Genomic DNA, 69,886 nt, shown 5'->3' with positions numbered 1-69,886 from the left:
CCCAGTTCATGTCCATTTAGAGATGCAAGAGGAGTTAAGGCAACACAATTTAGAACAGCAAGGAAATTTTGCATGCTGCAAAATCTACTTGGAAACATGGCATATTAGGCCATCTTTAACAGCGTTGTTTTGTTGTCAGATTTTGAAATTTTAAAATTAGTCRGATATTTGAATGCAGTACTGCAATCTGTAGCACAGACATGTGGTTAGGATGTCAGTCTCAGCTGCAGGTTTGTCTCAGAGAGACAAATCTTTCTGTGTTCTGATTGGACACATCTGAACAACATGGTAGGAAAATAATGGCCATGTAGTGGTATTCTGCTTTAATGCCTGCCACCCGTTTCCTGTTCCATCCCTTCTTTATGAGAAATATCTTGCTTGTGTGGAGAACACCACAGCAATGTTAACCAAGCTGTCTTTTCATGACAGTTTTCAGCAGTGAGGACAGTGAGGCTTTGACGGGCCTTCACACTGCTTTTATTCATTAAGTTTCCTCTAAATGGTTCTGCAAATGTTCTTTCATTTTACTGATGACTCTAAGAATGGCACTGCASCGTTTTGGTGCCAAAGAACAACTACTTCATACGACTGTTTTAAATTAATTATCTTTATCACAAGTACAATTTTACTGTCTAGAGTTTCCTGTGCAACCATATTTTAAAAAAATGAAAATTCATGATGAAAAAAAATAAAATGTGGAGGTCTAGCTTATGATTGAGCCRGTAAGTTACTAGCTTAATGACCATCTATGAAGAGAGGTGTTGCAGTCAGGATTCCATCAAAAAACAAACTGCAGGACTCAGTTGGTGGATGATACAGACAGATAGAGACTATAAATTTGACAAAGGAAACTGAAGAAGCAGGGAAAACAGAGTAAGGGCTGTGTTGTGTTAAATTTTGGCTTCAGAGAAGTATGAGTCGAACCTTCTCTGTACTTCAGACTGGATTGTTGGAACCGTAGAGTGCCAGCTATGCTAATATTAAGGATGAGAACCTTTCTCCTTTAGCTTTTCTGAGTGCTGTAAAACCCTCAGGCTTGTCTGGAATGCACTGATGTTCAGTATACATCCTGGTCATAGAGATCAGCATTAGTGATCCAGGTCYGGAGTCACTGACCACAGCCATTAGGACATACGCTATCACCTGATCCTCTGCACATGCAGTTTTTCATTAAATGAGCTAAATTTTTCATTATAATCACATAATATGTGATAGGATCACTCTCAGGAAAAGATCAAATTATAGCTTGGGTAAGACTGGAAAACTTTTTTGAAAGCTGTCAGCAGCACTGCCATGAACCATTTCACAAATCTCCCTTGATTCTTCATTCTTTACTCTTAAATACACTATGCTATCTAGCATTATACTTGCTACTTACTCTCTATAAAGTCCACAGACCATCCACAGCTCCTGCTTAACATGTGCAAAGGCCAATAACTTGCCCTACAGTTCACTCAGCTGACAGTTCTGGTCTTAGACACATCTAGATGTCTCAATGTATTCAAGCACTTCTCTCCTTCGATCATATGCTCACAGGTGAAGTAGAAAAGCCCCTTTACCTCACTTTAAAGAAACTAGCTGTCCAGACCACTTCATATCATTGTCACATCTTACCAGCTAGCAGAGACTAACCTCTCTGACATTCAGTTCAGCTTCATAATCTGRCGTCATTCTTGCCACTATTAACTTACCTGAATGAGATGAACTTACATTGCGTGTGAAGGATGCTCTGTGTGTCGAAGTTAAATATTTGGCATCTCAGTTCTGTGATTATGAGCGCTTGTTTGTATCCCKCTCTTTTCAAATTCAGAGCTGAAGTATGACATGTGCAATTGTGATCAAACCGCCTCTCAGTCCTCCCTTTGATAAGCTGAACAGGCTAAATGTCTTTGGTATATCCAAAGATGAATATATTCATAACCCTGTTTTTCAGACTGCATGTTTGCTATTTTTAAATCTTATATAATGTAAACATTGCATTGCATAACATTGCATATTAAAGGATGAAAAACTCTGGCACATATCTGTCTGCTATATTATTTGACTGCATCCAGTTTAACTTCTGTTACRTACACTGAATGCACAGGTTGATCCACACTATGGACCCTTGCAGCACATCTTTTGCAGTCTGGTAGAAATATACTGGCTTAGAGAAGACATCTCTGTCCGAATGCCTTAAATAAGGCTAAGTGGTGGAGGACAGGAGACAGGGAGGAAGATAATACACAGCTTTATAGCATTTTTTGTTTTTCTTTGAATMTGGGCTATTGTGACTCTGTGGGTGTCTCCCTATCTCCTTCAGCATCACATCACTTAACCAAGGCCTCTTGTCTGTGCTCTGATCTTGCTCCCAAAATACTACTGCCTCCTCCAATATAATACAAAACCAGTACTTGTTCAAATTAGTTGTGGTAGGAAACAGGAAAAGAGGTCTTAGAAATGTGCATTTATCAAAAGCTGCATCAGGAGGTGCCCTTTCTTTAAAACTTTCTGGGCTCTAGACATAGTTTAAATGGAGAGTAGCTGGAATAACTTGATTTAAATTAGATATATTGCGAAAATATAGTATGGAATTAACCTGAGTCAGTTCACTAACTACACAAATTTACACATCCTATGAGCAAATAAAGGAAAATATTTCTCCACTTCAGGCTAGGGTGAAAAAGAAGAAAGGCGAAGAGTTACCTGCAATCATACTCCTCTTTCTAACCAATTGTTACTTCTCTTCCATTCAAGATTATCTCTTTTGTGTCCAGAGAGGTTTCCCACTTCTSCTCTCAAGATATTCTCAACCAAATTGAATTTTAGAGTTTGATTTACCTTACAAAGCCAGTTAATCTTACCCTACCAGGTAAAAATCCTATCCCAGGTAAAATGTTCTTGCTTTTGGAATCTCATGGATTATTAAAATCCATGATTTATAAATATTATTACAGACAACTTACAGGAAATATTGATAAACTTTCAGCGTTCTTCTAGAGAATCTCTGTTTTATTTCTATTATGTCTAGCATCAAATTCTAGTCATCAGACCCTTCACTTTTAGCTGGGAAGACATATCTGTAATCTGGGTATGTGCAGGTTGTCAGTCAGTCACTTCTTAATCTTTTTGGTAAACTAAATAGTCCGAGCTCCTGGAGTCTCACTTATCAGGTGGATTTTCTAATCCTATAGTCAYATCTCTTTCAACTCTTTACAGATTATCAACGTGAACTACCAGTACCAGGTATCTTCCTTTTCTAAATAATACACATGCAGGGTGAGTCCCTTGACCTTACATACCTTGGTTTCAATATTTCTCTGTGTACATTAGTTGTGAGATTAACTGAAGAACAAGAGTCTAACATAGCAAGGAACAGCATTTAAGATCACAGATAGTCTCAGTTCCAGAAGGTTACCTATCTAAACAGACACAGAATGCAACAAATTGATACAACAGACAAAAGAGTGATAGCCTCCACCACCCATATCACTGTCATAATTAAAATGTAAAGCTTCTTAGTTTTTCCTAGAAATAAGTAGTTAAGAAACAAACAGCATGTTTGTCTTGCAAGAAAAATGTACAGACAAAGCAATATGGATGGAATAGCAGGAGGAGAGGACACAAGTGTGTGAAGGGTGTCAAGGAGGAAGGAACAAAGCTCAAGGGCAAGAAACTGTGAGGTGACGGAATAGGACTGCAACAGAGGCAAAATATGCACAAAAGAGAGAATATCCAGGAAAAAAAAGGTTGACAGGGAAGCTGATACTTTTGCCAGTCCCAACTGCAGAATTCTCTCCGGCTATTTCTGAGAGCTTTCAAGGTTTGTACGCTCTGTCTCTTAGTGGAGCTCATGCACTAACTGAATGTTTTTCTTGCATGATCACATCAGCTTGCTGGGTCATGGCCCAAGACTTCAGTCCACTTCAGTTCATATAATTCAGAAATACAGATTTCAAAAAAATTACTGCACTTAAAAGAGAAGCAAAACTAGACACCTGGGCAGACAGGAGATCAGAAAAAGAAACAGATTCAGATGAAAGACTCTCTGGAATTCTCTGCACCTAGATCAGTCCTTTGAACTGAGTAATAATAATAAACTTAGGACTTAATAGTGAAATTCTATCATTAAACACAAGCCATGAGGTCCTGTGTATCACCATAAGAAATTCTATGAAATAATTTGATTAAGGTGCATACACAGCAATGCCTAACTATTTGTTCATTTTGTTTTTCTAGGCCTGTTCTGTGCCCTTGGAGGTACAGAAGAATCCTTGGAGGATTTGGCTCCTGTGGACATAGAATCATATTTTATATTTACAAAACCTAAAACAAAGCTTAAGCATACACTGTGTCAGCTGCAGGAGATAGTGATTGACGCATAACGTGTACAGTATGCTATTCCAGATCTATATCATGCAGATAAAACTCACAGATCAATACAGAGTACCATTAACTTTACAGATAGAAACTGTATTTACAAATCTGTTTTCCTCAAGCTACCAAATGTTGGTAGTCTTTAAGGAAAAGGGTCCATTGAACTACTCTGTCAGTGACAACTACATGGTTTTTACTACGGCCCTTGGAGAAGTGGGGTCTTTTGAAACTTACATGGTAACTAAAGAACTGTGACATTCTCAAATTGAGACACTATACCGCTTCTCACATCCTGTTTACTATGCAGTATGTAACGGAAGATGCTGTGCAGTTGAGAGTTCTTTCATTAATGTTCAGTTTTTGAAGTCTTCAGTAAAACTGTTTTAGCTTGATTAAGCTTTTCATGTTTGCTTTTTGAAAATGTTTCCTGTTCAATCGGAACTGGTTGATTCAACTATCTAGCTAAAATAATATAAAAGCACTGTGCTTACAGTTTAAAAATGCACGCTTATTTGTATAATATGATTAAACTTTGCCCATCAACTATGCTCTGACTTTTTGTACATTTTACAGATATAATTTAGATACAAGCAGCATATTTGGATATGTAAATGAATAGAATGTCCTAATTTTGAAATACTGGAAAACATTTTGTAGCTCTTTCAAGTTAGGTGTGTTGTGTCACAAGGAAACGTGGGCTTGAGGGGGATCCCTGTGAGCCAGCAATGGATGTAATAAGGTTTAGTGACAAATAGCCAAAATATAGAAACAAAGGAAGCCAAGTAGCTTAGTTTCTCATTTCCTTTTCCCTATCTAAAAAAAAAAAAAAAAAAAAGAAAAGAAAAAAAAAGGCAGCATGATGAATGCCAAGTAATAATGAAAAATGCTTACCAGATCTTAGTATGACCCTGCTGCAAAACAGCAAACTCTGAAATGCACCATGAGTACTTTTCCCAGCTAACACATCTTGCCACAGGGCTCACCGTTACTGCTGCTGCAGGTTATCCTCATGGCTGGCAAGTTCAACGGAGMAGCTTGTGGCAAAATAACTGGATATGGGAATGACAGACCTAACTAGGTAAGTGTCTAAAGCGCAATTATATACACAGTTAGATCAGTGCTTTCAATAGGTGATTTAGAAAGTGGTTGAACCAAAAGTTCTGTGGAGGGAAGGGGATGTCACATCTTGAATGCTTCTAAAATATCTTGGAGTGCTGTTACCTCCYGAGCTCCCGCAACCCGCTGGTATTTTGCCTCTGGGATTTGTTTCACAGATCTCACAGCGAGCACAGCTCACGAAAGGAATCACCAGTAGAGGCCGCTATCAATTTGCCAAATCTTCATTTGACTCCCACAAAGGAGGACATGGAAGCCATGCTTTAACCACGTGATACAAAGTCCAGGAGAGGGATTACTCTGTGCAAGACACACCACCGGGTTGAAAGTATGGTAATAGCTGCACTGCTATGAGTACTACAGTGTGAGTACTGTGTATTCAACTCTGCACAACTCTTTAGGAAGACTTATTGCTCTTCTGGGTAATAATCCAGAACAAGAAGACTAAAGGAGAGTTTAAGATGAAACTCTGGACAGTCATTCTGGATAAAATTTCYAACAGATTTGAAATCATCAGGACCTTCACCTTAACCTGTGGAACAGCATATGGATTCTGAATCTTGAATCACACTTAAAGATATGCCTAAATTTTTAGTGACAAAGATTGCACTGATTGTGCAAAGAGTGATTAGATTCTTTAAAAGCATTTATGCTCTTGAAATAAAAGTCTGATGAGTCAGACAAGGCAGTGGTAGCCAAGAAGTTCTTATCGTATCGGTCAAGAGGAAGAGGGATCCGAGAAGAGGAAGAGAGGCCAGAAAGGTGGGGAAGTATATGGTATTCCTAAAACCTCCAGTTACCAAGCTGCCCAGCAGTGGATCACAGAATGGTTGAGGTTGGAAGGGACCCCTAGAGATCATCTAGTCCAACCCSCTGCTCCAGCAGGGTCACCCAGAGCACGGGGCACAGGGCGGCATCCAGGCGGGTTTGGAAGATCTCCAGAGAAGGAGACTCCACAGCCTCCCTGGGCAGCCTGTKCCAGKGCTCTGKCACCCTCACTGGGAAGAAGTTCCTCCTCATATGGATCAGCACCTCCTGTAAATTATAACAGCCTCCAGGTTCCTGAGTACACGCTGTGCACAAGCAGTGTGTAGGAACTAGACCAGTGATCAGAGATCTGTGCCCCTGTTGTTTCCTCAGATTATATGAGTTCCCCCAGCCAAAAGGAGGTGAGACAGCACAACTCCAGCTTCAGATGGAGATCTCCTCGTGTTTGAGAAGCAAACAAGGCTCGATCTGCAGGGTTTACTCAGCTTTGCATGGCAGAATAAAAAGGGAACTTTTAACTTCAGAAGATATACATCTTCACAGGGGACAGAGGACTTTCATCTGAAGATGAAAGGACTGCTGAGGTTCCATTGATCATATTGGAAATTATTTTCACCAAAGAATGCTGGTGTCTCTCCCAGTCTGAAATAACAGTCCATCAGGGCTGGGGCTAGGAGTGTTCCTCTAAGAACAATATTACTTCTCATTTCACTTAAGCAACAAACCACACAGCCCAGTAGCCTGGAAAAGAAAAACAACTTGTACCAATAACTCGTTTTGGTGTGTGAAGACATCCATTTCAGCTGATTTGTGTAAGTGCAGCAATAAGTGCAAATGGTCTGGGAAAAGTCCCGTTAGTGACACTATATATAAGAGCCAGATCCAGGGAATTAAGCCTGAAGGTGAAACATACATGAGATACAGCTTTTTTCATCATTTCAGGAAGCCCATTTTGCTGGTTGACAMATGTGTTGCAAGGGTCAAGTGTAGAGCAACAAAAATGATTAAGGGACTTGAATATCTATCTTATAATGAAAGACTAAGCGAGCTAGGGCTGTTTAGCCTGGAGAAGAGAAGACCGAGAGGGGATTTTATCCACATGTACAAATACCTGAGGGGAGGATGTAAAGAGGATAGGGCCAAACTGTTCTTGGTGGTGACCAGTGAAAGGACAATGGGTAATRGGTACAAAATGAAACACAGAAGTTTCATCTCCATATGAAGAACTTTTAGAGAGACAGAGCACTGGAACAGGCTGCCCAAAGGGTTTTGGAGTCGCTTTCTTTGGAGATCTTCAAAACCTGGCAGAATGTAATCCTGTGCCACATGTTCTAAGTATCCCTGCATGTGCAGGGAAGTTGGAAGTTGATCTGTAGAGGTCCCTTCCAACCGCAACCATTCTGATTCTGTGATTTAGACATACATTTTGAATAACTCACTGACTACATAATAAAATGTTTAAGTGTAAGTAATATAATAAAAARGCCCTCTATGCTGTTGAAGAGTTATTTCCTTCATGTTTTTAACCCATTTGTTGATGTGTTTTCACATCGATTCTGCTGTGTAACACAATAGCATTTTCTGAAATAGCATGTTAAAAAACCTCCCCCAGTGCATTCCTGCATAATATCTGCCCCCTTTTGCCTGCATTGGCACTATTATAGTCACATTTGGCACAAAGAAAAGGGTGGTATTTCATTCCAGCCGTCAGACACATCATGCTTATTTTGGCTTGACACAGATATGTTTTTCTCTTTTACCAGGTTCATGACAAAGACACGTTTCTCCAACTTACACTATTTTTGGCAAGTTTGGTTTATTGAGTAGAGGATAAACCATGCTATAAGTACCGTTCTTTAGTAGGAAATGCCTCCAAGAAGAGGGCACTTCCGTGGTGTTTTCCAAAATCAGCCAGTCTTTGCTTGTGATCTGTAGTTATGTTTTTTTAGCAGAGAATGATTTATCTGTGACWGTCCAGGATTTGGTGAGCTCCGCTTTGCCACGAGAGTGTGAACACTGCAGTGCTTCATGGATTTAAGCTCTTGAATGGGGATCAATGAAGAGTTCTGGCTGCCTCGTTGGGGGCGAGATGGTGTTTCTCTAATTAGTCCAATTCATCTGGAAGTGATGGATTAGACAAATTTTTGATAGAAGTGAAGACCAATTTTGAGCCATTTATCTAAAGTATTCATTTTCCTGAACAACATAATCCTGACTTGATTTCCACTATGATTTGGTGAGTAATTCCTCATTAAAATGCTCATTTCCTATAAGCTGCCTCATTTTTCTTGAAAGACTAGCTGGCAGCATTCACTTAGAGCAGGACATATATCCAAATGCCCCTGCTGACAAGGAAGCTCCTAACATTTGCTGTCTCTCTCACTCTCATGAATCTGTTGAAGAGCAAGATAGTAAGAAGAATCTCTGTAGGAAACTGACTTGAGTATCTCTACAGTGAAAGACAGTGATAGGGCATTGCATATAGAGGGCAGAACTGTTTTCCAAGGTCCAACTTTCTAAACCTGAAAGGCTATGAAAGAAGCAGAGCTGAAGAACATGTCACATTTGGGCAACAGACATCCTGGCAGGACAATGATTGAAAAAACAGATGGTGAAGAGTCTTCAGTTGAATATTCCATGTACCCCACATGTGTCAGAAGAGTAAAGATGAAATTTAACATAATCTTCAAGTATCCATACATCCGTTCTCCCAAATTGCGATTTCAAGGTGATGTATCTGAAATGAGGAGGCATTTCTGCCATTGCTGGGCTAAAAATCACCGCATTTGACCTCACACTGCAGTAGCTACTGCTGAGCTTCCTCTGGAGACCTTCAGACCATGTGGCCTGACAATGCACTCTCCAGCTGGATTTTATTTCTCTCACAGTGTGGTTGAAAGCTATGTGTGTATGTGTGTATATTCATGTGCATGCACACATACGTGTATGAGCATATATACATGTGTATGCATGTTTGTTACATCCACTTTACTTTGCAGGTTTCGGTTTACACGACTTCTGATGGACGATCAGTCTGTCTGGAAGGAAAGTACGCCCGCAAATATCACATGGAACTAGCTGGTTCTGGGCGCTGATCCAGGCAGCGTTGTTTAAAGAATCAAGATCATAGAAACCTTTGGCTGGAAAATTAAAAAAAGAAAGTATCAGTTTTCATTCTGGAAAGCCACATTCAACTCTTTATGGAAAGTATTTTCAGGAAATACCTGTTGACTGAGCCTCTTAGTTTTAACCAAACCATATTGCTTTTGCAAATGAAAAAGAAAGAAAAGAAATAAGTAAAGAAGTATATATATATATTCATATATATATATGCATAAAAGACTCTGCTGTTTGTCCCAGGGGTTGAATTAAATTAACTTCAAACTGAATCATTCTGTATTGTATGAGAGAACAGAGAAACGTCATGCTGTGTGTTATGATATGCATTCTTAGCTAATTATTAACATCTTTGCATACATACTAATATCAGCAAATTTCACTTTTTGGCTTTACTTCAAGTTTTGTTTAATGAGCACATGTTATCAAACCATGGCACTAAAAGGGAGTATATTGCATTAAGAATGTGGTCTTTGTACTACCCTGGACATCTTTGTACTACTGTGGACAAGGGGCCCAATTTTCTTCCTGTTGAAGTCTATATAAGTTTTGCCAATAACTTAACTAAAGGTTAGGTAAGACTAAAACCTCTTACAGAAAAAAATTACAGTTCTTTTAAGCCGCAGCTTCCAATGAGGTCATTGCACTGATGTGTCTATTGCCATCTATGCAGTAACCCAGTTTTACTCTCAGTTACTTTCCACTGYGGAAAGACTGAGTGCTCTGAGATTTCAGGAGTGTTCTACAAAGGCACATTTCAGATGGTTTTTTCAAGACTATATTTGATAATAAATTGATTATAAAAATGTGATTTTAAAAAAATCTTATTTACTTTCATCTTGAATAGACAGATGAAATCTGTCTTTCTTGAATGATAGAGTGTTTTTTCAAATTTATTTCCAAAAAGGAATGGGCACATAGCTTAATGCCTAGATTCTTCATTTGGAGCATTCTTTCTTAGGTTCTTCATTTGAAGTACACAAAGAAAGTATCTACATGGCTTGATTTGAGCTGTATTTGCTTTGCCATTTCCAAAAGTTATAACAATACAGAAGATGTCAAAAAGAATGTTTTAGCCTTTGAACTGTTAGCAGCAGACAATTTTTAAAAAGAAAAAGATTTGTACATTTAAAAATGTTCCATGGTTTCTGTCATTGGCACACCATGGATCTCTTCATTAAAGGCCCATACAGTTTTAATATGACTCATATCCAATGGTTCACATAACCACAATAAGCCTTAGATCTCTTAATATGCCTGTTCCTAATGTTCTTTTTGTTAGAAGAGCAACCAAGTAGTGTTTCTTTTCTTGGCTGAGACAAATAACCCCTTTGCTTGCAGGAAATGAATGTGTATTTTCTGTACTTTGGAAAGTTTATTGAATATAAAAAAAAAAGGGGGGGGGAGAGAGAAAAAGAGAGATGACTTTCTCCTTACAGGCATGAGTTGCATTCCACAAACAAAACACTGTGTAATCAGGGCAGTGGTTGTCTTGCCATGACACTTTAGTTTTCAGAGAAGATTTATGTTAGTTATAAAAAGTTTTATGTAAGCAGTTAATACTTCTGAACTTACTCTGAACACCGCCTGTTCCATTCAACATCAGGACAACCCCTCCTCCTTAAAGTGGGAAACCATGAGACCTGCAGTACGTGTATGATGTGGTCTAAGGTTCAGTTATAGCTTTTACCAGATGATCTAGAGTATGCCTTATGGAAAAAGAACAACATTAAGCCTATTTTCTTGAGGCCAGGAGCATGAGGCAACTGTAGGGGGAACAACAGCTTCAGCTCAGGCTACAGAGCTGATCAGACTTGCATCAGTTCAGGGACACGTGCTGGAAGCAGGTCAGTGCCCCCTGGGAAGTGTGGGCACACAGCACCTCATAGAAGACGTGTGGCGCCTAATGTGACTCACTGCATAAATGAGACAATTTTCTGATTCATATCTGGGAGTCTTTTGCTGAATTGTTCTCTCAAAGTGTAGATGTCTTTCTGTTTGCACTTCCTCATAATAAGAACAGTGTGTTTCAAAATAATCTGAATTGTCCTTTTGCATCTTCCTCTTTCAGCTAGGATTCTCTCTCCATTTTTCTTTACCACACATATAAAAATTAAAAAAGCTAACCAACAAAAGCAAATGCAATGAAAATGCCTTGTGAACCTATCCTTTACAGTAGGTTCAACTCAGCTGCTAGCCATCTGATAAAAAATATTGATATTAATAAGCTATTATTATTATTTTTAACAGATGATTAGTGTTCTCACTGTGTTCTGTTTTGGATACATCTCCTAAGGATATTTCTTTGTGCTGCTGTAAAGTGACATGAAATGTATGATTCTTTCCCAATGAATTGCGGGAGAATTTGTCTGTTTTTTTTGGTTTCAGTCGTTAAGGGAAGCTGTTGGAATTTACAAAGAACACGAATAAAAAGCTGGTAAATTAGCCACCTGGGTGCAAGTGGTCCAAGCTTGGCCCAGTGTAGGTTAGACCACCTGACAGGGTCAGGGAAGGTGTCCAATGAAAGTAAATCAACTTCCAAGCAAAAGCCAAAGCCTAAATAAAAATTTGTTTGATACTACAGTGAGCACACGTCCCTTGGATAAATATGGGAGCCCAGCTCTGCAAGGTGCTAGGGATCATCAGTTTTCATTGATTTGAAGAAGAAGTTCTCATATAAAACAGGATCAAACACACGAACAAAACATAACTTACAGATGTAGAATACTTGTTTTACAATATGTAGCATTTTCCCATCGTGTTTCTTCTATATTGTCTTCTAAAGTAAGTTTTATAATGTATCTCAACATAATTTTCTAAGGCTTGTAGATAAAAAGGAGCTAACAGAATTCACTATCCTGTTGTAGAAGATATTATAATTTTAACTCTGCATATGTATTTTAATAGAAATTAGAAACTATATATATGTTATAGGTTAGCTTTTCAAAATATCCTATTTTTAGGAGTTCTTACACATTTGGTACCATTTTTCTTATTTTACCATTCAACAACTTCTTTTTTGAGGCCATTCACTGTTCACCATTGGGTAAGAGCTAATGTTGGGCCTTTTTTTTTTTATAACCAACACTCTGGGTTGAAAACTTGGCTCATATATCACTTGCTATGTTGCCTTATGGGTATTTTGTTTTAATGACTTTATGTGTCACAGCTGCACATTATTCTTGGATGCTTTTGCTCATTTCAAAATATGCTTTTATACAGCGTTGAAAGTAGTCAAAAAGTAATGGTCTAGTTGTGAGACAGATTGTGAGACATGTCCTACAAGGCAATGGAAGTTCTTATTTCTCACTGATGTAGTAGAAGAACAAGAACAACAAGAAGGAATGCTTAACAAAAGCTTAAAACAAGCTAGTGTCCTGTGATGACTACATTCTTTTTGGACTATTGAGGCATATTCGAACCACTAAACTAGCCTTATTTCCTTTTTCTTTCTCCCACTTTCTTCATTCCATTTCCTCATTTGGTCTGTAGCTTACCTTGTACATAATTGACTTCAGGCTTTCTGGGTTCTGGCCTTCTCAAATGCTTGGGTAGCRTGTCATTCTCCTGATGCCATTTTTTCAGGCATTGTGGCTCATGGATACTGATAGATTTTGTTCCATACTCACGGCCACATATGTAACAAATAATTGTTGGCGGACGTCTTATCACTGGYGGCTGMAAAAAAAAAATAGAAATGAAGAATAAGCATTGTTTTCARCATTAATTTTGAATCTGACAACCCTGAATGAAAACAATAATGCTAAGAAAGAGCTGATTGAAATCTGTGAAATCACTGTTAATGTTCCTATCAGTTTCTGTTTATCTGGATTCTGTTCTGAAGCTTTTAAGACATATTGCCTCATTRGCTGGCCATTTGGACCAGGTATGCTCCTTCGCAACATACTGGAYGGAAAACTCATGTCTGTCACCTAATTAATAGCAATATAGCTCACTTATTTTCACATCGTGGGCTTGCAAGATCATGAAAATGATGACTTAGCACATGCAGAGAGAGATTTCCTCTGCTTGATCAAGTTACTGTGATGCAGTGATAATCTTCAACACTTAATTTTTTTTTTTTTTTTTTTTTTTTATCTACCAAACAAAAGAAATATGGAAAGGAACAATAAAATCTTCCTCATTGAATTGTTGTTGTGATAATCCAACATCAGAAAGACCTCGTCTCCAGGCAGAGCACAGTTAAAACATTAACTCACCTTAGTATCTCTCTTAAACCAAACTGCAAGAGCAACTGTGATTAATCTRTGACTGTAGGAACTGATTGTGTTTCGCCCCCAGTCAGTTAACTGGTAGAATTCTTGACCTTGACAGATTAAAACCTATGCAGGACACTTCAGGACTGTGGGCAAAAGACGGAACTGTTGCTTGTTTACCCTGAATATCTTAGTGTGAAACTTGCCAGTGACTTCAGTGAGGGCAGAACTGGACTCTGAACAATTCATTGTTTCTGAATTGCAGATCTGTTTTTGCTTGTAGAGAAAAACAACTTAACTCAAGAAAAAAACTCAATTTTTAAACCCAGAAATATATATTCTAAGCTTTAAAAATATATAATTACTGTGGTATTGCAGATTATGGACTAAACTATGTCTTTGGGCACATTCTGCACTAGGCGTGGTGTCAGTATCAGTCACGCTCAAGGAGCAAAGCAGAAACATACTGCAAAGATATCATTTTGAGACATGTAGATGATATTCACAACTATCAGAATTTTTTTCATTCCTTTTTTTGCAGAATACCAGTAAAAGACTACCTATTTCCTGGCAATTTATTAAAGGTAGAGAGGAATCATGCCAGACCARACATGAGACTTTTCTCACGTAAGCAAAGCAGGAGGAGATTTTATTTTTTCCTCTGCTGGTGAGACAAAGGCATAACCTATTCCAGTATTTATGACTCTCTCTTTCAGCCCATCAGTGTATTCAAGAAATTCTGGGCAGCTCTTCTTGCATTTATGCTACAGTCTGAAAATGTCATTAGTGAATAATCTGCATAAGCTTTCTGTCCTGTATCACATATGTAAACTCTATTACATGAAGAAACACTGCTCTACGAAGTGCACTTTTGCTGGGAAAAGTTCACTGAATCATAACCACAGAACAGCTGAAGTTGGAAGGGGCCTCTGGAGATCACCTTGTTCAACTACCCCGCTCAAGCAAGGTAGATCTCTGCAGATTGACCAGGACTGTGGTCCCATTGGTTTCTGAATATCTCCAAGGATAGAAAGGCAAATAGTTGCCTTTCTAGGCAACTTTTTCTGATGTCTGACCACACTCAGGGTAAAAACACTTTTTTTTCTTATATTTTGAGACAGTTTCCTGTGTTTCAATTTGTACCCATTGCCCCTCATCCTGTCACTAGACAACACTGAGGAGGGTCTGTCTGTTTTTCATTCCATTCCAACAAATTTTTATGCACATGGAAATAAATTCTCCCTTGACCTGTCTCTTTGCTCTCTCACTGTCTCCAAATATGTCAGATGCTCCWGTCCCTTAAACATCTTTGTGACACTTTCCTGCACTTGGTCCATATGTCCATATCTTCTTTGTACAGGGGAGCCTGGAGGTGGACCAAGCACTCCAGATGTGACCCCACAAGTGTTTAGCAGAGGGGAAGGATGACCTGCTTCCAACTGCCAGCAACATTCTTCCTAATGCAGCGTGATGCCAATAGACTTTGCTGTGACGGGACGTTGCTGACTCATGTTCAGCTTGCTGCCCAGAACTTCCAGACCCTTCCTTGCAAAGCTGCTTTCCAGTCAATCAGCCCSCAGCTTGTACACGTATATAGAGATACTCTTGCCCACAAGCAAGACTTGACATTTCTCATGTTTGGACTTCCTGAGTTTCTTCTCTGATGATTTCTCCAGGCTGTTGAGGCCCTTTGACTGGAAGTACAATCAACTTGTGCATCAGCTTCTCTTCCTGGTTTTGTATAATTTGCAAATCTGCTGAAGGCACCCAGAGCATTAACGAAGATATTAAATGGTACTGGCCCCAGTATTGGCCCCTGGAATGTACCCACTTAGGTAAGTGGTCTCCAGCTGAACTTTGTGCTACTCAACAGGGGACTCTGAGCTCTCCTGAAATTTGGAGTTATCTTGCTTTTTTTGCCCCACTCTCTCCTTGCAGGATACTTAACCCTACCATCACTGCAGCCAAAGGTCTGTGACCTTCACATCCTTGTCCAGGCTTTCCTTGTAATAAGTAACGTGGCACAGCAGAGCATCTTTCCTCTTCTCCTTCAACACCTGTGGTTGTAATGAACAAACTCTGGAAACCTCTTGGATTACTTGTGCTTGGTGCGTTACCTTTCCAGTACATATTAGGGGAGTTAAAATCCCCTGTGAGAACAAGTTTGTGCAAACGTGAGACTTTTTTCAGTTCTCAGGATAAAGTCTCAACTACTCGTTCCTCATCAGGTGTGCAATGGCAGTCACCAACAGCGACGTCACTTGTGTTGCTCTGCTCATTAATCCTGATCCATAAACTCTCAGCTGGCCCACCACTGAACAAAGGTCTATGTATTCCAGCAACCTGAAATTAATCTGGAAAGTTCTCACATAGAGTTTTGATCCTTATACAAAGTGGGCCACTGAASACATTTTCAAGATTTCATATGCTCTTCCTTAGCCACCTTGACAAAAAAAATTACAAATATACATACTACTTTCTCTTCCTATTCATAGCTGAATATAGTAAGTTATTTTTAGAAGTCCAGTAACTTTTTATTGTCAATTTTCACCTAGCTCCTTCTTTCACCTAATGACTTACACCTTCCTTGATTCTGAGGCAAGACTGTATTCTGATACAGAATCTTCTGAAGGCAGAGTAGAATTTTTTAAGGCTCCAATAAGTAACCTCTGGTGAGAACAGTGCAAGCTCTTCAAGTCAGGGGACTCATTTCAGTGGTCATACTTGCTATGGGTACACTTGCAGCATTTTAGAAGTGGTTATGAGAATACTGAAAACATATTTTACTTTCTAGCTTTCATTAGCTTGGTCCCAGCCATTCAACAGAATAGATGATTTACTGGATGCAAATTGGAAAATAGCAATTTGATTTACATTCAGTATGCAGGGACTCTTTTAATACCACTAGAATGGTAAAAACAAATTTGTTTAACAAACCAAAAAATAAGTTTATTTATCAGGCAATATCACAATAATTTCCAGTGTAGGAAGCAGTATTTTAAACACAAATTTACTGCTTCAATCAATTTTGAAGTCCTAATACATGATGGGTAAAAATCACTTAAAAATTAAATGCTCTCAATTAATGTATCAGTAAAAAAGAGAAAAAAAGAAATATGGCTACAACTCAGYGTTTTCTATCCTAAATATATTTCCCTAGTGAATGGAAATAGCTTTTTATCTCTGATCTCCTTGTTCAGATTCACTGGCACTTCTAAAGTAACTGTGAGATACCGTGCAGCGTTGAACAGTTGTCAGTAAGTAAGTAGTCTGCTAGACAAAGGCCAGTCACCTCCACGCTGTGTGATCTGGATAGATGTGTGATCTGGATAGATGGCCACAGCTCAAAGCTCCTGAAACGGTGCTTATGGCAGTCTCACCTGAGAAGTGCAGGCTGAATGGGCTCTATTTTGATCTTTCCAGATCCTGGCAATCCTGGATTTTGTGTTGCAACTAAAGAAAACCTGGCCTGCATCTGAATAGAGAATCCTGTTTTCCACATTTATCAGTTTAGCATAACTAAATACTATCTGGTGAAAGAAATTGCTTTAAAAATTTGTTCAAGTAGAAATCCCTCCTTTTGATTCATTATCACATATTAAATTTAATACATTAATCTTTCTCTGCAAATACACTTTAAAAAATGGAAATTTAAAACTTAAGGAGAATATCTTTAAAATTTGCAGTAACAGCTCGCCATTCACTGCTTACCTGTTTTGGGTCTTAAGTATGGTAAGTTTTGCTTCTATTTTTTACAACTGGTGGTATTCATCTTTCATTTCTTTTTCTTTTCAGAGTGTTTCTACCCAGAATGTCACATCTGGAGGCCTGCAGTTTGAAACTCAGCTATTTTTGGAATCACTAGAATTTTCCAACCCAGACTACACACAAGCCAGTGGCTAAACTGTCTGCTTACTGCTTTGTTTTTCACTTTTGCAAAGAGTAGCAGGGAAAGACTGTTCCTAAGGAAATGTGCTACTATAAAAATACCTACAAATACCTGACAGTGCAGTTAGGTTTTCCTCTGGTGCCTCAGTATTTTCTTTTTTTTTTCGAAGACTGCTAAGTATGTCTGTGTTACCATGAATGAAGTTATTTAACTCAGAGAGCTATGTAGCTATGTATTTTGAACAGACCTGACGCTACCTGAGATCAGCTCCAGGCTGCTGTTATGACCTTATAAGAGGTCACACCCTTCTCTATTGAACAAAGCWTTTTATATCCTTTTAAAAATACACCAGTAAGATTGGCTTCCAAGCTCCGCTCTAGGACAGAAAGACCCCTTTAATTCCTTTAATTATCCATTTTACTTAATGAGAGGGGAAGAGACCTCCTGATCCAACCAGAGCCCAAATCATAGCTTCCATCATAGGCTTGAACTGCCCAAGGAATAATGGATCAGAAAAAAACAAAGTATAAATACTTAATGACAGCATCATGTTATATGAAAGAAACCARTTCCACTCTGTTTGACAAGTAAGAGGCACTTTGCATAAGGGACAAAGAGAATAGTGGCTCTCATGCCAAGAGGGTAATGAGTAATGTTAGGACTGATGGTATGTCTCTGTATGAAATGCAGCAACAACATGTGATTCTGCCTGGTAAAATCTGAAGGTACTACAGATTTTACTCCACTGGAATCACTAGAATATCCTATTTTACTCCTAATGTGCTGTTTTAAAAAAAAAAAAAAAAAAAAAAAAGGTTCTAGTGAACATGAAATTTATGTAAATATGTAAATGCAGAAAGGCAGGAATCTCTATCATTCACAATAATTATATACAGTGAGCTTCACTCCAAACATTCATTCCTTTTTTATATCTTCAAATGCACTTGCTACTAATCATCTAACATGAAGTTCAGAATTGCAGCAATTGAGACAAATGCAGTTTGTAATTGACCTCCCACCTTTTTAGAATTAGGAGGCATCTTAAGTTGTTTACATTTTATGCARTAGTTAGATAACTTTATGTTAACGCAAGATATGGCATCAACATTTTGTTGTTACACAGTTTTTCAAGACTTCTGTATTATAATACAGAAAAGGGAGATCATTAACATCTTTTTTTACTTTGTGGATAGATAAAACAATAGGAAGAAAACAGCAGATGGCAGCACCAGATGCTAGTGACACATCTGATAGGATTTTTAGGATTAAAGTTATCACCATCTGTTGCCCAAAAAACTGTAAAATGTACATCCATAGAAAGTCATTAACGCTTATCTACATAGGCAGTAGGAAACATCTTCGTCTTTGAAAGAATTACAAGCACATTCTGCTCTGTACAAGGCTGAGTTTCAACAGTACCAGACATCACTGTCTAAGGTATCGCAGCATCTAAACAGTATGCAAGAATCGACATTTCTGAGCTGATGCAATCCCTCAGAGTCTATTAAGCCTAGACTGTTGTTTGCTTTACACTGTCAGGCACAACTGACTCTGCTCATGTGTTCTGAGAGCTGGGGCAGCTACTGGAAGAAATGTCTGGAGAAGGTTGTGGAGTCTCCAGCACTAGGGCTCAAAYGGAGCAGTACAGCATCATGAACACACTCAACAAGCACTTGTCAGTATGGCATTGGTCTGGCTCATCCTCCACAGCTAACGGAAAGAGAGCTCCAGGACAGGGGCACCTCAGCATAAGCTCTTGCAGTTGGAAAGGTTGACATCCTTCAGAGGGAGCGTGACAGAAACAGTGAGCTCTATTTTTAAAATGAGAAAAAATCAGCTTTGCATTTTAAAGCATCTTTCTTTATATTTGACAGCAATATTAGAGTTCTGTTAAACATATGTACTGTGGTTTTTTCATTATTCTTTACCTCTGACATTTTACTGAATTAGGTCTTTGAAAAGATGTTATTTAAATGGACAAATAAATAATCTACTGATTTAGATTCAGAGTAGGTCTCTWAAGTGAAACTTGGACTCCTCCCAAAGTTTTCCTCCAAGAATCCTATGAAGTCTCTCTAAAATAAAATCCCTTTGACCCCTCACCTTCACATCTCACCAGGACACTATCTGAAGTAACATCAGTCCACTGAGAAGAGAGCTGGGAGCAGTTTTAATGTATATCCTTCTTTTAACCAGGGCTAGCGGATGCCCTTGAGCTTGATGCTATTCCTGCCTTGACCAAAGCAGACTGCTATTTCATTACTCTGTTTGTATAATTAATAAGCAAGTAGTTGGTGTAGTAAAATTAAAGCCATTTGCTGGTAAAAGATAGTGAAGACTATACAGCAGATCCAGACTTAGTCTCCCTATATATTGTATTTATGGCTATGAGCCTAGTACTTTTCAACACTAGGTGTTGGTGGAGCTTTTACAACTTTTTACCAAAAGTGGAGACCTTCACATAGACAATTTAAACCTACAGAAATGAGGTTTTTGAAGAACCAAAATAAAGGAGCTCAAAGAGGTAAAATTCATCTTCCCTTTCTGAAAGCCATCACTAGTTAGCTCCTTCAGAGTCAATTATACCCTGCCAGCTGTACAGCCTCATTAAGTCTGCTGGGATTGAAATACCTGTAACTTACTGGAAGCAAATGAGGAAACCTGTTGCTCAGTCACAGGGAGGAAGAAATTCTAACACATTTCATTCTGGCTCTGCAGAGCGCACAGAAGGAAAAAGTGGTAATAGTGTTGTTGTTCAACAAGTCAGCAGATGTGACTGAATCCACGCAGGGAGCAGCTACATTGCGCAAGAGGGCAACATTTTTACAAAGTCTTTCTCTATGCCAAACCACACTCTTAACTTGTTTTCGTATGTCACTATAACTCTGGACATATTTCATGATACAAAAAAAAAAGCAAACTTTTTTTTTTTTAAGCATACAAAATACTGTGCAGAGGATAAACAACTCTGGTTTGCACACATGTGTTATCATTGCCTTTCACTGCACAGCCACCTTTAGGGCAACGCAAGGTCTTTGGCAAATGGTGCAATGCACAACGTAATGCCACACAAGGAAATGTCTAGTTTCCCATAGCCATAGATACATGTGCACAGTACTTTGCATTGTGTGCATGTTCTATGGAATACATTTCCGTATTATGAAAGAGGTATGCCTTTCACCATTACCTATTATCAATGGCCTCAAATAGCGTAATGCAAACACATAGTTGTCACATTGTCTTTGTTCTCATGATAGGTGGACTAATGATATTATTTTCATTTTATTCAGTATCTGGAAAACTGAGAAACTGCACGTTCAAGGTTGTAACTTGTAAAACATTTTTAGAAATGCTCTGTATAGCACTGCATTGCTTTGCTGACTGAGACAGCTAACCCCCATTTTCAGAAGTAATGTAGGCAGTAAGGAGAAGAAGATTTAGGGAAAAAACATCAGGCTTTTTATTTTAGACACCAGGCCTAAATTTAGACAGCTATCTCTTTACGAAACTCCTGGCCAAGTGAGAGCTTGTGTGGAAACAAGTGTAGAAAAAATATGATATTTTCCAAAACTTCATGTAGCTTTTGGATAATGTGAATCAGCTTCTTTATTCTTAGATCTTGAATCAAATTCAATGGAAAGAAATGTGCAGTCTTATTTATTTKGTTGTTGTTACATTCTGAGTTAATTGCCTTTGAACATGCAGTCCTCAGTAGGATAATGCTCCATATCAAGGTTAAGAATAATGRTAATAAATGAAAATCATTGAAGTGCTCACAGCAATTCATATCTCATACAAACATCATATCTCATGTTAACTAGATAAAAAAGCCCAATATATACTAAACTGTGAAACGTTCAAAGCATGTCTAAGCTAGGAATAATCTGTTAATGAGTGGTATTACATAAGAGTCCCTTTTAGAGACATAATTCCACAGAAGCAAAGAATATGAGAATTCAGCTGTCTCCTTTCAACAGGAAAACAAAGGAAATAAATATAACACWCTTACAGTTACTTTTATGCACACAGCATTTCCCTTTCCTCTACACAGTATTCAGCAGATAAATACTTCCATGGAGCCAAAAGACTGTTCTGAAAATAAAGTGATTTTAACCACGGAGTTGAGAACTCAGTCCCATCCAGAGTGCCCAGCATCAACACGTACCCAATCCTTTAACAATGCACATTTTTAGCAGTTTACCTTGTCTGATATGGCTGTCGCAGCCCCGGTCTTCTGCTGACCTTCACCAGACAGAGCAGTACGTGTTGACMTAGACCCAAAGCTCGGGCCCTTACCAGATTTATGGAGTTTAGAACTTGAAATCCCACTGCTATTTCCTTTGCAACTCTTTTGATGTACAGGGAGACGATCAGGAAGGAAAGTCCTACCACATCTCTCACAAGGCAGGAGCTGGTCTTGAGCACTCTGATATGCTGCCTCATTTTCAGCTGTAAGTGTACAGGAATCATGAGCATGGGCTTCAGGTCTCCTGGGCTCCGTTCTTCGGAGATGCTTTGGTAGTTGATCATTTTCAATTCGCCATTTCTCTAGGCACTGGGGTTCATGTATGGAGATAGACTGGGATCCAAATTCTCTGCCGCAGATATAACATACTCTAAAGCCAGGTCTTCTTGGTGGGATGACTGGTCGATTCAGTGGAGTGTTAGACATGTTTGAAGAATCTGACTGTTTGGAAATTATCGCAGTACCTGGTCGTCTTCTCTTGGGGCCAGCTTCAAGACTCGCTATTCCTGGCAAAATTACAGCAATATCTGACAGAGTGGATGATGATACCTGTCCTGAAAGCAAGATGATGGAAATATTAGGATGGACCTCTCCAACACTTCTGCAGAGTTTTACTGGTTTTGTTCGGATTCCTTTACTTCACATTGTTTCCATGCWGGGCAAAACATTTTGAAAATCCTCTCTTCTACACAGACAAGACTTAATAAAGGTTGCCATCCAGTGCGATGCTCTGAGATGTGATCATGTTAATTTATTTTCTTGAACCTCGATTTACCAGAGATTTTTGAACTGAAAAATTGCACCTAATTGTCTTTTCAGTATGGAAGAAGAGTGTTTCTGTGTAATTTTGTTTTGTCTTTTGGTTTTATATGATCCTGAAACAGATTAAATCCATACACATGAACAAATACTACCTCTCTTTTTAAAGCTAGCAACAGGTGGTTTATCTGTTTTATTTTTAAATAATAGGCAAATAACATCAAGTATATCCCACCTCTAATCAKTAGTTGCACAATATAAATCTGAAACTTTAGACTCAGAGGATATAAAACCATGAGGGGCATAAAGAAAAGTTTGTATGAACTTAAATTGCTAAAAATATGTGTGGCTTTGAATATAATCAATATGTATTACGCATTTTCAGTTACTAACARAACTGGCACCTTGAAGACAGTCTTTGATTTCTAAACTAGTTATTAACTAGATAACATTTCCCTGAGAAATAAAAAATGCATAGAAATTTCTCTATGAAGGGACTGKTGTTAACGTCCAGTCTCCAAAACAAAAGTCAATTAAAAAGGAAAATCTTCCCATTCAGGAGTTTGAAGGTATTTATTAGAACTCCCACTCAGCCTTTGTGAGGTGGCATCTCAAATTCTCTCTCCAGTCTTGGGCCTCCAAGAGAGACATTAATATGAGAGACATTAATATGAGAGACATTAATAAACATGACCGGTTTCCATTAAGGACCATTAAGATGATCTGGGGCTGAAGCACACAACATGCTAGAAGAGGCATTGTGTTTGTTCAGTCTCAAAGGGCATGTCTAAAAAGGGAATCTAACAGCAGTTTTAAAACATCTAAAATGGTTTTTATAGAGGAGATGGAGACAGACACGTTTGAGGGTTGCACAGGGATAGAGCAAGAGGCTATGGTCATGAACTGCAGTAAGAGAAATTCCCACTGTGCATACAGAAGAAAATCCTTTATTGTAAAAGTGAACARGCACTGAAAATGGGCTCTCCATCCCCGGAGATTTTCAGAACTCAATTGGATAAAGCCTYAACCTATTTTCAAACTTTGAAATCAGCTCTGCTTTGAGTATGAAGTTGTATGTGATTTCCAAAGAAAGTTGTTTCAACACTMTATGTGTCTCCAAGGCCTGATAATTAATGCTTCAGTATGTGTTTCCAGTTTCTTCTAATTTAGCCTGGATCTAATTTAAGATCATCATGCATCACTACCATGCCGATTACAGGCTGTCATTTTAATCCTTTTCACTGTGAAACACGTTCACTTTAGACAAGAGCTTGTCAGTTAATCCACACAAAAGCAATAAAATATATTGTATGTGGACATATTTGACACCATAATATTTGAAAGTCTGCCCATCTTTGAAAGTTAAATAGGCAGACCAAATTCCACTCTGGTATAAGTCTGGATTTTTTTGTTAACTTCAACAGCAGATGAATATACATATCACCTTGTCTAACATTTTATATGACTGGTTTGCACAAACAAGTTTTTTACATTTTTATGATGGGAATAGCACTATTTTGAAGTTAAATTTTATTAAAAAATGAGAAGTGGATCTGTACTTGAAATTAAAAATCCAGGACTTCCTGTTTACAAGAGTCTAAGGCTACAGTAGCTATGCAGTAGCCGAATGTTTTTGATGTAAAATGTGAAGATATGTTTTGAATATGAAAACGAGAACCAAACCCCTGTGGTACAAAAGATAAATGAAAAGTACTTAAGTACTTGACCTCTTATAAAATAAGTTTTTACACTGAAATACTCTTTGATTACCTTTGAAGCCTATTGCAATATAAACAGTATGTGCCTTGTCTTAAGAAAATACAGGAAATCTTGACTATTCAAGATGACCTAAGACTTTTATTTTGATCAGTTTTGCATATGTGATACAAATATCTTACTGAGAATTACTTTTTATCTCCATGACATCCTTCTTCTAAGCATTTCTGATTCAGTGTTTACTGGAAGACAAAGTTCATGATCACAGATGTAACAGACTTGAAAATCCAGACAAGATACTGGCACATGAATTTGATTCTGTGCAAAAGAAACAAACATAGCACATGTAAAGTAAATGAGTATAGACACATGAATTTTTGAGCAACTATATTCAGTTGGATGTTAAATTCTTAATGAAGTTACAGAATCAAATTAGCAAAGAAGTTAGGATCTTTGTAAGTAATTGTAAGCAAAGAAAAGAAAATTGTTTAATCTTCAGTATAAGGAAAATTACTATCATTTCTGTGAGGACTTCCTTGGATACTTAAAGTGTAGTATGAGCTCCAAGATAAAAGACTTGCCTCATATTTCACTTAGTGGAATTCTACATAATATTTGGATATGAATAAAAATGCCAAAGCCTTATGAAGCTGTGCTTTTGAATCGAGAATTTATGCCCAGTCTTGAGTTCAACTTTGTAATGTGAGCTTTTTCAAAATGATTTTTTTTCTTCTGTTTGGCAACTACAAAAATAGACTTTCAGGGACAGAATAAATGTTAGTTTTCACTTGTGTTAGTACACCACAGCCTAGTTAGTTCTGGGAGTGTGGGCTAAAATCTCTCCTGAGTCACCTACCAGTAAATGAACTGAGAGTTGTATTCCAAACAGAGGCCAAATTCTTGAGCAATAACTGTTTAAGATGAGCTTTACTGATGGAAAAGGTGAATAATAAAGGAAGAGAAAAGCAGCTTGACTTACAAGTCCCACCTGTAACTTACAAGCTCAGCTTGTAAATGTAGCAAATTGTGATATGCCAAGAAAAGCCAGGCATGGCAAAAACAGGACAAAAATTTTACAACTATGAGATACTGTTTTTGCAGCTAATTTTCCAGAGTTGAGGGCAAGTTTAAAAGGTTTGTGTTTCGACATTCTTAGAGTCCAACTTAAAATTAATAAACAGMTTATTCTTTTAATCACTTAAATTGCAATTGCTACTGCAGTGTCTGTGAATTCAATGGCAACTACAGACCAAAAGAGAACTATTCTATGTCCCTAGGCATTTTAAACACAAATGTAAAAAAAAATCATATAAATCCTATTTATGCTACCTTAAAAACACTTATAGCTTCATGATGTTTAAAATACGAGTTATACTGTACAACACAGATGTGAAATGAATACTCTGCTTTACAAATGAAATTGACTTACTCARCGTCTTCTTGTACATGGTTAGACACATCAAGAACAACTCCTTCACCTTTGATTCTTATACTTCTGCCAAAATCAGAAGACACTTCTCTTTTCAAGTTCTTCCAAAATCCAAAGACCAACGTATTACCATTGTAATTACCTTACAATGCCCAATTGTCTCCAGCAACTCAGATTTTAGTGGTTGCCTGATCACTGGGTCTATTTGTTACTGACTTAATATATTGGCATATACACATAGTTTGCAGACAAGTCTTATTAGACAGATGTGCTAAAATAATTAATGATACACACTGATAAATTTAGAAGCCTTTTCAGTTTTTGCAAGCTACTGTCAAGAGTCTTAGYTTTCCCTGTTTGTTAATTCAAGCTTGGAGAATTTTTATGTATAGGTTTTCTAATGACTTACATCTTCATTCTTGGTAGTCTAGTCAAGATGCCTTTTCCATGACTTAGAAAACATCACTAAAAAAGCCATGAAAAAAGAAACACTTTAGACAGGATTTACAGAGCTTATTTTGCTCTAGATGTTTCAGGACATCTTATTTCCTTCAAGTATTTCAGTTTTTCAGTGTGCTACCCATCTTACAAAGCAGCACTCACATTTCTGGCTTAGACATTCACACAGTTGCATATTCCAGGGACATTTGTGATACTTTATCATTTTGCAAAATTTCCTGTGAAGCTCAGAATTGTTTTTACACAAATATTTGTACACAAATTGAAACAGAGGAAGACCATGAGACACAACCTGTGACAAGTTTCCGTAAAAGAGGATTTTAAAATTAGCTGATAAAAAACAAATTCTTGAGAGACTGCAGACTTCTTAACACTTAAYACCTCCACTAAATTTCTGTTGCATAACTGCAGTCTACTGAGTAATACTGTAAAGGACAAGGTTGCAACCTTTTCTCATTCCTGAATGTATTGAATATTCATATACTTCTCACTAGAAGGTACAGAACTTTAGCACTGAAATTTTATCACAGGTATCAAAAAGAATTTTTGTCCAATACATGCACAGCATAAAAGTGTGAAAAATCCAGTAGAAAACATACTAGAAATAACAAAGAAACAAAGATTACAAGCAGTTTGGACAATAGCAGTTAACAATACACAGGCAGCTAGCTGGCTTCAGAGCGGTGCTGTTCCATTCTAAAGAAGAAATTTTTCCTCCACCAGTTAAGTCCCCTTTCCCTTTTCTTCTTTGTAGAAAATATCAGAAAAGCTATTCATAAAATAAATACAAAAGCCTTTTCCATATTTTAAAATCTCTAAATTTTCTGATCTTGACTTTACAAGAGGCTGATCACTTTGCACCACAAACTGCTACCGCATGACTCTTTGGCAGGCCCAATGTACATTGATGCAGTTATGTATATAAAATTTAAATGCATTTGCAAACTAGCAGAGGGGCTGCTCTATTGCAAGGCCCTTTCAAAGACTGGGAGAGTTTCCAAAGCGGGTGGCCTATCAGATGAAYCCAAGTTGGGAAGTAGCCAAGCTCTTTAGGAGGATGAAGGGAATGCAGAGTCAGGAAAACATTAAAGGGTCATAAGGAGAGAGGAGATAAGGGTTATTGGAGGGTCACAGGAAGGGAGCATCAAAAAGTTCAACTACATTTCAGGGAACTTCTGTACTTTGCAAGGCTGTACTCCTAACTACRTGTCCTATTTACTCACTTATGTCCGAAGGGTATTTTCTGTTACCTTAGGCAATTTTTAAACCAACAGTGGATGAGAAACTGACTACTTTATGCAGAATACTAGGTAACTAAATGTATTACTCTTACGAATGAATCAGTCAATAAAAGACACTGCAAACAACCCGTTAACAATATAAGCTATTGTTGGATTTCCAAGCTTGCTGTTGTAAATACTTCATAACAGAATTATGCTTCCTTGTGGGATTACACCATTTGATCTACATTTATTCCTGCCAAGTTGACYGTTATTATTTGGAAAGTTCCTATAAATTCAGTGTGAAATGAAAATTCATATGAGTATCTCAAAGCTTCTTTTCTCAAGGTCAGTGGTAAAGACACAGAAAAAGTCAGGATTGAGATTTAACATTTCTTTTAAAAACATAATACTTTGTTATTTTTCTTTTAAAAATGTTACCTGTCATTTAATAATGTGAGAAGATAGATTTTGTCTTTGCATATGGTTGTTGGGAAATAATTCTGCTCCTCTGCCGGTCCACTGAATGCTGCAATACTTGGTAAATACTTCATGAATTGCACATGTCAGGGCTTATACAAATAACATATTCAATTTAATTTAGAGCAACTAAAATACAATGGCTTGTTCAACAGGCTGAAAGTTTCACTTTATGCAAAAGAGAAAAGAATCAGAAGATTGCTAATAGCTGATTAATTTTTGTCCTGAAGGGGAAATGGATAATTTTGCACACCTTGTTTTTCAGCTTATTCAGTTAAGAAATTGAAACAACTGCATTGTTACTCAGGCTTTAGTTACACTGTGTTCTCTTAGTTGTCATGATGTAAATGCATTTCAACCTATAGGCACAAGCTTCTTCCTTCAAACGGCCTTGGATCTTCCCTCATGTCAGTGTTGGAACTTGGAAAGAAAGCTGACACATACGTTTCCTATTTCACATATTCAGTCCTTCCTGAAGAGTGACCCTTTCTGTTTCTCATCTGTCTTGATTCTCTCATATAAACAATTCCTCAAAACTCATTATCAGGTCATTTTGCAAGCCTGGATTTCTTGACTGAACTGAACAAAACATACTTGCACTAGCTGGGGGATTAAATTGGCCATTTCCAACAACTCCTGAACACTACTGCTTTTGACTTAGCTAGAATTCCACATGGAGATTTCAAGACTAAAAAAAAAAAAAAAAAGACCTTGTGGAAGAACACATCACCAGAAGCATTCTGCTGCCAGAAAAGAAATGTGGTTGTTCGGTGGGCAAGGAACAGAATCAGTTGTAAAAAAAAAATGGGAAATCTGTTTGCGTATTATGCATTAGCACTCTTATGAAGACTGACTGACATCACAGCCTGCCCACTTCCAGCTGTGCCAGCCTGTGAATTCCATTTTAAATGTATGGTTGTGTTACCTCCTCTGTTCCCCATTGYCTCTGCCAAAAGGGACAGGATAAACCCCTGCAACAGAGAGCTAAAATCACAGGTCATGGAACTTTCAAGCTTATACCTCCCAAAGAAACAGCTGCCTTGGCACGTCCTTGACTCCCTGTAAAGGAGTAACAATTTTCAATTGTAAACTGTAAAAGGGGGAGTGGAGGTGGGGTACATACCTTACAATTCAGGTTTCTCAGATTGAAGAACTGCTGGGTATGAAAGCCCTTATTTATGTTTCCCTATTTAGTCTTCCTTTTGTTTCCCTCCAAGACTATACTTGAGCTTGTCTGCTCATTCTGCCTCTTCATCCTTGAGGGCTCCAAGTCATCAGTTCCGTGTTTGCAGCATCAGTTACTGCTAGGGGGATCATTTCATAAAGGTGATTTACTTAAACTGAAATCCACTTGTAAGTACTCTGAAAAATGGTTATATCACTTGTTCCACCTAATTTCATTGTTCCAGAAATTGTATTTTAAATTATTTTTAAATCTTAAAGGTATTTCAAATTATTTTACATGAAACACCAAGCAACTGAACTACAACAGTGGTTATAGATGGTAGTTTCTCAATCTAGTCTGGACTACTTAAAAAATACGAAGGAGAAAAATTCAGTGTAAGAGGATGAAAAGATATCACATACAGAAAATAAGCACATAAATAAATAAACAAACAAATAAATAAACAAACAGAAAAGGGCGATGAAGTGATCTGCTCAACTTATTGCATCTAACAGAAGGAGGAAATGAACATAAATCTTCTGACATCCAGTTGAGAGCGCCAGTACTAAATCAGTCTGGTCACAGTTTTCAAAGGCTGATCCCTAACTTTATAAAAGGCTTTTTGTTATGTTTACATACAAAAGAGGTGTCAGAAGGGACCAAACTTGCATCTTGTTTTCAGTGCCAAAGAGCTTTGCTTCAGGCTTTGTTTCCAAAGAAAAATGTTTTCCATGAGGCTTCCCATTATTCTTTAGGGGAAATAAAACTAAATAACTATCTCAAGCAGTATTTTCTCTTTGTGCTAAATGTTGTTTTGAATTGCTCAATTATAAATTTTCTTAGAAATCTCTTAAGACAAAATACTCAATCATAAATTGGACAAAAGTATTAGACAATCTACAGTATCTTACTGCTGGATCTGTTTTTCACTGACAGATAAAAGGAAAGAAAACAYTGTTACATTTCCAACAATATTTTTAGCAAATTAACCACATATTAAAATCCTCACATTTTTTCAGCTCATCACTGTGTTTTCTCCAGATCTTCTGGCTGGAGAAGTCTTCTTTGATTAGTGTTATAAAGATTTTTTCTCTTTCAGTGATGGGAAAAGAAGAAACTATTATCTAATTAAACCCCAGTGAAGATCATACAGCTGTAGGAAATCCATAGGTTTCTATTTAACCTTGTTTTATCTTGTCAGGAGTGAATAAAACCATGTTTTTAAGTACCTTCTATCTCACAAAACAATTGCAAGCTTTAAACACACAARTATTGGCATGTTCACCCACTTTTGGCAGCTGCAAGGTCCTGTAAGCCTCTAAATTGTAACATCACAGCATCTTGGCTTAGATATCTTATGAGTAATGCACACTCAGAAACATCCAAGTATGAAGCTTGTTCTATCAGAGGGTCTAGCTGCACGTATAGCAGTAACATCTTTCCAGTACATCTCCATCTGCAGCGCAGAGGTTGCTGAGCACACCTCCATTAAACACTGCTGCACTCACATGAGGACAAAGCAAGCATGCTTGAAAATCAAACATACCAAGATATTGTTTCCTGATGAATATAAACAGAAACTATTGATCCCTGAGGGTTTTATATGATTTTTTATGATAGCTTCTTAAAGTGTTTATAATGGGACAATCAACCTAGTTAGAGGATTTTGTAATCTTCCTCTGACCTAGTTTAAGTGCCTATGTCTATCTTTGGATCTGAGTTACTTCCTATCTAAAACTTTATGGGCCACCCAAAATGCACTAAAGCCAATAGAAGTTACAGTATAATATGGCTTTTGAGTCAACCACATGTATAWATAGGCAGTATTGGTAAGTTCGCAATGGTATTGCCAGAGACAGCTGCTTAGTGAACCAGCAGCTCTCCTCTACTCTGGCCTTCTTAGGCCCAAGACTAAGAAAGAAATCCTTAATCTAAAATAAAATTTAACCCTGATGGAATTAAAACCATCACTAGTTGAGATATAGGTAAACATTAAAATTTTATGCTAAAAAATCATAATGTATGTATCTTTGCACCTGTATACAAACAGTTCTTTACAGAACATGCATTTTACTTAGTAAGTTTTCAGAATGATGATCACCTTCACTGAATCACAGAATGGTTGAGGTTGGAAGGAACCTCTAGAAATTATCTAGTCCAAYCCCCTGCTCCAGCAGGGACACCCAGAGCACGGGGCAYAGGGYGGCATCCAGGCGGGTTTGGGAGATCTCCAGAGAAGGAGACTCCACARCCTCCCTGGGCAGCCTGTGCCAGGGCTCTGTCACCCTCACAGGAAAGAAGCTCTTCCTCACATGCAGAGAACTTCCTGKGTTGCAACTTGTGTCCATTGCCCCTATTGTTCTATGACTGGCCACCACCAAGTAGAGTTTGCCCTCATCCTCCCTACCKTCTCCCCTCAGGTACTTACACATATTGATCAGATCTCCTCTCAGGCTTCTCTTCTGTAATCTAAACAGGTCCAGCTTGCTTAGTCTTTCCTCATTCCATAGTTGCTCCAGTTCATTCATGATCTTTGTCGCTCTCCACTGGACCCTCTCTAGAAGCTCCACGTCCCTCTTGTCTTGAGAAGCCCCGAACTGCCCCCAATACTCCAGGTGCGGCCTCCCCAGAGCTGAGCAGAGGGGCAGGATCCCCTCCCTCCACCTGCTGCCAACATCCTCCTCATGCAGCCAGGAGCCCATGGGCCTTCTTGGCCACGAGGGCACTGCTGCCTCATGGGTAACTTGGTGTCCACCAGGACTCCCAGGTCCCTCTCCGTGGAGCTGTTCTCCAGCAGGTCAACCCCTAATCTGTCCTGGTGCCTGGGGTTATTCCTSCCCAGGTGCAGGACCCTGCACTTGTTCTAGTTGAACCTCAGGAGGTTGCTCTCTGCCCAACTCTCCAACCTGTCCAGGTTCCTTCCAATGGCAGCACRGCCCCCCGGAGCGTCAGCCACTCCATCCAGATTGGCATCATCTGCAAACTTGCCCAGAGCGCCCTATGTGCCCTCGTCCAATACATTGATGTTTYAACAGCCCTAGGCCCAGTACTGACCCCTGGGGAACACCACTGGCCACAGGCCTCCAACTGGATTCAGTCCCACTTATCACCACACTCTGAGCTCTGTCATCCAACCAGTTCTCAATCTACCTCACTGTTCACCCATCCAGTCCASACTCCCAGAGCTTTCCTATGAGGATGTAACGGGAGATGGTGTCAAAAGCCTTGCTGCAGTCAATGTAGACAACATCCACGGCTCTCCCATTGTCCAGCCAGCCATTCATCCCATCGTAGAAGGCTACCAGATTGGTTAAACATGACTTCCCCTTGGTGAATCCACGCTAATTACTCCTGATCACTTTCTTTTCCTTCACATGCCTAGAGATGCTCTCTAGGATGAGCTGCTCCATCACTTTTCCAGGTGCTGCTGCTCCAGGGATGAAGGCGAGGCTGACCAACCTGTAGTTTCCCAGCTCCTCTCTCTTGTCCTTTTTGAAGACTGGAGTGTTGTTGGCTCTCTTCCAGTCCCCTGGCACCTCCCCTGCTCTCCAGGACCTCTTGAAGATGATGGAGAGCAGCTGAGCAATAACCTCCACCAGTTCCCTTAGCACTCTTGGGTGCATCCCATYGGGGCCCATAGATTTAGGGGTGTCCATTTTGCCTAAATAATGTCTAAACCAATCCTCCTTGACCAATCTCTGTTTGTTAGTATCAGATCTAGCAGCCCCCTCCTGTTGTTGGTTCCTCAAACACCTGCATCAATAAGTTATCTGTAATGGTCTGAAGGCACCTCCTAAACTGACTGTTTCTGCCTATGTGATTATCCTAGCAGATATCAGGGTGATTTAATTCCCCCAGGGAGACCARGGCCTGTGATCAGGAGGCTTCCCTTAGCTGCCTGTAGAAGGCCTCATCCACTTCCTCATCCTGGTCAGGAGGCCCGTAGTAAACTCCCACAACAGTGTCACCCCTGTTGGCCTGCCCTTTAATCCTCACCCAGAGGCTCTCTACCCAYGCTCCATCCTCCCCTGTGCTGAGGTCCATATATTCCAGTTGCTCTCTCACATAAAGAGTAACTCCGACACCCCATCTTATTGGCCTGACCTCCACRGCCGCATTCCAGTCAGGAGAGTTGTCCCACCATGTCTCAGTGATTGCAATGAGATCATGGCCCTGCAACCACATATGCATCTCCAATTTCCCTTTTTTATTCTTCATGCTGTGTGTGTTTACATTGAATTGGACTTGCAACATGCTTCTCATTGTAGCAGGAGCAGCTGCAACCTGACTACATTGGCCTTCAGTACTCATATTTTGCCATTAAGCCTTGGGGAACCCTTTACAGGGTGTGATGTTAGGCTGCTGTGAGTGGTATGACAGGTCATTCCCTACCTTATCACCTGAAAATACCCTCCTCCCTCCTCAAATCTAGTTTAAAGCCCTCTCACTGAGCCCTTCTAGCTCATAACCGAGGGCTCTCTTCTCCCTTTGAGAGATGGATCCCATTAGACGCAATCGTCTCTTGTGCCATGTAAGGCTTCCTCCTGCCAAAGAAACCAAAGTTGTGGCAATAACACCAGCCAGTATCCTCCTGCATCTTCCTGTTTCTTTCTGTATTACTGCCAGCAGTGGGAAGAATGGAAGAGGGGATAACCTGCACACCTGAGTTCCTGATCRTCTGCCCCAATTCCCTAAGCCCCTTTTGATTACCCTCAGGCTATGAGTTACTGCTTTTTCTCCTCTTTTTTTTTTAACTTTGTTTTTACTCAGATGCAATTATGTAATGTACTTGTCTCATTCTTTTATGAATAATGTTACTCTTTCTTCAGATGCCTATTTAGTCTTGTGAAAAAAAAAAAAGAGAGGAATATATTATCATGGATAGATTCCCAAACTAGGTGACACTGAGGACATCAAGCATGTCACATTCTTAATGTCAATTGCTGCAGTAGGTCTGCAATATTTACCACTATATGAAACATAGAGAGCATACCAGACATGTATCAAGTGATAAATAGGTCAGGCATGTTTACCCTGTTTATTGCATGAGAGAATTAGAGTAAGCAGGAAAAAAAAATCAGTTTACATGGTCTAAAATGAACCACATATTTCCTATCTCAGATGTCTCTGTTCAACACTTCATTTGTCGTGCTGATGTATGCAGAATCAGACTGGGAATGTCTGTGATTTGAAGGTAAATGTGATTACACAATGGGCAGTTAGGGCAATAATTTCAGGAAAGGAAGGCAATCGCTTAAAAAAAAAAAAACAAGACATACACATACACACAAAAACAGATGGATAAATGCATATATACCTAGGAGTCTATTTGATTGATACAGAAGATAAGCACCACCTTGGCTTGTATAAACTATCACAAGATAGTGAAAATCAACAGAGCAATAACAATTTACACCTGCTGAAATCAGTGATAGGTTAGAGTGATTCAGTGAAGAAATGACACTATTCTCAATGATGTGAATTACCACAGTTACATTACATAGGATAGAAATAATCAGAAGGGGTAAATGTTCTCATCTTTTACAGTGTGAATCAACTAATCATATTGCAATATAAAGAAATTTCTGCTGACAGATGATCTCACAGATCAGTAATTTTTGTACTTTTGGTATGGACAGGATTTAGCTGGACAGCCTTATTTACCATGGCAATTTCTAAACCCAGTAATATAAAGCAGTTATGTAAAATAATAGGAAAAATGAAATAATAATGAGCAGAAAGTACAGATGAATACAGAAGTGACAGTGAAAATCTAGACAAGTACATGAAATTATGCAAAGTGTAAAATGGTTAAAATAATGAACCTAAGGACATCCTTTTTTTTTTTTTTTTTTTTTTTTTTTTTTTTTTTGTGAAATGTTGCTTGGTCCTAAGAGGAAATAATTAAATATACATTTTCATATCTTGCAAGGACAATACAGCACATTCTAATATCTTGCAGAATATTAAAGTAACACCAAAAAGAAATGGGTCACCTACTAAATCTCCATTGCAAAAGCAATGCCCTAGAAGAATATCAAAATATCCTTCAGATCTAGTGTACTCTCTCTGTATAAAAAGATAGCACAAAGTTGAGGAGAAGCTTTATTTATAAATTGTTGGTGATCAAACTTAAAAACATAATTTATTTACATGTTTTTTTTTTCTCTTCCAGGTTAGATGGTCTTTTTTAAAAAAAAAAAAAATGTGAGAGGCCATGGCTGATTGCCTCATCAAATCTATAACTGTAACTATTGCAAGCTGGTGATTCTGTAATTTGTTACATTTAATGGTGGTCTTTTCTAATTTATTCATGTACCTGTTCACACTGTTTTATTTCTTATTTTATAAATCTTTAGATGTTAGGATCTTACCTAATTTCCTGAGACAATGGGGGAAAAAAACCACAAAACGTATGAAGCAGAAGCCTGAAATTACTACAGATATTGGGGTTAAAAGCATGTTAAAAATGCTTATCTAGGCTCTTTATAGTGTAACTGTAAATTCATCTGGTTAGAAATGAGTGCTTGGTATTGTAGATCCATGGAACTCAAGTAAATGGAAAAATCAATTTTGAATAAAAAAACAGTAACGAATTATATTAAACTATAATAGAACAAACTGTTATAGAACAATCATTTCAATGAGTGTCTCTCAAGGTGCAACGTTGTATACACTGGTTTCAGTTTAAACCACTTGGAAATTAACGTTTTCTGTTTTGCTTTCTGAGCAAGAAGTTAACTAATTTTTACAGTAAACCTCCTTATTGTACTTAAACATCATATATTTTCCAGGAATACCACTGAATGAAGACCTTCCTGTGATAAGGGGTAACGAGAATTATGTGCCAGGTAGGATTATCTTCTACAGGGTGTGTGATTGCTAGCTGTTGGTATCACAGCACTTTAGAATTCTAATAGTACTTTTCAGACTCTTAAATCACTCACATAAATGAAGTCTGTCAAGGACTTCAAGGACTGTCCATTGTATGTGGAGTTAAGAAATTAGAACTTCTGACCTGATACATCATTGATCACACTCCACTTTTGCCAAGCAGATCTCTGCAGAGAGTAACTCCAGAAAATAAATACATCAACGTTTCCATTAGCACTCTTACATGGTAGCTGATCTGAAAGGAGAAAATAACTCAAATCTTCACTCATTGCCCTTTGCACTCATTTATAATYGGGCCCACGTGATCTGTGGTAATCCTGTCTTTGGCTACCCTGATGCCAGATACTGATTTAGCAGGAAGGGGACGGCAGTAAGAGGCCTTAATTGTTTAATCTTTCATTGTCTTGGRTTGGGATTATTATCAATATTATCACTCGAAATTCAGAAGAAAATCAAGTTTCTGACAGATTATGCTGTCATAGCACACCACAAAAACTAGTGTTTGTAGCATCGCAGTTGCTCATGCCCATCAGCTAGGTAGCAGTTTCTTTGACTTCCGGCCTGAAGAAAAATCACAGTGTCTCTATAAAACCRTGATCTTTCCATCCTGAAGAGGTACACAAAGTAATTAAGATTCAATGCTTAAAGACAGAGAAAGGGCAAGCACAACAYTATTTCCTGAATATTACCTCTGCTGCAAAGACTGGATGGAAGCACCGCTTTTCCCGAGGTCTTGGCTTTTCTGAGGCTGTTTTCTGTAGTTGGCCTGCCTTCTATAARCAAGCCAAAGCACAGAGCTAGGCAAATACCTGTGCATCAGGTTCCGCCCCTATCCTGTCGGCCGCGCTTTTCCTAGCTTCTACCTTTTGGATTTTGACCAGCGCTTCCTCCCTGGATGGGCCTGGGCCCCGGCAGCGCGGCCCGCGCTGGTGCCATGGCGACGCACACGCGGCCTTTAGAGCCCGCCGTTGCCCAGCAACCTGTCAACAAATGCAAATTCTGCAGGCTCCTCTGGTGCTGATTGGCCACGCGCCAGGCACAGTAGGAGGAAGGGGGAGGAGCTGAAGTCTGCCTCAGCCAATAGGAAGGGGCATCAGGGAGGCTCCCGGGAGYCCTCATTTTGGCAGAACATTTTCAATGTTTGAGATTTCCCCGAATTAAACTTTGCTATCTTGACATAGAAAACAATCTTCTCATAGAAAACAATGCTGCAAAAATAGTAATAAATAACTGCTGCAGGAAACCATCCTGGGCTCTACCATTTCCATGGCAAGCACCTTCCTGGCAGTTCAGAGTACACATCCTTACAGCTTCTTTCATTTCATCCCTTTCTACACAAAAAAAAAATAAATAAATAAATAAATAAAATAAAATAAAAAATAAAAAAATAAAATTCCTCAGTTACTGAAAAACTGCAAATACGGAAGAGACCGTACTGAGCCTTGACAGGAACAATGTCTGCTGCAACCAAAATTTACTGCAGTCAAGCTCTAGCTTTGTACTGATATTGTTGGTGAGAACATTCATGACCTACATTTCAGTTTGAAAACAATAATCAGGTTCGAGCTATTTGACTGCATGTTGACAATGAYGGTCACCAGCTGACAGTCTGTTACCGGCACCATTCACATTCACAGCCTCTTCTTAGCTGATTGAATTTTAGTTTTGAAACACTTAGATGCTGAAGGCAGAATATTCAAATTGTTCTAAGAAGACTTCAAGAAAATGTCAGGGCTTGTTATATTCTTGAAGAAGCCTTGATTTTCCAAGGCAGACATACAAAGACACACCGATATTTTGAATGGCCATTTGTATTTGTTTTTTTAAATGATCATTTATAATTACCTAATCTAATACATTGCAAGCTACTTAATATATATAACATTCTTATGCTATGTAAATATATATATATAACATATCTATGTCATAACATACTATTGTATAAATGGTGCAACATTTAGATCAGAAACAATGTTAGTTATGGAACTACATACATAGCTCCAAATATACAGAGAAAAATGATAACTATGTTAGACGAGAATACCGGAATTACAGAGTCATAAAGCAGGAAACAGAAGATTAAGATTGTCCCTTGCTTTGTATATCTAAGAGAAAAAACCATAATCAGAAATGAAAACATGTTTCCATCTTGAAAACACTTATATACAAACTTAAATTCATTTATGTATCTCAGGAAAAGATAAACATTTTTCCCTTGATTCCCTAAGATTTTAGGTTGGAATTCGTATCAGTGGTAGACGGATAAGAATGTTGTTTCTACTTCAGCTGTGCCAGATAATATTTCATGTGTCTGGAAACAACATTATTCACAAAACAAGAGTATTAGGAAAAAGAAGAAGAAATATGTTTCTTCTAAAAAAAAAAAAAAAAAAAACCTTTAGATCATTAGAAATGATGAAGAAAATAAATATTACTTCAAACCTAATTAAAAATAAAAAAACCCAAATCCTAATCAAGGATATTTCACATCAAAGTGATGGAATATATTCTATATTACAAGAAAGGAGAGTAACAGAATAATATTCAAATAACTTAATACGAATAACAAATTTAGCATATTTTTAAACAAATCTATTCGCACTAGCAACATATAAGAAGTGGAAGTCAGTGTTCCTTTCCCCGACATTCCAGCTACATTTCAGGCTTACCTTCTGTATTTGTATATTTGAATGTAAATTTTGATGTTTGGATTCTTGAAGAAAAAAAAATGGACAACCCTGAAAAATATTTATTTTATCACATGTGCCATAAATGTGTCATTCAAATGGATAATCTGCACAAATCAGTGCTACACCAATATGACTATATTGATTTTGTATATTAGCATGTATACTGGCATACATAACAGGCCAATAACAAATTGCCTGTTGTTACACCTGCATAGTTCAAAGTCTTTGTCTCTTAAAAATGGATAGTATGAATTTACCTTTAATTTCTTTTGTCTTGTATCTTCTTTTTACTTCATCATCAAACCTTGCTGACCACATAAAATGTAAACCACGCATACAACGCTCATTTTTACCTGAGCCAATTAATTTCCACAAAATATCTTCTTTAAAGACAGACTAAATCATATAATCAGCAAAATCTCCCTAGAAGAGGCTTTATTATATGAATTTAAATTGCATGTACATATGTAGTTTCTGAGAATTTATATAGGGAAGAATATGGTCTAATCATTATTTTATTTTTCCTATTACTTAATCAATAATAATGACATCAACATTTACCAAAGAGAGCATCCTGGAATATCAGTAAAGGTCCTAGAGAAGAGCTGACAAACTATGAAAAAGTATCTCTACCATTGACTTATTCTGTTTTCACAGAAAAATATGCTAGGATATCTAAGCACTTCAGAATTTCCCAAAGGTCTGAGACAAATATCAATAAAATATTTATATTTAATCAGAACAGGAATATTCACAATAAACTTTTAAGTAAACATTTTTATAGTCGACAGGACTGCTAATAACTCTTTTGCTTCTATTGCCCTATTTTGTGTCTTGCATAACTCTGGGTGGGATGCTATTTGAAGGTCAACTTGGAAGAAGCACAGGAACAATAAACAAATGAAGAATATGAAAAATGCCTTAAAAAGTAGCTGAGATGGGGTGACAGTAAGGGGTCATTAGTTCCTAGGGCTTCTTTATTTTTTTTTTTTACTGTAGTTTTTTTTTTTTACAGAGAGAAAAATAAATGAGGAAAGTCCATTTTATTACACATTATCTTTACTTTGCAGCTTGCTTTTCCAAAAATTCACAAGTGCTTGTAATATGGCTTCCCCGTTCCTGATGTTTCTTTTTTTGTAGTGTGCTGCACAGTGCTGTTGGATTCACCTAAGGCTTTCTTAATTACAACAGACTTTGATAATGCAAGATTTAAAAACTTGACTCTTCAAGCCATAAAATCAACCTACATTTAAAATGATTCAGTTGCTACAAAGCCATTAATTGGAGGACAAAGGTATTTATTTTGACATTTCCTTGGTAGGTAATGTTGTTTTACTCTATAGGCCACTACACAGACCACAGACACTCCAAAGAAGTATACCTTCAAAGCATCTAAAAGGATGTCAGGAATTGCATTATCCTCTGCTGGAAATGCATTTGAAGAACTTTTATTCCTGAGAAACAAAAAGGTTACCCACAGAAACTGAATAAACCTTGAGCCATTTTTTCATTACCATTTCTAGTGGGCAGCCAGGAGACAGAAAAGATTATGTTACAGCTAAAAACACAGTTCAAACATGTACAACCAAAATTCCCTTTGAAGCTGGAAGTCTTCCCAGGGACATGGATATGGCTGCAGCTGAAGCAACAGTAATTTTTCACACAGTGAAATACTATCACACATTCCAAGGCTAGAATATTAGTAAATTACAGAGTGTTAGTAACATTTCACTGTTGTGATCACCTGGAAATACCTACTACTTCCTTTCCACAAAACATTTAAAAAATCACAGTTATGCTCCTATGGCATCTTCAACAACTTCACTGTAATTATATCACATGCTGGTAACACAAATTAGAAGCAGAAATGTGAAATCTTTCAAAATAGAACCATTAAKAAGAGAAGTTCTGAGGCTGAATTTTGAAACTGTGAAAAGTAATAAAGGGATGGAAAGAATTCTTGTGTTTGGCAGAAAAGAATGTATATAGTATATAGAAGAAGCAACAGAAGATTAAATAACAGTGTAAAGACTGTGATATGTGAACTTTCTAGAAAAATGCTTTCATGAAGATGAATTTTAATTAAACCATAGAACTTCCCTGCCTTGGCAAAGAAAGGTAAAATCATTAGTTACGAGAGACATTCATAGACATTTTTTTCCTGTGAATGCCTGTTCGCACTCTAGCCATTAGTCATATAATACTCCCCACAAAGACAACAATTTATATTGCCCTGGATACTGCTCTTAGTTTATGCTCCCTCTTCTGGACTGCTGTTACAATTCATGGTAACCAAATTTATTGGCCTACCTACCCAGAAAGCAGCTTGAGAGTCATCACTCCTCACACACTAGAACTCTCTGCTGTAAATTTTCTTACATAGACTGCCAAGAACATCAGATGATTTGGATTAGCAGAAAACAGAACACCTTTGCCTTCAGTTCAAGGCAGTCCAATATTCCCCTATACAGACTATACGTTTCTCTCCCTTGGAGAGGTGACTCACTGCAGTCTGCCATTTCACTTGCTGTCTCACTTTCATAGAACCCCACATATGCAGCCACTGTTGCCAAAATYTGTCCTAAGAGCTGGAGTCACCTTGTAACCAAGGCACCCTATTCAACCATGCTGTTTTATTGCCACTCAGTCAAGAAAACTATGAAGCGTGCCCTAAGATCCTGTCTCTAGACTTGTAGTTATCGGTAGAGAGAAGCAAACTGCAACAATATTCAGTCAACTTAAGCAAAAAACTGCCTAAATTCATTATCAGTACAAGTGCACTGCAGGAGGGCCTAACGACATATAGCATATTCAGAATGAGGTAATTTTCTTGAGAACAGATGTTCGACCTTCTGATGACTCATATTACTCCACTGTCTCGACAGAGCCTGTTTTTCTTTTTTTCACATCCTTTATATCTTACACATCCTCATCACACATCACATCATAAGCATCTTTCACCCGGGAAAAATAATAGGTTCAGAGAGGACTCTAATACAACAGGGAAGACATAGGAAGAAGAAGAAAAAAAAGAGGTTGCAGCTTTATAAATCAGAGTTTAAATAATAGCAACAGATTTAAACCAACAAGATACAAACTTCCAGAGTTTGTATATTCCAGAGGACAAATTTCTAATCAATATAGAATTATTCATCTCTTGAAGTCATCAAATTAAGTCCACCTGAAATGGGGAAATATATCTTTGGGCTTGCTACAAAACTAACTAGATTAAATACTATGGCCTGTGTTACATAGTAGGTCCAACTAATGATCTCTTGATCCTTCCTGGCTCTAAAATCTATGAATCACATAATCCCTYCTAAGTGGCCCTCACAGGGATTTAAGCCTCAGTGACTGTAAACTTCTACCCTCTCTATTTGCAGTTACAAATTAAAGATTTTTGATATATTGCCCCACCAGCCTACCATTTCCATTTTTTTCACAGTATCTCCAAAAATGAGTTTGCAAGTAGTACAGCTACAAGTTCCCTATACTTACACTTTTTCCATCCATAAACTGCATTGGAAACTAAATGAGCCAGGAATGGTGTCAGCTAAAAGGACAGATTTTCAATTCTTCCTTAAAAATCATACTTAGGCAAGATCCAGAATTTCATTACAGCTGAAAAATATGAGAACTGCACTTAGGTCAGTTTTTCTGCCATTATCCTCTCTAAGCCAAGATGTCACAAAAGCAGCTGTGTATTTTAAACGTGACATGGAAACTAAAATCTCTCCACACTCAACCAAGGAGTGAAGAAAGTCAGAGTTCCTTTAGTCTTTGAGTGGGTCTGAAAACACTTGAAGCCCCCAATATGCAGTCTGTCAAGGCATCAGAGTAAACATATGCCAGACATGTAAAACATCCACTAAGGCCTTTCCATTTCCTCAAATGACAAAGTACATTCTGGAAGAGACCAATCAAAGCCTTGATCTGGGAAACACCAAGTTTCGTACCGTAAGATTTACAGTGCAACCACTTTGCAAGATCAGCAGTCCCTTCATATTAATAAAAGCTTTCTTCACTGTCTCCTTTTCTTTGATCTGCTTTCTCCTTCCTTTTCCATTTCAAAATCTTCCCTCTGTCTCTTAGTTTTTCTATACCACTTTTCATTTGACGTCCTTACATCCTCATGTCACTTGATTTCTCTAATGTTATTTTCTTCTCCTTTGACACAGCGGTATCCTATAAAAGTTCCTAGTTCCTAGTACTTAGTTCCTAGTACTAGTTCCTAGTACTTTATTCTTCAGTCCCTTTACTCTTCCCTTAGTTTTCTTTTATTTCCCTCCCATTTCAGTTTTCATCTTTCTAAGTTCCCTCTTCATTGCCCAATCAGTCTTGTCGATCATATTCTGTCATAAACACATAACTTTCTCCCTGCTCACACATCTACTTTGATCATGTTTACTGTTCCCAAACACCTTCTAGACATCTTCTAGATTTCTTTCAGCTGCTTTAGATATCACTAAGATCCACAGCTTCTCCAGGATTTTCATCCTTTTCATGACTTTCTGTTACTGCTGCTGGATGTACAGAAGCAAGAGAGTTAAAGGCATAATGGGAGTCATTCCTAGAGTCATCCCYGCTTGTCATCCTTTCTCTTGTTGAGCAGAAAGAGCAGCAGTTGCATCACTTTCTTTGTTATAGTCTAAATAGAAGTGGAGAAGAGGGCAGGCCTGCCTGGGAGGGCAACTGCAAGGAAACAGGCAGATTCTGAAGAAGGAGGTATCTGAGAATATAGGGGCAAGAAAGATGCTACAAATGAAACAAGACGGTCCGTAGGGCAAGAAACATGGCCAAAGAAAGCTTTTGAAAACCAAAGACCAGGGTGAAATCAAAAGGCATATCCCTTTCCTGTCAGAGGTGAAAGCTCACAGAACGAAAAGCCCCCTTAATCTTCAAGTCATAAGAACATTTAAGGCCATAATAAGGGGGACATTGAAGGTTAATCTTCTASCCCTCTTCTCTTCCCAGAGCTCATTCACATATATTGACTCTGATCAGTACCTGTGTAATGTATTTTCCTTTCTTATATCCTTATCAGTCCTCTGTCTCTTAATCTATACAATTTATTTCACATTGCCTAAACTGAGAGGATTTCCTTGATTCTTTCGAGTATTGTATCATGCAAGCATGCCATAACAGCATTTAGCTCTTGAATGTACTTAAGCAGTCTCTTGTATAGTTCCGAAGGACTATGAAAGTAAGAGGTCAGACAGTTTCATGCCAATAGTAATTCCAGCCCCACCCTAAAGAATGGGCAGACATCATACAGCCTCAAGAACAGCCAAATTTCATGATTACATTTAAATAAATGTTGATAGTTGAGAAACTTAGGCTCTGTTTCTCCCAGTTTTTCTCCCTCTTAATGTTCCTTCAGTGCTGGGGGCTATCAGCACCTTTGCTGACTTGGCAATAGCAAGACTGCCATGACAAAAGAAGTCTTTGCTCTATAGGAAAAGAAGTTATTTTAAAAATAAGAAAATACTTATGAACCAAAGCAGCATTAGTAAACAGGATTTCAGTCAGTACCACAATGCTCAAAGATTTGAAGGGTTAAAGAAAGGCAGGGATGAGGTGGGAAAAACCAACTTTCTTTCCAAATATTTAATGTTAAGCTTTTGCCAAAAGCTGCAGGAAGAAGTCTGAAATAGTAGTATTAATAACTAAAAATAAAACAGCATTTTATTTTATTTTGCTAGGGGGGGTTCTCTTTGTTTGCCTTTTTTTTTTTTTTTTTTTTAGTTTTGGCTGCATGAATTAGAATTTATTCTAGACAGTCTAAGCAGAGCTGTCTTTATATCTCCTTTTAGTTTTTCTCCTCCTTTATTCTATAACAGACTTCTATCTTATGTCTCCCTCTGTATGCAAAAGTACTTTTGGGTATTACCTGAATACAGGAACTTCCATGAGCCACTGGAAACTAATTTTTGSTATCTGCTTTGGGAAGAAAAAGGGAGATAAAATGAAACCTTTTTCTTATGATATACATTCAAGAAAAAAACAAAGCTATGTTGAATTCTGTTGTTTTTTCAGAACCAAGAATATGAGTGGTTTCCTCAGCCATTCCACTTTAGTTGTTCACTCTGCATTGGATGAACACTTTTGCCAATAGAGATTAAGCAGAACATGTGAGATTWCTTTTAAAGAACATTGCATGGTCAAGTACTTTACAAGGATTTTATTCTTGTTGTTTGGAGATCCAGCTAGAAAGCTTGTAAATCATATCTTCCTTTTTATGGCAAATACTACATTTGTTTGTCTTGTTTTATTGTGTAACTAAAGAAACTCATTGCAGTCCTTACTATTACTTCACTTTGAAGTTGGTTGCATGATAAAGAACATAACACTAACAACAACCTTGTAATAGATATAGCTAAGAAATGGCTAAGAATGGTAAAAAAAAAAAGAGTTTAAAATCTCAAGTTAAATATTTGTAGAGGTAAGAATGGGGCTGATATTTGTATTAGGTTATTAATCTTCTATGCTTTGGAGTACTACGTGATAATCAAAAGTAACAAGTCTATTACTGTTTACTGCTAAAGGCAGTGTATATTACTAGCATCTTTGARCATACACTCAGTGCTAGATTACTTTTGTTTTCTTTTTAAATCTGCTTTTTTTGTACCTTTTCTCATCATTCTCTCTACTACCTCTCTTGGAGCATAGATGGGCAGTGATGGATTCTTGTAGTTTTGCCTTCAAGATGCTTGAGTAGGTTGTAAAAGATGAAAAAGAAAAAAAACAATGACAAGATTTTGTGTAAAATACATTGCTGTTTGACTCTCATATCTACCATACAGATGGCATGCCAGCAAGCATCAGGAAACCGGGTATGTAGAATACATTTCCTATGCAATTCCTCACCCACTGTATCAGATCTCTACAGTTGATTAACCACTCTACAGAAGAAAAGACAGTACAACTGGCTTTGCAAGAAATTCTTCAGGCTTCTTGAGCTATTATCTTCAGGCAGAATTTACAAAAGCACAGAATCACACAATGGTTGAGGTTGGAAGGGACCTCTAGAGATCATCTAGTCCAACGCCCCTGCTCCAGCAGGGACACCCAGAGCATGGGGCACAGGGTGGCATCCAGGCGGGTTTAAAAGATCTCCAGAGGGGACTCCCTGGGCAGCCTCTTCCAGGTCCTGCTCTGTCACCCTCATGGGAAAGAAGTTCTTCCTCACATGGAGATGGAACTTCCGCTATTTCAACTTGCCCCTCGTCCTATCACTGGCCACCAMCGAGAAGAATTTGGCCCCTTCCTCCCTACATTCTCCCCTCAGGTTATTTGTACATGTTGATGAGATCCCCCCTCAACCTTCTCTTCTCCAAGGAACACAGACCCAAATCACTCAGTCTTTCCTCATATGATTGATGCTTCAGTCCSTTAATCATCTTTGTCGCTCTCCGCTAGACCCTCTCTAGAAGCTCCACATCCCTCTTATACTGGGGAGCCCAGAACTGTCCCCAATMCTCCAGGCCTCACCAGACCTGAGGAACTGGGCAAGATCCCCTCCCTTGACCTGCTGGCAACACTCCTCCGCATGCAGGCCAGGATSCCMTGGGCCTTCCTGGCCATGAGGACACACAAAACACTACACATTTAGGTGKAGCACAACAGCTTTCACAGAGCATACAACCTAGGGTAGGACTGAATTAGCTCAATGGGGAGCCAGACCTTTTGTCTCTGCACCATCCTTTTTGAACCAATACTGTGGAATCCTCTGAAGACACATTCAAGGGGCTCTTTGACAACAGGAGACCGGCAGATTTTAAGCACATGTGTTTTTGCCATATCAAATATGGCCTTGCTCCTACTATGCAGCAGAGTATTCCAGATTCCTAGGAAGTTTGATGCAATGTGGTGCACTCAGAGAGCCAGTTGGGTGCTGTGTCRGAATGAACAAGTCCTCCCCTAGTTTGCAGTGTCAAGTTCAGAGACACTACTAGGTCTGGCTAGTCTTATTAAAACTGGTTCTGTGACTRCTCCCAGTGCTTGCATCATCTGTGTTTTTCTACTACTGGGAAAAAGTTTGTTTCTTTCTCGTAGATAATGGAGAATTGACCATAATTATTTTTGGCTGGTGTAYTGCTGCTAAGAGCTATTTCAAAGTGTAGTAGGGTTAAGAGTAGTAGTAGTTAAGAGGTTCTTTTGATCTGAAGAAATGATGATTTGAAGGTCAGATTAGGAGATTAGAAATCCCAAATAAAGCCCTTTCATGATGACACAATGCAGAGGGTTGAACCAATGATACCTACTTCACAACAATATTTTGGTCCAGGTCGAGGGAAGTGATCATCCCCCTCTACACAGCCCTGGTGAGGCCACATCTGGAGTACTGMGTCCAGTTSTGGGCTCCCCGGTACAAGAGGGATGTGGAGCTGCTGGAGAGAGTCCAGCGCAGGGCTACCAGRATGATCARGGGCCTGGAACATCTRCCMTATGARCAAAGGCTGAGAGAGCTGGGYCTGTTCAGCCTGRAGAAGAGGAGGCTGAGGGGGGACCTGATCAGCGTGTATAAATACCTCAAGGGAGGCAGTGAGGAGGAGGGGGCGGCCTCTTTTCAGTGGTGGGCAGGGATAGGACTAGAGGAAATGGCTTCAAACTGAAGCATCGGAASTTCCACAGGAACTTAAGGAAGCATTTCTTCACTGTGAGGGTGACAAAGCACTGGAACAGGCTGCCCAGAGAGGTTGTGGAGTCTCCTTCTTTGGAGATCTTTAAAWCCCGCYTGGATGCMGCCCTGTGCCACGTGCTCTAGGTGACCCTGCGTGAGSAGGGGGGTTGGACTCGATGACCTCTGAGGTCCCTTCCAACCTTCGGCATTCTATGATTCTATGATTTGATTTTAATCACTGGGACAGACTTCATTTTAAGGAAGGRCCTCTGTCTATTCACATTCATCCACCTTGCTCAAAATATTATAGCAGTTACTGAGACAGAAAGACTTTCTAACTTGGTGATTAAGATAACAGGCTTCTGTGAAAAAAAAATGGTTGGGCTGAAGAACGAGAGCACATCCATTTCAGTGTATTCTAGTCCAGTGAGCAGGGAACTTGTTTCCCTCAGTGTTCGAACCATGGCTCCCATGACCAGAGAGTGGCATAAAATCTGCATACTCCATATTACTTAGTGCTCTGGACAATTTGCTAATTTTTAAAAACACTGCCATCACCATCTTTATTAGAAGTATCTGAAATGACTTACATGATTTCTTTTTTTGGCAGAGAAGTTTATGCTCCTGTGAAAACAGACAAAAAGAAAGAAACAAACAAAATCACTAMATGTGGTAGAATTTGAACAATATATATTTTTTACTTTTGTTCAACAGAAAGTAAAAATATCTACTATTCACAATATATTTGATTTTTAAATGGTGTATGACCTTCTCCAAGCAGCCCTCATCTTTTTTGAATATTTGAAAATTATTAACAGATGGACTGCCTGGTATTTCAGTCATGAATATCCTCACCACTCTTTTCTTAAGCTTATGTATAATGGCTTCTCCAATTGTTGCTACCACTACAAATGTCTCTGATTATTTTTCATGTCACAAGGAAGAGACAAATTAATCACTTGTTAATTTTTATGGACAAAGGCRAAAAAAAATCCTTTTCAAAGTCTTACTTATTGGACTCTTCAGCTAGGTGCTCTACAGCAGCACAGTTTAAAAAGAGTAAAAAAAAAATGTAAAAATTTGTACACTGTGGTAAGATGAGAAAGTCTTACAGAAATGGAAATGCTAGACCAGAGAGCTGGAATTTGCTTGCATTGCTCCAGGAGAGGGGCGGAAGGGGAAAAACAGCATACATTCTTGCTCTAGAAGGAAAATCTGATTGTGACTCACACAGGGAAAGGAATTCCAAGAACAGTTCATCCTAGTGAAACTATGTTACTCTGGTGATGTTGCCAAGGTCACGGGCATCTTCCTTAAGGGGAAATTATCTAGTTAAAATTATGGGGCAAAYTGTTGTATCTCCAGTGAAGTTCTTGAAGAAGCTTAACAGCACCAAGTCTTTGACCTTAGAAGTTTTTGTGTTACWGACAAAATATTTACATTACAAACTTTACATTATTGCCAGCTTCATAATCCTTTCACATTTGATTTCCGAAAGCCTGATTGTTTCCCAGTTGATTTCTGAAAGCCAGGTTGTTTCCCACTCTGACTTTCATATATGCAAGGCTACAGTTATACAGCGTCAAATAGAGCAGGGAAATATATACGTAAATAATATAATTAAGTGTTGTAGTAGTATTAAATGCAACACTGGGCCTTTGGTTCCTCCTACCTTTATCTCCCATCTCCTTCCATTCATAAGCAAGTCTTATCAACTGACTGCCTTTTTTTTCTCCTTTTAGGTTACAGCTACTGTCTGAGGCCTTTAAAAAAGGCAATATCTGTGTAGAAGCAAGCATTGAAAATGACTTAGACTCATCAATGCCATTTCTCAGTATGATGGGGTCCTTTCTCCTCCCAGGTTTAAAAATTGAGAGATTTAACTGATATCTAGTACAAGTTTTGGGCTTTCCATATTTGCTCTCTGGCTAGAAAAGTGCTCCTTGCTGGATGATATAGGGAGGTAGAAATGTAGCCCCAGATTCTGAATTCTATCAAATTCTACCAAAAAGCTGGTGTTTCATATTTCCTATTCCTTCAGCATTTTTGCAGRGTTTCAGAGCAAACCAACATGCAAGATTTGGTATACGATCCTGGGATCAAAAGTTATTTCATTTATAAATGAAAGCAGAGATTCTCAGAAATTTGTGGAACTGAGGTTTTAAGAAGAACATTAGTTCTCACAGGCAGTTCTCTGCCTGGTTACATCCAGGAAACCTGGAGACATCTTCATTCATCCAAAGTTCTCTGGAAATGGATTCATCAACATACAGATGTATACAGTATAACTACAGAGAGTTTCATTAAAAAATAAAATCAACGTTGATAGTAGATCAAYATTTACTCCATAAAATTGGTTATACTAAATGTAGGAAAGTCATTTATCCTCCAGAATGTAGAATCACGGCTTCCAGGAATACTCCACAGGAGAGAGTTTGTGTAGACTATCACTTCAACACCACCTTTCTATTAAGAGCAGAACCCAGTTTTCCTTACCACACACAGCCAGAAGCCACTCTCATTTTATGACAAAACTCTCTATTGCTTAATAAAACACTTTCCTGTTTCAGAAAACAGTTAGCTATTCAAAGCACAAGCAGAGACCCCAGAAGTCCCTTCAAGTAGCCTCATTGACCTAGTAATGCAGCTCAAGGGAAACATATACGGAGGATTTTATAACCAACATATTTATAAAACTACTCACACAGGAAACAGCACATTTCAGTTTATGTTTGCAAGATTTTTTGTTAAAGATAGAACAACTATTAAATCAAAGAGCTGGTTATTAAAAGGGAGACATCCTTCATGAGAAATATTTTCTTTAATAAGCTTGCACAAAAAGCTATATAAATTATAAAGTTTATCAAAAAATTGTATCTTTAGACAGCCTCTAAGTATCCCTAAACACATCCAAAAAATTGCTCTCTAAATAGCAATTTTTGGTCTCTCTTAGGAGACCATCTGCATTAAGCAGTCAGTCTTTGTTGGTCCTTTGAGAGATCATTTAAATTATATTGTACTTCTTTCCCTCCTAATATTGACTTGTAATAAAGGAAAACATTTTTCCCAGCTTAATGGATTTTCCAGAATTGCATCAGCATACTTCCACTTCAAGTAATTTCTAACAATGGTCTTGTCCTGATGGGTAAACAAAAAGATCTACATATATTTTCTTGAGCTTTTTTTTTTTTTTTTTAATTTGTGTGTGTGTGTGTGCGTGTGTGTGTGTATGCACGCATACAGAAGACTAGGGCAATTCCTTTTGCCACAACCTGTCATTGGTTAAATAAGTAATTACTTATATTTGTGAACTCAGGTCTAGGCACTGTCTCTATTGCAGAGGAAATCAATTAAAAAGTCCTGCTGTAATGAACTTGCAACCTTATGTGAAGACTGGGCATTAGTCCAACTGACTTATACAGAAGCCCTAAGGTGACATCTTTCTGAAATGCTAAATGCAAATAGAAAMCAAAAAAAGAATTGGTCATGCTAATATACATGATATGGTGAGAAATGTTCAGAAATTTTATATATCTTAGCCAGCTGTCCTTTTCAGCAGATTAAATGCGGATTGTTATCAAAGTAGATGAACAGATTTTCTGACTACGTAACCATTCATGAATACAGTAATAACACAGACATCCAACCCAAGATAGCCCAAAGCAAATCTGTTTGAATCCCCCCCCAAGTTGAGGATATCTTTAAAAACACATGGAAGGAAKCTTTCAGCATTGATTTTTTTTTAATTACAAACACAAAGTCAATATGAGCAATTCCTCTTTCTTTGATATTCTACTAGATTTTGTTTAAAGTTGAACTGGATTTTGATTGATGTTATTCTGTGRTGAAGGAAAGATAACCTGGTTCCTGAGAATATGAGACAGAAGTGACAGGGTCRTCATGGTAAGAGTTCCTCTATGCACTGCTCTGAATTGCTCAAGTTCCTATTCTTTTGAAAGGTTGCAAAGGCAGATGAAAAAAAGCTGACAATAMTTTGTTTGACTTGTTAAATAGCCTTGAAGTTCTCATTAAATCAAATCCAGCTTTGACTTATATTGTCATTATCTCAGTGATATCTCCTCTTTTTCTGCAAAAGCTGTGTTGCTGCTGGAGTTTCACTATCTATAGTGTCTCACTCAGAAGCTCCACAGATTTTGATTTATGAAAGTTGTAATATAAAATAATAATTATTGGTTACACCAGGTATCAATTCATTCTCTGTGCCTTTTTATTTGAAGGTTTCATTTACCCCCACATGAGACTGTGAGAAAGGCTATTGACTGTGTAACTAATTCACAGTGTGCAGCACAGGAGTTCTGGCTCTTGTTCCTAGATGGTTTCCCTGTATGATGCCCATGACCTTATGATTCTGTATGATCAAGGATAATTCCTCTTCTAATGACAACTAAGACCTCTGTATGCCTCCATATCAAAGGAAACAGTACATCATTATTTTTCTAGTTGTACAAAGAGATGCCTGCCATAATGCCATTTTTGCTATTTTGTTGTGCTGTGACATTAATTAATGTAAAGTGATTAACAGTTCAACAACAGTTCAACAGATCATGCTTGGAATGTGCAATAAAAGATAACACTTGATGACAATGTTCAAATTCTTTTCCCAGGAAATTTCTCCACTTCCTTCTTCCTTCCAGAAAATGATATGCAGACTTATAGGGATATGCAAAATCTTCACACCAAGTAAAAGGAAGTGCATATATATATATGTGTATGTATGTATGTATATATGCATATGYCACTGTATGTATATATGTATTAGCATGTGCATACATTTACATATACAGGAGAAAGAAAGAAAATGAGGGAGAAGGAACGATGTAAGCAGAAGAAACAAGAATAACCTGAGACCTTGCACATTCCTGTCATTATGCCATGTTTACAAGCAGTGCAAACAACTATAGATACAATTCTTATACATAACAAAAGAAAATACATCCATTGACACAGAAAGTGTATCATGAGTGGTCACTTAGCTGTAAYTTAGTTCATATGTAAAATATCCCTCTATTTCCCCGCTTAAGTGCCAAAGATGGAAGAAATATAAAGGTAAGTAAAAAGGTTTAAGAGAATGCTAAGAGAGCTGTACCAYGTTTCAGATGTGAAATGTAATTTATGGTGTCAGATCTTGGCTGAAAAATGCAGTCTGTTCTGGATGGTGGTGGTTAACGAGTATCTTATYGAATCTGTGTTACATAACAAAAAATCAGCATCTGTTTGATATTACATTTATAGTAAGTATTTTAAAGAAAGGAATTCTGAAGGCAACTGCAGACTTTAAAACAAATTCTGATCCCTTGGGACTAGTAATCCTTCTTCTTATAGCCCCCTAATATTTAACGGCCAGAGCTTTACTCAGAGTATAACCAATAAAACACAGTGTATCATGTGAGCAAAGAAACACAAAAATCTGCTATTAGGTAGATTTGTGGAAGTTAAGAATTACATATGCAATACAAACATGCTTTGTAGCTGCACTGAATCCTTAATTTGATGAAGTAAACTGAAAGACGCCATCACCTTTAATATCTTTTTTTGAAATAGATTAACATTTTTACAAGAACCAGTTTCTAGTCATAATCTGTTTTGTTGTAGAAGGAATTGATTTCTCTGAGTTTCCTTCTTTCTCATCTTCTCAGAATTCAGTTATTTCTTAAAACAGTACTAGAGTAAAATTCACTCAAATGAGGAATTAAGAAAAGGAAGAGAATCCTTTTCACCGACAGGTTTCAAGATTTGCGCTACTTTGAAGGACAACCATGTCTGATAGTTTTCTATCATTATTTTGTAGTGAGACCTCTAATGAAATATGAAATACAGCCTCTCCTGTCGTTAGTGCACAAAGACAGAAGCAGCACATCAAGTACCAACCATGTCCATTAATTTCCAGAGAATGCCTCCAGGTCAGCACTGAAACAAATAGCTAGGCATTGACAGGAGGCTTGCTTTTCACAGCTTTTATTAATTCTTTTGGTGGAAGAGGAGACAAGTTTGGTAGCTGTCATCCTTCTGCAATCAGTAATGAAAAATCAGTTATAATTTTTCTATTTTACCAGAATGTTTACACTCAGAATAATTGCTTTCTTAAAATAATGTGACAGTTCTTTAGGTTGTGGATCTTTGAGCCCTAAATTCTCACTGAAAACTTACAGAGAAAATATTTATCTAAACACCTGAAATAATTAAATTGTAAATTATTACAACTGCTCAAAAACTTAATTACTGTCTGTGGTATAGAACAATTTATTCATTTATCTATCTCAGACATAATGAGAATGTTAAGGATTACCTACTGCTTATGAAGATTGGTTCCTATATCCCTGTTTACCCTGTAAACATGGACAGAAGTGAAACTTGTCCATACATGTACTGTATCACTATCTGTCCTGGGATGAGATTAAAGCCTGTGCTGATAAGAGACTACAACAGTAAGGCCATCAGCTGACTTTCTCTTGTCAAATCCTTGGAAGTATCAGTAGGGTAGTAGAAAWCTATGGAATAGAGAACTGAAGCAACAAAATATAGTAGACATTACCTTATGCCCCCAAATAGATTAACAATTCTAAGAAAATATTTGTATAATGTTTACCACAGCTCAGCCAGGAGTATAGAATTACTGTGCTGAGAAACAGAAGGTCATCAGATTGCTACAAGCTCCAAAAAATCTAAATGCAATCTACAGGTATAATTAAGYTTTACATAGTATTATACTTTTTAACTACACAAAAAGTTGTGAATKTAACTGGCAGTTAAAGATGCAATTAAAGATGAAATTTTATAATAATTAAAAGTATTCTTTCACTAAACCACTATTTTGAATTTATCTATATAGGCGAAGAATATTTTAATTATTAATATAATTGACATACCAGACTTGCAAAACTCTGCTCATTCACTTAYTGATGACAAATAAGTTGTTTTGATAAGAAAATAAGTTATCACAGAATATGCAAAGTTGGACCTCTAGAGATCATCTAGTCCAACCTTCCTGCTCMAGCMGGCACACCTASAGCATGTGGCACAGGGCGGCATCCAGGCGGGTTTTGAAGACCTCCAGAGTAGGAGACTCCACAACCTCCCTGGGCAGCCTGTKCCASKGCTCTGTYACCCTMACAGKAAAGAAGTTSCTCCTCACCTGGAGACGGAACTTCTTRTGCTYCAGCTTRTGSCCATTACCCCTYGTCCTATCGCTGGCCACCAGTGARAACAGCCTGTCCCCTTCCTCCCTGCATTCTCCCTTCCTGAACTTATACATATTAATCAGATCCCCTCTGAGCCKTCTCTTCTCCAGAGAAAACAGGCCCAGCTCACTCAGCCTCTCCTTGTACGAGAGATGTTTCATTCCCTTACTCATCTTAGTTGCTCTCCGTTACGTGTACTTATTGTGTAAACCAATACGATGCAAGTATAAAGCAGAATTTACACAGGTGTTGTTATTTGTCCATATTATGATTTACCTGCTATGTCAAGGCCGATGTTCTGTATTTCATTATTACTATTAGATTTATGGTGGCTGAAGGGTATTGAAACCCAAATTTTACCTGGATTTCACATAAAACACAGTAGATTGAACAACATAGCATCTCCTGATGTGGTGGACAAAAAGCTTAGTTGGCAGTGTCTCACAATAAAGCTGTCACCCAATAAGCTACTGTAACCATACAGTGAAGCATTTAATGGCAGTCCTTCCAACAAATCACAGAGTTTTCATCATATATGATGTAACTGCTTCCAGACTACATTTAAGATACCACTTCTGATCTATTCTCTTACATTACTTTATGAAGGCATCCATCTATATTTTGAATTGCTTCATATTTCATGATGTTAAAAAATTTTCCAATACATATAAAACTTCTAAGAGAAAAAGATTTAAGAGAAAATTTACTACTTTTTAACCACCATCTCTTTTCTGACCCTAGTTAAATAAATCACCACTTAGAAATGAGCATGGAGGTCAAAGTGCTAGCCAAAAATATAAACTTTTCAAACCATTAATAAAAATCTCTGACTGGATATTAATTTGGTAATGCTATTTGGAAAATAAAATAATGTTTTTTTTTTAATGGAACTAAGAGGAGAGAAGACATAACACATAAGATGCAGGACAACGGCTTATAGGAGAAGAAAGAATATATCAACAAAGGAATATGTGGTAAAAGAAGAAGCATAGATTAATGATAAAAGCCGACTTAATTTACAAGCTTAAAACTCAGCCAAAATAAAACAGGAAATAGATGTGAAACCATGTGAAACCACCACATTTGGGTGACTAATTCAAGTTGGTTGCACTGTATGGCATTATTGTCTTGATACAAATTAAAACCAAACTGTAGCACTCAGTAAAAAAACAAGAGAATAAACATGAAGATTTTAGTAAAGCAAGGAAGAAAATATATTTACCTTTCTGGCAGCTCACTTTAAAACATTATCTCTCCTTGAAAGCCAGGAACATTTTCATGGATTTTAAACACCTGATCTGTTTAGATAAGAAAATGTGCCTCTAAAAAAATCTAATTGTATTAATTGATAGAATATCTCCTTATCAGTTTAAAGAACACGAATCTTTCACCTTGGACGTAATGGGGTTACTGATAGAGCTATCCTTACAATACCTGTGCCATAGGTATTTGTTTCTGCTGTCTGAGAAAATTCTTTAAACTCTTATATTCTGAACATCTATCTAGTACAATACAGAATACAAAGCCTCATGACTAGTGTAYGCTACCTAGAAATTCAGCAATAACTCTACTTCTGTACCCATAAGTAGAACCTAAGTATTATTTCCTTTTAGCGTTACCATATTATATAAAAGGCAGGCATTCCAGGATGTGGACATTTCCCTACCAGACCTACCAGAATGCCTGCTAAATCTGGCAGACACATTAGTTTGTGAGCATAATGAAGTSAAAGGAAGTTATTTTAGACAAATTCTTTAGTCTAAACATTCAATTCAAGTCTCATCCCATCACAAATTAAAGAGTTCTCTGACGCCTGGGAGGTCCCTGAACCACTAACATTCCTCCTGGACAATTTGGGATCTGAATGGAATTATCTTCAAATAGAGAAGATTAATAAAAACATAGCTAAAGGACAAGTGAAGTTTCAAGAACCTCCCAGCATACCAGCTTTCAGGACAACACTGTATCATCTGACCTGTTTCTTGGAATATGTTACATCAAAAACCTTSCTTAAATGCTTGTATATTTTAATGTGCTTCTTCCAACAGATTGAGGAATTAGGATTTGGTAAATAACAAATGCAAGTTAAGAATCAGAATCTGAAGTAGAAAATGCACGGAATGTCATTAAAAGCAGGAAAAACTGGGATGATTCTGCATTGTGTCTTTAAGTGACAGAACATAGATCTTGCCACTCACGGGAACATAGGATATATGCATGCTCTCAGACTGCATTTGTTTCTGGTCTTCACTGTGACCCTCTGCATAATTTAGACTGTTCTGAAAACTTAAATGCAAACCCCAAAGTCGTCACAGCACTCTATGTTGTTGTGCTGTCTATGAGGCATTCTTCACACATCCAGCCTTGCTGCTGTTGTGGCATTTATGAAGGTGTCCTTGCAAGATATGTGAAAAGCTGCTGATTGCCCTTCTCACTTCCCTTGGTGGGATAATCCTTCCCCATGTGTGGGTTTTTGAAACCTCTTTTACTGCTCTGGTATTCTCACTTTACATAAACTGAAGATAGTAGGGCAGAGAACAACTTTATAAATAAAATGTAATAATTATTTTCATATTTTATACATACACACCCACATTTGTGTACACTTTCACACATATGTGTATCTCCACGTAATAGCATCTGTCTGTGGTGCAGCTGACAGGTACCCCAGATATGCACAACAGGAGTGCACTATCAGTCAATGAAGTGCTCCAGCCTGATTTCCTTTGATTTATGAACACAAGAATCAGACTCCATGTCCCCAAACAAGACTGTTTGTGTTGAGTCAGGCATAGCTCCACTTCCCTTTTTATTGTGTTTTGAATCCTATGCTATTAAAGGTGTAGCTTAAAATATTGTATTTCTGTGCCCAATAAATGTGGACCCCAGTGCTCCTCATTCAGGACCACCCACGTATATTGTATGTCGACTGTGGCAGCATCCAGTACAAGATGGCCTGGGTGGCACAAATAAACAGGCAGTATCTGGAGCCATCTTCCTTTGTAATACTTTCCGTGCTTTTAGGAGTCAGCAAGTTAGAGCCTGCCTGAGCACAGGCAGCTGCTTTCAGACCACTGGATTTAAGACACATATTGATCTATCATTAACTTCTGAATCCTTTTTTATGCCCTCTATGTTATGCACTGGTAGAYAGACCACATAATTAAACACTTAATAAAAATAAAAACTTCTTTTTTTTTCCCCCAATGTAATCTCGGAAATTCTCCTGTTTTTCAATATAAATGAACAGGGTTCCCTATTCTCCTTCCCTACATTGTTTTGACTTTTAACCTTTATCATACCTTTGCCTCCCTCAGTTTTCTCATTACGAAACGAAGAGTCCCATTCTAAGCTACTAACTGTTCATAAGAAAAGCTATACTCAGAAGTCTACAGCAGGATGAAATGTTATCAAAAACAAGTTTGAACAGGGAAAATTCTGAGTTAATGTAAGAAAAAAATCACTATGAGGTGACAGAAACAGAGACCCAGAAAATCTATGGGATTTTTGTCCTTCAAGATATTCAAAACTTGTCTGATCATAAAAATCTGCTGTAACTGATCTGATTTGATCATGAGGTTGGACTGTATGCTATTATTGCTTTTATTGATTTATTAATCACATATCCAATGATATTTTTCTGTTTGATTCTCAGTATGTAGAAGGTTATTTTGTTTTCTTTTTTTTTTTTCTTTTTTAGTTCCTTAGCATTATGCAGACATTTTCATAAATAAGCTGTCCTTTCTTAAAGGTTGTTTTTGAGCATATCACTGTAAGTGCTTTCTAATTTAAACAGCAAAAGCCTCAGCATACAGCTGATCACTGCAGGAACAATGAACATCCTCCACTTATGAAAAAAACTACTTCATAAGTTTTATGAAGTAAARGCACTTTTGCCTATGAAAGTCCTATCTTTAATGATCTCTTTTCTCAAGACAGCTTTCTTTTGGGCACTTTTCAAATTCAGGCATTGCCTGAATTGCCTCTATGTACATGAATGCACAGATGCATAATAAGAGTACAACATGTACCRGGAGAAAAAATATTCCATTTGTTCTGGCTAGAGAAAATCTGAAGCGGTGCTGGCTCCTAGTCTGGATTTCCAGCACACTGATAAAAGAGGTAATTCGTGCTAGCTGAGAAAATATTCACCAGTGATGCATGGGATGGCACAAGGAGAATGAAATGTACCAGAAKAAAGTGTAAGAATCTTACGAGATTTAATTCAGATATTTAAACCTGAAAAATTACCAGATAAAACCAGGAGAGGGCAATAAGCACATATAATATTGCTGATAGTTAGGAAGGCACAAGCTCCTGAATGGTATGCAATTTTCCTTTTGGATCAGCATTTATTTGCCACATTATCAGGCCTGAAAAAGCTGCATTTCTGAGATTAAGTATCATTGCAATACATATGCTAAGTCTAAAGCTCTCTCAAAACAAAGCAAAGGTTTCCACATGAATCTTACTAAATAAAAACCAATCAGAATAACTGCTGAAATTTCCTCTTGGGCTAGATGGAAGAATGTGTTTAACTGGACAAATTCCCAGAATTAATGCCACAGACATTTGCATTAACAAAACCAACAATCATCATTTAGAAGTGGAAAAAACATTGCAAAGATTTGTTCTAAGAAATTGCTTTCACAACAACCCTCACATGAATACACTCTCTCTGAGTTGCTTGTTTCCCAATGCATTTTATTTTTAAGAAGCCTTTTTAGTGTATTTTGTTCTCATTCAGAATGTATAACTTTTGGTGAAATCAACATGTCCATTAAAAAAATGAGGATTTTCTTTTCCCAGAATGGAAACTCACTGCCGTACACATTGCTCTTAGGTCTACTGYAGGCATAAACAACATATTGTCCTACTAGACTCAGGCATATAATTTTCTTTGTTTTCTTTAACTGGAAACTCCCTTTAAAAAGACAGGATAACTTCTAATTTCAAAGATGCTAAAATACAAAGAAAAAAAAAAAAAAAGATTTGCTTTGGTTGAAATAAAAATAACCTTTCCCAAAACCGAATGAATAAAGTACATCATTTTTCTCAGGTGTAAACAAGTGCAGGAGTTTAAACCAGAGCCTTTTATAGCTGAAGTGAAAACATGTTCCATTAAAAAAATTCTTCAGAAGCTTGAGTCCTGTTTTTTTTTATTTTTTATTTTTCAACCTTCTTTAATAATCTAGGCGGCATGTGTTGGATTCTGTTTTTGTCCTAAAGGTATTGGTTTAACATTTTGTAACACAATATTTAAAGTCCTCCTGAGGAATTCAGAATACTTTTAGTATCCACAGGAGCAAACAAACACATATTGCCTGCATACCTAATAGTCTAGCGCAGCAAGAAACTATCCACCACGTTTTATGTTTTAACCTCAGTGCTTATTTTTTTTATGGGTTCAAATGAGTTAGTTTTTCTCAAAGATATTACTATTTCACATTTAGTGTATAGAATATGTTCACTCTTTGGAACATCTTTCTATATAAATATTTAGAATATTTGTATAGAATAAGCAAACATGATTTATCATGGTACAAATAATAATAATACATTCTTTTTATGCCAGRGAAAATTTCTGTATTGTATGCAATATTCTGATGCAAACAAATATGTATTATTTATGAAAGTATTATTTTTTWAAAAAAGGTGTTGCCATAAAGGTCATCAAAGGGTTGAATAATCACAAATGGATGCTTTTTGGAAGAAATGTATCTTAATATAAGGTTGGAGGAAATGGTCTGTGGAGACCTGTAAGACAGTCTGGACTGGGACTGACAGGGACAGCACACGAAGCTGAGGCAAGAATGACTGGATTGAACTGTTTGCTATCTCTTAGCCCCTAAGAAAGGAGTCTTGATAGTTTATTTACAATATATAAGATACAGTTTATCCAATATAATTTAAGCTTGGGTGAAAGCTGTGAATTACAAAGTAGAATGACATTACATTTCCTTCTGATGAAAGACTCCTTTCCTCGTACTCTGCATTCAGCTAATTTTGCACTATTCTACCAACTTTTGAGCTGTCCTTCTGTCATGCATGTCTTTCCACTAGAATGCGGATCTTAAAATAACAAAGTAGGATAGATATTTTCAGAAACAGCAACTATGATCATRTGCTTGGAACACAAACTCCAAGTGGTTAAAAAAAAATTGTATGTTTTTAAGCTCTGCTTCCAGTGTTTAGAAACAATAAGCCATATCATAGAAGATTAATAATTTCTCTTACCAAACTAACCTGCTTGATGATCTAGTGARAAGGACTTTTAAGTGCTTGGATATCCAAACTTCCTGGTCCAAGAAATGATGCTGGAGAGTAAATTTGTCTCTCTGCTTATAGTTGACACTGATCAGTATTTTTGTCAGTTCAGTAACACTGTATTGTTTTGAAAGATGAAAGCAAAATTAAATAAGCATACTTTCTGCTCATCAGATGCCATATCCAAAACTGTTGCTTTACAGCAGCCTATTCCCTTCTCTTGGGCAGACAATCCATGAAGGTCCTTCAAGAGCATGAGATAACACAACACCKTCATTCTTGAAGGTTTTTCAGAACAGCACTGGCACTGTCTCACCAAGCAAGCAGCTAGAAGGGAAAGCTGAAGGACCTTTCAAAGGTGAACTGTAAGGAAAATGAACAAAACTCTACCTGCACTTTTCAGCTTCTCCAGTCACCACTGTTCATGCTCAAAAGACTAACATTGTGTTACAATGGCCTTCTTACTGCTGGTGCTGTACTTCCAATGACCACCTCAGTAGAGGTGTTCAATGCAGGTTACAAATAAAGGAGAGTTCTGTTCTGTTTTTAAGTGAAGAGAAGAAATTGCATCTGCTGATTTTGGGATGTGGTGCATTCTTTGTCATTTGAAATCTTTAATTCAAAACTTTCCTTCTAAAAAAGTTATCTTAGCTCAGCTACTAATTACAAGCTTTATGCAGAAATTACTGGGTGAAATTCTATGGCCTGTGTTATGCAGATCAGACTATATAGTTATACTGGCCCTTTTTGGCTTGAAAATCTTGTAAATCCAAATTCCCATCCAAATTCTAACACATGTAATCTTACTTATAATTTTCCCCAGAGTTTTCTATAAAAAGTTCCATACACTTCCATATATTCCAAAATATTCCATACACTTCCTGTCTAATACTGCTCAGTAACATTTTTCAGTAATATTTTAAAGTAGACGACACGTTATTCAATAAGGGGTAAAGAGCAGTGATGGGATAATCTATTCTGTAAAGTGTTTTTGGATCTTCTGTGAAAAATAATGAAATAAAAACTAAAGATTCAAGTTACTATTCATTATTGTTTYGTCTCTGTGGAATCTTAACCTGTGAGGATATTTACAGTAACAGTGGAAATACAAATGATAGTCTGGGAGAGTATCTTCCCATTGTTAAGAAGGTCAGACATTTTAAACTGTGATCTGCTCTTACATCCCACCAAAGCAAAATTTAAATTTTAACTAACCAAAGTTTTACAACAGGAGAGTAGACAGGAAATTATTCTACTTGTAATTTAAACTTAAATGCAAAGCCAGAGTGGCAATAAAAAGGGTGAAAAAACACAGTATGTTCCTTAAAAAAAAAAAAAAAGGAAGAAAGACATCACTGGTCATATGGAAACACAYTGGATGTTCTACTGGCAGCTGTGAAATCCCACTCTAGTGCAACTCAGCTGATTTCCATGGGAGTTGTTCACTAAAAATGAACATTGCCCACAAAATTTCAAAGCGGATTCTGCTCCAGACACACTGGATTCATCATCTCCTGTGTGCCTGTGGGGCAAACACCTGCTTCTGAAACCAGACATTCAGTAACTGCTGTCCTGCTCAAGCAGCGTCTTTTTTCCTGACCTTTTCCAAGGTTTATTCGGGTTCTCTCTTTCTACACGGTCTATTCTTCTGATACAGTACCTATGGGATCTAAGGCCGCTGCACCTTACTCATATTCCTTGAGAGGTCCAAGGCAAGAAAGGAAGCAAAATAATTACATCAAGTCAAGACTTATTTGTTCCTTGCTGATTTCTTGTGGCTCTTCACAGAAACTCTTCCTGGCAGCACCCTTACTTGCTTCCTCTACGAAGCTCGATTCCAGTGTAGCAGTTACAAAGGCCTTTAATTAGGAAAAACAGAATTCCTATGGGTTTAAGCACCTCTCTACAGTCTATTCTGATACTAGAAGCTGTAATCTGGTAAACAACAACTGGTAATGGCAAAAGTGGCACATGCAATGCAGTTTAAACCAGTTATTGTGGTGTTAGACTTCAAATCAAATGGAATAAAAACAGCAAAACCATCTTAGCATACCATGACAATTTCTGTGCTTGCTCCTAAAGACTGGTCCTTAACTAGCATCTGATTGACTCTCTTGACTGTGAAAACAATATTAAACTAGTGATTTTTTATGTTCGCTCATTAAAACCAAAAAAGGACTATCTAAGTATATTATTTTGCTGCTATTCTTGGTAAAGTAAATATTACAGGCACTGCACTGCCTTCTACATCTTTTTGCAAATATTCCTGTCAATCTAATTGCACTACTTAATGCTTTATTTCTAATAATTTATTGAATTATCTGAGCACTGAGAAGAGTTAAAATGAAATTTGACAACTACCTGTACATGAAAACAGTGATTTGGCTGGAAATAAATTTCAAATAGATCTGTTATAGAGCTACAAAGCAGAACAGTTAAAAAAAAATCATAATATCGGTATGCAAGACAAAATATTATGATGAAAATTAGACCAAAGGAATAACTTCTGTGGGTGTTTTATTTGAGYCAGAATTGCTGAGTGTCAACTCTGTTCAATAATACACACAGCTGCATGAGGGCTTTTCACATGTTCTAAATGTTGCATGCTCAAGACAACAGCCTGTATTCAGTGCTATTCACTTTGCAGTAGTGGCCAAAAGTAACAGGCAGACTCAGTGACCTGCTGTGAGTACTGAACCCATACCTAGGAAGCCGTGGTCCCCGGAGAGCTTGCAATTTGGCCTGAGAAAGATACAACAACCAGGAAAAGAAGGAGAGAAGCAAGGAGGAATGATAACCAAGATCATAAAACTATAGAATCATAGAATCATTATGGTTGAAAAAGACCTTTAAGATCATTGTGTCCAAGTGTAAACCCATCACCAACCTGCCTGCTAAGCTGTATCCCTAAGTGCTTCATCTACACGTTTGTTGAACACTGCCAGGGACGGTGACCACCACTTCCCTGGGCAGCCTGTTCCAAGGCTTCACCACTCTTTCTGTGCAAGARTTCTTCTAATGTCTAACCTGCACCTCCTCTGATGCAACTTGAGGCCAACTTGATAGGCTCTTGTCCTATCAGTAGTTATTTTGGAGAAGAGATCGACCTCCGCCTCACTACCACCTCCTTTCAAGTAGTGCTGGGTCTTCCCTGAGTGTCCTCTTTTCCAGAATAAAATAATCCCAGCTCACTCAGCAGCTCCTCATATGGTCTGGCCCCTTCACCAACTTCTTTGCCCTTCTTTGGACATGCTCCAGTGCCTTAATGTTCTTCCTGCAGTGAGGGGCCCAAAACTGAACACAGTATTTGAGGTGTGGCCTCACGCATCTGGATTGGATAGAAACAAGAAGAACAATTTCTGTACAGGTTTAGTACTCTCCTTGCCTCAGAAGGAAGATAAATGAAGTCAGCTTTTCCCAAGACTCATTCAATTAGATACTACCTATTTTTCAAACCTCCCAGAATAGTAACACTTGAATATGTCCTCAGAAATACATTCTTAGCAACCAATAAATGCTTACCAGTYGAGACCATAAGTTTAGGCAAACTGACATATCTCCCACTATTGTATGTACGTTGATTTGTTCCAGGAGTGGAAATGTATGTGTTTTGCAACTCATCTGTTTACTTAAGCCACACAGAAACTTCACTTCTCCAGGATGTATAGATGAAACCTCCTACATAATTCTATTTGACAAGTAAAATAGAGCTAACATGTCTCTCAAGAATAACACACATTTGGTTATTAATGCCAAGTTATGAACCCAGACTGAATTGAAAATGTGAGGCTATATATATCTTGTTCTCTGAAAAAAAACACATTTACATTGTGACAACATTAGAYACACCAATAAATCTAGGACATCTAGAAGACATTAATGGCATAAAGACACCTGAATCACTTTTTTTCCTATAAGAAGTGTCTTCTTTCATACATGAAAACCTGAATCTCACTCTTGCTGTAAGAGTGATCCTTTGTTGGTAGGTTTCTGTGTCCTGTCAGAAGTAGATTGCACAGAATCACAGAATGGTTGAGGTTGGAAGGGATCCCTAAAGATCATCTAGTCCAACCCCCCGCTCAAGCAGGGATACCCAGAGCACAGGGCACAGGGTGGCATCCAGGCAGGTTTGGAAGATCTCCAGAGAAGGAGACCTCCCTGGGCAGCCTGTGCCAGGGCCCTGTCACCCTCACAGGAGAAAAATTCTTCCTCAAATGGAGATGAAACTTCCTGTGTTTCAATCCACACCCAATGCCCCTTCTCCTATCACCGGCCACCACTGAGAAGAGTCWGGCCCCTTCCTCCCTACACTCTCCTCTCTGATACTTATACATATTGATTAGATCTCCTCTCAGCCTTCTCCTCTTCAGAGGAAACAGGCACTACTCACTCAGTCTCTCCTCATATGAGAAATGTTCCATTCCCTTTATCATCTTCATTGCCCTCTGCAGGACCCCCTCTAGAACTTCCATGTGCTTCTTGTCCAGGGGAGCCCAGAACYGCCCCCAATACTCCAGGTGCGGCCTCCCCAGAGCTGAGCAGAGGGGCAGGATCCCCTCCCTCCACCTGCTGCCAACATCCTCCTGATGCAGCCAGGATCCCATTGGCCTTCTTGGCCAYGAGGGCACTGCTGCTAAGACCGTCAGCTAGGACTCTCAGGTCCCTCTCCATGGAGCTGCTTTCCAGCAGGTCAACCTCTAATCTGTCCTGATGCCTGGTGTTATTCCTCCCCAGGTGCAGGACCCTGCACTTGTCCTTATTGAACCTCAGGAGGTTCCTCTCTGCCCAACTCACCAGCCTGTCCAGGTCCCTCCCAATGGCAGTCCAGCCCTCCGGAGTTCCAGTCTCTCCACTCAGCTTGGTATCGTCCACAAACTTGCTCAGGGTGCCCTCCATGCCCTTGTCCAAGTCATTGATAACCACGTTGAACAGCCCTAGACCCAGTACTGACCCCTGGGGKACACCACTGGCCACAGGTCTCCAAGTGSACTCGATTCATTTATCACCACCCTCTGAGCTCTGCCATCCAGTCAGTTCTCAATCCACCTCTCTGTCCACCTCTCCAATCAACACTTTTAGAGCTTTTTTTATGAGGATATTACAGGAGACAGTGTCAAAAGCCTGGTTGACGTCAAGGTAGACAACATCCATGSCTCTCCCATTGTCCATCCAGCCTATTATCCCATTAYAGAAGGCTATTAGGTTAGTCAAACATGACTTCCCCTTTGTGGATCCATGCYGACTACTCTTGATGACCCTCTCTTCCTTGATATGCCTAGAGATGAGCTAGATGTTCCTGGGATGAGCTCAGCACATTTCCAGGGGCAGAGGTAAGGCTGACCGGCCTGTAGCTTCCCTGGTATTCCCTCTTGCMCTTTTTGAAGACTGGAGTGAAGCTGGTTTCTTGCAGGCCTTCGGCATCTCCCCTGCTCTCCATGACCTCTCGAAGACGATGAAGAGATGTCACTGTGCAGACGTTGCACTCTCCATTTCTTTTTGAATACAAATTGTAGACTGTATTTTGAATGTCCTGGACAGTTAGCTAGAACGTTCTCTTTAATGCAAAGATGATGTATTTTTGTTGTGCATTGGCTTATTAGTCTTCAAAGAAAAAYGAGGTAGAAGACAATTCAAATCCTACCTATAAGGATTCTTTAATTACYCTGTCAGTTGTTAATTATATCCATTATTATCCCACCATTTGTGCATTTGACACACACGCATATTTCACAGGCAGCATGACTGGTGGCTATTTTGATTGGAGATCTGTGTGCACCTCATCAGCACAAAATAAGGTTCTTTCTTTTGCTATATGAATTCTGCAAATTCGTGTTGGAATTTGAAAGTTGATTCCATTCATTCTCTGTGGAAACTCTGAGATTCTACAGAGAAAATTACCTATGTCTAAGATAAAGACACAAACTCATAAATGATTATGAACAAGCTATATACAAGATGGAAAAGAGTGAATAGGACCCCTAGTACAGAGGACCATTAGAGATTCTTATTTGTAACCTAAGTATCTTAGATTTGAAAATGAAGRAGACTATGAATCTATAGCTCCTTTATGCCATTTTTTACAAAATTAGTCTTCTTTTAGCAATATCGGTACTGCACAGTCTTTGAAGAGATGCATAGTGAAATCATGTTCCAAAATTTTTGCAAATATGATCTGCTTTTGTGGTATGTTGAATAGTGTTCCACCATGTAAAAGATTTACAAGAATTTCTCCCTTGCTGAAAGGTAAAAGAAAATGATTCAGCGTGGCATCAATTCCTTTCCTTTCATAACTAAAGTTCTTATTTTCAGAGTGAGAGTGCCTCTGTACAAAATTGTTTCCTCACATTTTCCTGAACTTGGACATACTGTCTAGTTTTTGTGCTTTTGTATGAAATGACCATATGCAGAAGAGAAGACTCTCCAGACACTCACCTGTGGAGCCCTGCCATGGACGCATGTGTGTACAGAAGAGTTGAAACAAGTATTTATATATATATATATATATATATATATATATATTTTAGGTATTTTTGGTTTATCGTGACATCCACCTTTCAATATTCAAAAACTTCAGTGAAATTAGGTAGGCATGTTTGATACAGTACAGTATCAAACTACAAACTACAGTAGGTAGTTCCAGAGTTTGTGCTCTGCTTTTGAAGACAACTGAAGAAAAACAAACTGTAGTTAGCAGTGTYTCCCAGGGTCAGTCCTTGGTCCATTCCTGTTCAATTTATTCATCAGGGACCTGGATGAAGGGATGGGGTGCCCCTTCAGCAAGTTTGATTATGATACCAAAATGTAAGGAGCAGCTGATACCCAAAAGGTCTGTGCTGTTGCTACCCAAAGAGACCTGGACAGACTGGACAAATGGTCAGTGAGGAAACCTCATGAAGTTAACAAGGGCAAGTGCAGGGTCCTGCATTTGGGGAGGAATAACCCCAGACACCAGCACAGGCTGGGGACTGACCTTCTGGGGAAGAGCTCCRCAGAGAGGGACCTTGGTGTCATGGTGGATGACAAGTTGACCATGAGGCAGCAGTGTGCCCTGCTGGCCAAGAAGGCCAACGAGACCCTGGGGTGCATTAAGAAGAGCGTCTCTAGCAGGTCGAGGGAGGTGATCGTCCTCCTATACACAGCCCTGGTGAAGCCACATCTGGAGTACTGCGTCCAGTGCTGGGCTCCCCAGTACAAGAGGGATGTGGAGCTGCTGGAGAGAGTCCAGTGCAGGGCTACGAGGATGATCAGGGGCCTGGAACATCTGCCCTGTGAGCAAAGGCTGAGGGAGCTGGGCCTGTTGAGCCTGGAGAAGAGGAGGCTGAGGGGGGACCTGATCAGCGTGTATAAATACCTCAAGGGAGGCAGTGAGGAGGAGGGGGCGGCCTCTTTTCAGTGGTGGCCAGCAATAGGACTGGAGGAAATGGCCACAAGCTGAGGCACCAGAAGTTCCACAGGAACTTAAGGAAACATTTCTTGACAGTGAGGGTGACAGAGCATTGGAACAAGTTGCCAAGAGAGGCTGTAGAATCTCCTTGTCTAGAGATATTTAAAACACAKTTGGATGCAGTTCTGTGTTACATGCTCTAGGTGACCCTGCATGAGCAGGGGAATGGACTACATGACTTCTAAAGGTCCCTTCTAATCTTAAGGATTCTATTATTCTATGAAAAATATTCCAAAAATCAAAAAAGGACCATTCACACACATACTGTACCAGTCGAATTTCACTGACTTGCTAAATGAAACTCACCATCACCCACCAGAGGCATCAATGTATAGCTMTGAGTAACTTGCATTTCTACTCTTGGTGTTATCAGAGAATTTACTGAATTCATATTAAAGATAATAATAACTGATRGTAAGTTTTGCACCTTACAATGAATACTTCAAAGACAAAAGTTAGAGAAGCTTCCATTACAGGTGCTGGCACATAGGAAAAGAAGAATCGTCAGTGGATTTTCAAATCTGTATTTGAAACTGCAGTAGCTGACTTTTTACTGTGCTTCTGAAGAAGTAYCACCTGCTGTACCCTTAGGAGATCAATACGGAAATAAAAGAAAACTCTATTCAAAGATGAAGCACACAAGAAAGTCAGAAGTAAGTTTTTTAACTTGCACTGTGATCTTTGTATGTCTAGGTTCAAGTAAGAAACCGTATGTCTAGRTTTAAGTACGAAACCATGCAATTAACATGCAGTGAAACCATCCTTATTCAGCTTTACCACCATACCAACAGACTAAACTTATAAAATTCTGCTGTTAAATCCCCAGTGCAAAATGCTGGCTTCACAGAAACTCCATCCCCAGGCCTTGTGCAAGAGAAAACACTTATCTTTTATAGCTATTTTCCTTGACTATGCTCTGAGAGCACTGCAGAAATGCACAGAATCAGATAGACCAGCTGAGGTTGGAAATGACCTTTAGAGACCATGCAGTTCAAGTGCCCTGCTCAAGCAGAATCACCTAGAGCAGGCTGTCTAGGACCTGTGGCATACCCTGTACATACGTGCTTAACATTGTTCATTGCAGATAGACACATGCAAACGTTATAGGTCTACCCACAAGCTACGAAGTACTGCAGAATGATTTTGTAATGTATATAGATAAATCAAAAATATTATACAGAGATCAGGGAGATGACATGTTGACTGATGATCTTGAGGTTGGGAGGTGCCTGAAAATCCTGACTTAAAATTCTAATAATTTTCACTGTTTGATGGACTGACCACAGATTCACTACAGAAACAAAAATATTTTCATTTCCTTGTTAGTTTACAGCAGAAAAGAAAAAATTTGAAACTTTACTTCTGATCTGTATTTATGATCATAGGAAGTTGTCTGACTAAATATTTTAAATCAAACTTAAAAACTATAACTAAATGTAACTAGAAGATCAGCTTGTGTAAAAGTAAATCATTACAAAACCTGTTTCAAAGCCTACTGATGTCAGAAAAAGTTACTGACTTTCGTCTAAATTAGGTTGCTGTGTTAAAAAAAAAATAATTACAGACCTGTGCCCAGAAATACTTAGAATCTTTTATTTGCAGTGAAGTTCACATACTGAAATGACTACCTTAATATYTTAATTCAAATTATTAAGGGGAATTCATTACAATTATGATCCTTTTCATGCAATGTAGTTATATGTGAGAATTTAAACAAGTATAGCAGGACCTGCTGTTCAATATAATTCAGAAAAATAGGCAGTATTGCAGTACACGACAAGATTACTTGCTTTGAAGATTTGATTGTAAAAAGGACAAGTACAAAAAGTAAG

General features: G+C 38.2%; 1 protein-coding gene across 1 annotated transcript; it reads right to left on the bottom strand.

The window, feature by feature from the left end:
- Positions 1–9,204: 9,204 nt before the first annotated feature.
- On the bottom strand, positions 9,205–36,767 carry LOC112953503 (zinc finger protein 474-like). Its single transcript, XM_026046578.1, has 4 exons — positions 36,695–36,767; positions 21,665–22,341; positions 12,855–13,035; positions 9,205–9,380 (listed from the first exon to the last, which is right to left on the bottom strand). Exons 1-4 carry the CDS (start codon positions 36,765–36,767, stop codon positions 9,229–9,231), a joined length of 1,083 nt encoding a protein of 360 aa, XP_025902363.1. The 3' UTR covers positions 9,205–9,228.
- Positions 36,768–69,886: the final 33,119 nt, after the last annotated feature.

This window comes from Nothoprocta perdicaria, unplaced genomic scaffold (assembly GCF_003342845.1).
Source record: "Nothoprocta perdicaria isolate Ctin4 unplaced genomic scaffold, notPer1 scaffold_45, whole genome shotgun sequence".
Lineage (NCBI taxonomy): Eukaryota > Metazoa > Chordata > Aves > Tinamiformes > Tinamidae > Nothoprocta > Nothoprocta perdicaria.
This window is presented reverse-complemented; position numbering and strand designations above follow the sequence as displayed.